The 71691-nt window shown below is 44.8% G+C and overlaps 2 protein-coding genes across 24 annotated transcripts in view; one reads left to right on the top strand and one right to left on the bottom strand.

The window, feature by feature from the left end:
* Window positions 1–9919, bottom strand: part of Camk2g (calcium/calmodulin dependent protein kinase II gamma) — a 62143-nt gene extending 52224 nt beyond the window's left edge. For 5 of the 22 annotated variants that reach the window (XM_027387523.2, XM_027387526.2, XM_035452129.1 and 2 more), the window contains exons 1-2: window positions 9731–9915; window positions 8300–8394 (exon numbers count right to left, since the gene is read on the bottom strand). In XM_027387523.2, the coding sequence (XP_027243324.1) occupies window positions 8300–8394; window positions 9731–9795 (160 nt within the window). In that variant the 5' untranslated portion in view covers window positions 9796–9915. Of the gene's footprint in view, window positions 1–8299; window positions 8395–9730 lie in introns of all 22 variants that reach the window. The other 17 variants (XM_035452127.1, XM_027387522.2, XM_035452131.1 and 14 more) reach the window with 8 other exon arrangements.
* A 43415-nt stretch (window positions 9920–53334) lies between these two features.
* On the top strand, window positions 53335–62941 carry Plau (plasminogen activator, urokinase). Of its 2 annotated transcripts, none has more exons than XM_027387520.2 (11): window positions 53335–53679; window positions 56725–56815; window positions 57290–57320; window positions 57455–57562; window positions 58141–58315; window positions 58716–58807; window positions 58977–59199; window positions 59394–59542; window positions 60114–60254; window positions 60572–60720; window positions 61879–62941. In XM_027387520.2, the coding sequence occupies exons 2-11, from the start codon at window positions 56759–56761 to the stop codon at window positions 62053–62055; spliced, it is 1302 nt and encodes a 433-aa protein (XP_027243321.1). In that variant the 5' UTR covers window positions 53335–53679; window positions 56725–56758; the 3' UTR covers window positions 62056–62941. The 2 variants fall into 2 exon arrangements, with proteins under 2 accessions (XP_027243321.1, XP_027243320.1); XM_027387519.2 differs by lacking the exon at window positions 53335–53679 and adding an exon at window positions 56254–56412.
* The last annotated feature ends 8750 nt before the right edge of the window (window positions 62942–71691 follow it).

Below are 71691 nucleotides of genomic sequence, written 5' to 3'. Positions count from 1 at the left end.
TCCAGTGACTATGTCCCATCTCTTTCTCCCTATACCTCCTGTTTTAGTCTCTTCAGGACTGGCAAGGAAAAAAAAAAAAAAGGGTGTTCTACACTAGCAGGAACAGAAAATGATTTGTAGAGTACCTTCCTTGAACACAGCATCCTCAACATTAAAAGGATTTTTTGTGAAGCCACCGAGTTTGCTTGGCATTCTTGCCACAAAGCCAGCCTCCTTCCTCCCTTTTTTTCAATGTCAACTTCAGAGTAACTTAGACCCTCCCTAGCTGACCCTCTTCTCACCTATCTTCCTATAGAGCTCCTCCCACCACACAGCCCAGCCCCCCCTTCCTGTTTGACAACAGCCACTTCCCGCTTTGCACAGGGCCACTTCCTGCCTGCCGGTGTGCTATTACCATGGAGACCTATCCTGCAGGCCCTCAGCCTAGCTACAACCACAGACAGCCCCTCTTGCAAGGTTTTCCCCCTCAACAGCAGAGGTGGCATCAGGATCAGAAAGCAGAAGCAGCCTTATTAGGAGCCTGTCCCAGCGCCCCCAGCCCTGCTTGGGCTTTCCCCCCAACAGTCTACCTAGGGCAGAGCCAGGCCTTGGGAAACAGAGATAGCTAGAAATGCTGCCTCTCCTACCTTCTGCCCAGGTGCTTCAGGACTTGGTCTAGGACACCACAATTTCACTGGCAGGACAGCAAGGAGTGACCAGATACAGCAAGGAAGGCAGAAATGAGTTACCAGATAGTAAGGCAACTGCAGCAGTATACAGCAAGGGGTACACAGAACCCCACAATTGCCTCTTCCTTCCAGCTTGACACAATTTGCCTTCACTTCTCAAGGACTGGAGAACAGGGCGCTCTAGCCACTGATTGACCCCAGCCCTCCCAAGGACCTGCATACTGATTTAGCAACATTTTTCTAAAGCCACAAAAGCCAGCACTAGCTTCAGATAAGAGTTCTGTTGTCACATAAACATACAACCTGCTAAATTCCAGGCCAGCCTGGTCTACAGAGTGAGTTCCAGGACAGTCAGAGCTACACAGAGAAATCCTGTCTTGGAAACAAACAAACAAAAACCATACAACCCTCTTTAATTTGGAAAAGACACATGGTTATACTGTGGCTATAACGACTCTTCCTGAGTTCCAATCTCAATGACATGTTTCCTTTTCAAAGGGTATTCTGAAAATCTGAATCTGTGACCTCAACATCAGTGTGAGAAGGCCCCAGCAGCCCTACTGACTTCTGACATGAAATGGAGGTAGTCCCACCTTCCCTTTACAAGTAGCTGAAACCCCACTCTGACTACTTGGGCATCTCTCTGAGGAACAAAAACAAGGTCAGAATGGGTCTTTCGTGTCACAATTCACCTTCCCCTGCTGCTTACAAACATCCTCAACCCTTGGGCACTGACTAAGAAACTCAAGCCACAGCCGGGCGTTGGTGGCGCACGCCTTTAATCCCAGCACTCAGGAGGCAGAGGCAGGCCTGTGAGTTCGAGGCCAGCCTGGTCTCCAGAGTGAGTGCCAGGATAGGCTCCAAAGCTACACAGATAAACTCCGTCTTGGAAAAAAAAAAAAAAAAAAAAAAAAAAAAAAAGAAACTCAAGCCACAATCCCACTGACCTCCCCCTGACACCATGATCCCAGGTCCCTTCCTCTTTGAAGGTGCAAAGAATCTCCAACTAAAAGCAATGTCTCCTGAGTGAGCACAGTCTCCTAATTCCCTCATAACCAAATACCCGGAACTTGCTAATGGTTGTGAATACAGGGGGACAGGGCCTGAAATATGCCCATGAAGTTCTGTCCCTTATACAGCACATATACAAATATCCTGCCTTCAACTCTAACTTGAACGGTTCCAATCTGACAACAGAAAGTCCTGAGCCTCACCGTGGCTTCCAGCTCTCAAGAAAAGGCTAAGGAGGGAAAGGCAAGAGGCGCCAAGACGCGCCCTAAAGTTCAAGCTCTAAACCAGCTTTGACGGAGAAAAATCCCCATGGGGTCACAAGCAAGCCCCAAGAAGGCAAGGCTCTGCCTGTGGACACTCTGGCTACTTTTAAGGGCCAAAACGGGGTCAGTTCCATGCCCACAATGGGTGCCCCTAGCCTTTGCCCACTGTTTTGGTGACATTTCCTTCATGGTAACCAGCCCCAAGTAAAACATCCCAGGAAGCAGCCCCTAAAAATAGCTCCTCCCAGGGCAGCAGCAAGGGAGGGGGAGGGGGAAGGGAGGGAGGAGAAAAGAGGGGAGCAGATGGGAATCTGCTGCGGCTGCTGATGGTGATAGGGCCCAGGAAGTAGGAATGATGTATGTGTGGGGGGAGTGGCCAGAAATGCCCCCACCAGAGTCCAAAAAAAATGTGGGTACAGAAGATTGAGGCAATAAGGAGAGGCTTGTTCTGTAGGGCTCAGAGTTATCTGGGGTGCTAGATACAGAGCCATGGGATGACACCACAATTCACCACAACAAAGGACTAGAACTGGTGTTTAACCAGATATAACCCCAGCACTTGGGAGGTGGAGGCGGAAGATCAGGAGGAGCTCAAGGTCATCCTCAGCTACACAGTAAATTTGAGGCCAGCCTGGGCTACATGAGACTTGTCTTAAAAAGAAGGAAGATAGAGTAGAGGGAGAGGAGAGATAGTTCAAGGGGATCTGAAGACCATACTGTCTGAAGACACTGGGATCTGAGCACCAATAAAAGTATGTACATGTCTAAAGCTCAGAGCAAATCTTTTATGCCTTGGTTTCCACAAGGATATATCTGTCTGGCTATGCGCAGGTGACAAAGGGCCTCTACAGAGGCACTCAAGAGGTGCAAAGTACCCATCTCTTCCTGTCACCACCCTTTTGGCACCCATAGGATCAGCCCTTGTCCATCCGCCAAAGCTGTTCAGAAAGCAGCAAGCAGAGATGGGGGTTGGTGTCTGGTCACACCAAGCCTGCCCCTTCCCTGTCTCCAGCCTCAGCAAAGAATGGGGCTAATCACCTATAGGGTTTCAGCACAACTTCTGACAAGGATATGATGGCAAACAGCAGGAAGAAAACCAGGATCCTCAGTCTACAGCATGGGACACATTTTAACCTCCATCCCCACCCAAAACAGCACCCTAGGTCCTTCTGGGAAAGTGGGTAGGAGGACAAGGTAACAGGTCGGTGTTCTGTGCCACTAAGTTCCACATCTCACATCATGACTGTATGATGAAAGCAGCCAAGTAGAAGCCTTGGCACAGCAGAGGGACCTCCACCCTGTTCCCTCATGTGTAGCAGGGAGGAAGTCAGAGGAGATCATTCACATAGATGCAGGATACCATTTCTTTGGTTTCTAGAAATCAGCCTATTTTACACTCAGGTGAAAAGTTTGCTATCACACAGACCCTCGAGTCCCGGAGTTGCCCTGAGCAGAGTCTCTTTCCCTGCCACCCTCTCCGTTGCTCTATCTTCTCCGTTGCCCTGTCTTCTCTTCCCCTCACTTCACCAGGTCCTTAACAGGAAAGTCGTACTTGGAGACAACACAGGGGACACAAATGTCATGGGGGCTACTCAGGCCAACACCAAGGGGGTGGGGACTTTCAGCTGGCACCATTCAAGGGGATCCCATTTCAGTCCTCAGGGCCAGCTGGACCCAGAAAGGGACAGCCTTTACCCTTCTGGTGGCCAACATACCACAACATCAGCCACTCAGCCTGCCATAGCCTCAGACACAAAGTGACACCCCAAACTGGGGATACAGAATAAGGCCCCTAATCACAGACCAGCTCATGCACACAGACAGCCATATGACAGCAGAGTGCCCCTGAGATACCACCTGGCTGGGCTGAAGTACGCCTGGTGACTCCCAGGAGATGGCAAGAACAACTGTTGCTGCTGTTTTGTGGTTTTGTCTTTTTTGCTTGTTTTGAGACAGGGTCTTACTTGTGGCAATCATCCTGTCTCAGTCTCTAGAGTACTGGGAATAATGGTGTGTGCCACCACGACCAGCATTTACTGTTTTTGTTTTTTAATGTGCTTTGGTGTTTTGCTTGCATGTATGTAAGGATGCTGGATCCCAGGCTGGGCGTTGGTGGCGCACGCCTTTAATCACAGCACTCGGGAGGCAGAGGCAGGTGGATCTCGGTGAGTTCAAGACCAGCCTGGTCTACAAGAGCTAGTTCCAGGACAGCTTCCAAAGCCACAGAGAAACCCTGTCTCAAAAAACCAAAAAAAAAAAAAAAAAAAAAAAAAAAAAAGATGTTGAATCCCCTGGAACTGGAGTTACAGTTGTGAGCTGCCATGTGGGTGCTAGGAACTGAACCCAGGTCCTCTGGAAGAGCAGGCAGTGCTCCTAACCACGTCTTAAAAAGTGGCTCATGGGCCGGGCGTTATTGGCGCACGCCTTTAATTCCAGCACTCGGGAGGCAGAGGCAGGCGGATCTCTGTGAGTTCGAGACCAGCCTGGTCTACAAGAGCTAGTTCCAGGACAGCCTCCAAAGCCAAGAGAAACCCTGTCTCGAAAAACAAAACAAAACAAAACAAACAAACAAAAGAAAGTGGCTCATGTATTACCTGATTTGTGTTAAAAATGCAGATTCTGGGGGGGGGGGACGGGGGACACACACCCCAGAGTGACATTTCTGTGGACAGAAGCCAGGAAGCTGTGTTTGAACCAGGACTCAAGGTGAGCTTCACTGGCACTGAGGCTTAAAATCACTACTTAGGAAGTCCCAGAAGTGGTCCTCTGAGGCCGCAAATGACAAGAAAGGAGGAATCATAAGCTGCAATGCTTTATGCCCCAAGCAAAAGTCTTTGTCCTCACCTGTTCTCTCCAGAGCAGCCTGGCTCCCTGAGTAAAAAAAAAAAAGGGGGGGGAGCCAGCACCAGGGTTCAAGGGTTCCAGCAACCTGACTCTCCTGGGAGCCAAAACTAAAAAGCAACCTCGATTGGTTATCTAGCCCTCTTAATTCATTCTATACATTTTATATGTATATGCTCAGTGTGTATCAGGGGCTCTGCTAGGGTCTGCCTACATAAAAGAAAAGAAAAAGAAATGGTATTTTCCTTCACCTTCCAGGTCCTCATGAAGAGGAAGGCTTTACCTATACATAGTTTCAACAGAAAATTTCTTCACCTGGAGCATACACACAGAATAAATAATAAACAAATACAGCAAATGCTGTAACTGATTTCATAACTCTGCCTCTGTGTAACATCCCCATAAGGCCAAGGGCATTACTCCAGTATCAATTTCAGTCAAAGGATCTGGAATCCAGATAAATAACCCAAATACAGAGGTTTCTTGTGATGCTCCAAGGATAAAGCCTAAGCTACATAGAAGTCAGAAAGGACCATTTGCCCTTCAACTGTAGCAATATGGGGAAATTGCCTTAGATATAAGCAAAGAGAGCAGGATATAAAATGTTATGCTCCACGAGGTGAAAATCTGTATGCATATGAATAAAGATAAGGGAATATGAAGATTTAAAAATAAAAAAAAGACATAAGGGCTCAGGCTCTTTTGGGGGGTGCTCTTAAATCTTAAAATAACGATTTATCATTGCCATCACCTGGCCCACTAGATCCTGAATCCAAGGCTATTTTAAATGCCTCCTTCAGCCTCGTAGAGCTAAGCTTAGAACCATGGGCTCCTGTAAGAGTCCCAACTCCCTACCTATCACTGCACTGAAGCAAAAGTATGGTGTTACATGACTTCTGGTGCCCTACGTAAACAGGCCTGCAGATTTAAAAAAAAAAAAAAATGCTCAACACACACCTGTATGAGCGTCCTACAGGTAACTCAGCCATCAAGGCTGGCTTCAGAGGCCACAAAGACAAGAAAGGACAGCCTACAAGAAAGCTTCCTGTCCAGATCTGACACCCCAGAGGACTACGCTGTCTGTCTCTCTCTAGGGCCTCTTGGGCCACCTCATATGGACGAGGATAAGCAGCCCTTCACCCTTTCTGTTTGAGGCAAAGAAAATCACAAAGGAAGCAAATCACCAAGGAATCCCAGCTAACACAGCGAGCCTCTTCAGACCTTCACATAGGTGACCCTAGTGGGGCAATGACATTCCCAAACACAGAAATCCAACACCTGTGAAGCCCTAGACAGACAGACAGCAGCAAGTGAAACCCAGCCCCATCTACAGCACCTTTATAAAATATACAGCGTAAACTGAGAGGCTGCAAGGAAGCCATGGTTTTCACTCCTGAACCCCATGGGTACCAGCCCAGTGTGGACCTTGACCCAACCTTAGGCAACACCCACAGACCAGCATACCATCTCTAAGAGCACACCCTCCCACTCTCCCACCTCCAAATAGCAATGGCACCTCTACATTCCTGACCCCTCTTTTTGGCATCTGAGCACATCCACCAGCCGCCACAGCCTCTGTCCCAAAGTTAACCTGGTACGTAAGCCAAAGCCTTAGTCTTGGCATAACCATCTCTCGAGTGGGGGAGTTGTTGCCTGATACACATGATCTTATTCAAGAAATCTCAAGTTGAAAAGAAAGGCAAAGAAATTAAATCTCATCCAGTTCAGGCAGGGAAAGAAGAACACCAAGATACCAGTTTAGGAAGATGGGATAAGGTAGAAAGGATACAAGGAAAGGAAAAGGGAGCTATCCCATAGCTTAGGAAGTTTGGGTGGGAATGGAAGCAACAGGAAACAAAAGCCTAAGGTTGGTAGCTCCACCGTCACCATAACCAGGTAGCTTCAGATACCTAAGTTTTAGCTCTCAACTTCCTATCTCTCTCTCACTCCTGGACCAGAGGACACTGGGGATGAGCAAAGCAAAGCATTGCACCATCCACTGGAAATACCACGTATCAGCCCATTTCTGATATGGCAGAGCTAGGCTGTGTGGGCACAGGGAGATACCCATCTTCTTCAACCCATTCCTGTCTGCACCTTCCATTCTTAGTCAGAGCACGTCTGCCAGAGAATCCAACTACTGTTGTCCCCCCCTATCCCACAGGAGGAGGGCATCTGACCACCCACATATCTCTATGACAACCATTGCCTTGGACTCAAGGTACCCGACAGAAAGAAAATAAACACATCAACTTTACAGCCAATGTACATGAACAGTACGAGACAGGAAATGGAGCCGGGTGGGACACAACAAAACAAGCCTTGGTAATAGGAATAGGGAAAGACACCCAGGCCAGGAGGCAGACACAGCCCCATGGAACAGGTCCCAGAACAACTGCCAACACAACAGAAGTCCACTGTCATCTCTGTGGAATTTCAGAGCTTCTGGGTGCTTGGGACATCTATTATCTTGCCCTAGTGATACCCAAGTCATTATTGGCCAAAGACCACATCTTCCCCAGGGCATCTGTCCTGGCTCCTAATATATTTATGAGCATCCTATTGCCCAGCCCTAATTCCTTTCTCTGAGTCGCATAACCTTTGTCCCTGTGGTACTCCCTGAAGCTCTCCAGGACCTGGCCCCTGTATTAACCAGTCACCTCTCACTTCACACACTGCTGGGTCTACACCTATCAGATGAGGTAAGCTTGGCAAGCACCCAATACCAGCTTCAAAACTGTACATTCGAAGTGTTAAAGACAGGCCCTGGCTTCCCAGTCCTAGGTACTCAGTAGAATCTCCCAAGTGAGGCTCCAGGGCCTTGGGCGGTAGGCTCCTCACACACTGAGGCACTGCGGCTCTCTCAGACCAGACAGACAGACCACACCACTGGGGTTTCTAGACCATGAGGCATCATCACCCTCTGCTCAGGGCAGACTACATCTGCTGCTTCATCACCAACTTTGTAATTTGATCAAAAAAAGCAATCAAGTTCATCTGGTAGGATTTGTTCCCCAGAAGCCCTCGCCAGTAGCAGCCTCCCCTGATGTTTACAGATTCCCTTCCCTTGGGAGTCTGTTCTGCCTCCTGGTGGGCAGGGGAGGCTAGATTCATCAGAACTGCTCATTTACTGCATTCCCATACCAAGTTACCACCAGGGCACAAGGCTAGGACAAGCATGTCGTGGCCATCACTGCCCTAAAGAGGGGGGGCTCTACATACCCTAAATTAAGAGCTTTTCATTCCATACCACCTACCACCAATTTTCCACTAAGAACTTGAACCTCCTCAATCCTTTGGCGGCCATTCCAGCCATCCGCATCACTTTTTTCCTTCTTCTCCTGAGCACTTCCAATTCCCTCACACCTCCTTGTCTGGCTTCAAAAATCCACCCACCTTGAAATTCCAACTAATCTCCAAGTGCTAAAACACATACTCCCCCAACTCCTAGGGCATCTGCAGAAGACCTATCTTTGGAAGGATCCTCAAGGTGAGGACCAGATAGGGAACACTCACCTCGGGCTGACAACTTCTTGGTATTGATGATTTTTGCTGCATATTCCTGCGTAGATGTTTTCTTCACACACCTTCGGACCACTGAGAAGGCACCCCTGGAGGGAAGAGGGGGAAAGAACTGGGACATGGAACCAACCAAAGTGACACAGACATACATACTTCAGATGAGGACAGAGATGCTCCCACCACCAGACTTGTATTGACAACCAATGGCTAACACAAGAATGATGAGACCACCCCATGGCACTAAACGATGTGGGTGGAGTACCACCTGGCTCCCACCATGTCATCTAAGTTCTTGGGCAAAGAAAGCAACAGCCCCAACCTCAGACTGTCCACACTCCTGGTGGGCGGTGCTTCAAATACACACCTGCTGCATCTCACTGATAGCCTTGCGGTCCCAGCAAAGGCAACCAGGAGATCGAGGGAACAGGGAGACATTGCTCTTTCTCTCAACAGAAATCATTAAGAATAAGGGAAGGGTAGATTAAACAGAAGGTATGATTTCCTGAGGAATTTTCCCTTAAGCCTGGGCAAAGTGAGGCTCAAGACCCGCTAAACTGGCTTAAACCCACAGCATCCCCGCTCGGCTGACAGCAGGGAAATAGAAGGACAGTTCTGAGTCTGACAGCAGTAACTCCCCTTCCCCAAGCTATTTTTCCTCTGCATGACCCGCCAAATGGGCTGCGATCTCGGGCTCTGTAAATATCCAGGGGGTGGGCAGAGCGGGGGCTGCAGTGGCCAGGCTCCGCACCGTGGGTGGGGGTGGCGGGGACCCAGGCTGCGGCGGCGGCGGCGGCGGCGGCCAGTTCAGTGCGGAGGGGAGGGGGATGCTGCGGCTGCGGCGCACAGCTCCCGGGACCACTGCAGGGATGGGGGGAGGGGCCGGGGGTGCCGCAGCACTGCCCAGCAGCAAGGCTGGGATCCTGGAAGCGGCACTAGCGGGGGGCGGGGCCCGGCACTAACCATCTCCCCACACCCGAGCACCGCAGCGGGGCTGGAGCTGCAGAGCTGGGGAGGGTCCTGAGTGCCAGGCGCGTGGGAACTGGGGAGACCAGATACAGAGTGGGCTCGGGAGCCGGGTGGGGAGGGGGCGGTGGGCAGGCGGGGTCGAGAGAGGGGAGCGTCTGAAGGGTGCGGGAGGGGCGGGGCTGGAAGGCGCCCTGGAGCAGTCCTGGGGCTGCAGTTCCCGCGGCAGCGCCGGGTGCAGCAGCCCGGCAGCTGCTGCAGGGAGCAGAGGGGACTGCGGGACAGGGAACCGAGGGCCAAGGGACCCCGAGGCAGCACGCGGGAAAAGCTGGGGGTGGGGCGGGTCGAGGGGGCGCTGCAGCGGCCGGTGCAGGGCCGGGGGGGCGGGGCGAGAAGCCGCATAGCGCCCGGGCGTCTGGGCTAGGGTGAGGGGGGCCGCCGCGTGAGGCGGGTGGGCCGTACTTGCCGAGCTCCTCGAAAAGCTGGTAGTCGTCGGTGAAGCGGGTGCAGGTGGCGGTGGTGGCCATACTGGAGGGCGGGCAGGCGGGCGGGCGGACGCGGCGGTGCAGCCCGCGCCGACGTCGGTGCACAGTCACCGCCGCCCGGCCGAGGGAGCAAGAGGAGGAGACGGGGCTGAGCCCGGCAGCACCGCGAGACTTTACCGGAGAGAGCGAGGGAGGGAGGGACCCCCGCGCCCGCCCGCCCGCCGGCCCCGCCCCCCCCGCTGGCCCCGCCCCGCCCCGGGGAGGGGCCTTCCGCCGCCGGCCCCGCCCCACCCCGGGAGCCGCCCGAACTGGGCCCCCTGCGGCAGGGGGCTGGGAACGCGGGGGTCCCGTCCCCGACCCGCCTACTCGGACCGAGCGAACGGAAAGGTTCACGCTGTGGGATCCTCCCGGGAAGACCCTGCAAGAGCTAAGGAACGAGTGTGCGAAAGTGTTATTTTGAGTTTTGGAGGGTCTGGACCACCGAGGTCTGGGGAGAGGCCCCACACGTGGGTCCCAAACCTGCAGCCTGAACCAAGAAAATGCCAAGGTCAAAGATCTTGTGCTAGACTGTATACTCGGGAGATGCCCTCAAACTGTGCAGAGCCAGCTGCTAGCAGCCTTCCCTCAGGGTGCCGACATTCTAGACTGGTGCGAGAATCAAGGGCATCATTAGAAAAAAACAAAACAAAACAAAATAACCTTCAGCCACCGTTTTATCAGGGAAACCAAGAGGGGTGAGGTGGGGGGGGGGCAAGTTGTTTGCTTGCTTTTCTTTCTTTCTTTTATTTATTCCGTATGTGTGTGGCATTCTGGGTGCCACAGCGCACGTGTGGAGGTCAGAGAACAATCTGGGGAGTTGGTTCTCTTCACCACGGGGGATGTGACTCTCTGGTCGTCAGGCATAGTGCAATAGCCTTTACTCGCAGAGCTGTCTTGCTGGCTGTGTGATGCTTTCCAATCGTAGAGATAAATGTTCTCTCCTAGATCAGTAATGAAAGATAAAAGTGAGGATGTCTTTTTATAAAAAAAAAAAAAAGGCTTTGTGCATTGGTGGCTAAAAGCAGGAGTAGATGAAAGCATACTCATTTTCTTACTTTTATGGCACTTTATGAAATTTTGTAATGATACATTTTCAGGTGTGAGTGCTAGCACACATTATCGAGAACTCCTGGATCATACCACCTAGCTCGATTTCAGGACAACTCGTTGACCTTAGGCAATTCAATCTTTCTGAGCCTCAGTTACCTTATTTGAGAACTGGGAATAAAAATACAGTATACTTCCTAAAGCTGTGAACATTTACTGGTTTAGAATAATCCTCAATACCTAAATAAAAGTGTTGGCAGCTATTATTTAGTATTTGTCTTCCCACTAAACTGTGTGCTTCAATGGAACCCCTGAATATTCAGCTCCTGACCACCCCTTCTGTGTTTATGGAATGGCAGGAGTTACCACCCTTCCTTTCTGTCTCCAGCATTACAAGTTCAAGTGACTATCTCTGGAAGAGAAACAGGCTGGGCAAGTTCCCGATGTGCCCCGGCAGCTGTACCCCAAGTCGGGGGCCATTCCCAACTGGGCAGAATGGAGCTCAGCCAACTGCTGCCTCTCAGACTTGATTACAGCAGGATGCCCACTGGGAATCCAGTCTCCACTGTCAGCAGGCTGGTGCTGCCAGGGGAGGCAGCTGAGAGATATCTTGGCCTCCTAAGCTTCCCCTAGAGGGTGGGAAGAGCAAAGTGTTCAGGGAAACCTTCCCTTCTTTCCTTACTTCAGAGCCCAGAGAGCATAACAGACTGCCCAGAAAGGGGTGATTGGAGAATAAGAGGTAGTGGGGTCCAAGAGGAAAGCATGAAAAGAACACCAAGGTAAGGGTTGAGGTGACACAGCAGTGTACGCCACCCCTCCACGTGGCAACAGGAAGTTAAGTGTAGGGGACAAGGCCACTTCCTACCTCAAAGCAGCAGGTCCCAAGTCCCAGCATGGGTTGGTAGAGTAAGGTTGTAAACTGGGGGTGCCAGTAAGTCTTCAGTTTTTATCATTTACCAGGGAGGCAGAAGCAGCTGCTAGCTGTACTCCAGAAATGGAGGCTGCATATCAGTTTTTCATCAATGTGCCCTTCCTGAGTGCTCAAGGCGACTTGGTTCCTGACCTCCAGTCACTGACACTTGAAACTGCATATTCGTTGGTGTAAGGTGGACTGAGGAGATGGAGAGAGGTCACAACAAGCACAAGTCTAAGATGGGATTGCTTAGAGACACCCCAGGGGAAAATGTAAAAGCAGAACTATAACCTGACCAGTTCTATGTGCCTGCTGTGAGCAGTTTGTCATCCCACCGCCCATGAAGGGTCTACACCAGATGCTTCAGGATAACTAAGCACTGTGCATCTCTGGGTGAAATGGAAATGACGTAGGAAAATATAGGGTGAAATCTTGGAAATGACTCATATTACTGTGTAAATAGAGCTATCCGTTTCTCAAAAAAATGTTCACCAACTACCTACTATATGCTTGCCACTGCCTTTTAGTTAAACATCCTAATAAAGTGGAGATTTATAAGTTATACAATTAGAAGCATCCATTCTGTTCCTTTCCCTTTACATGTTTACTTTGCATCCTTTCCCTCCTTCACTATGTCTCCCAAATGGAACAGACTCGACTGTGTTCACTGTGGCAGTTTGGAGCACACAGACACTTCTGTGCGCTCACACAAACACACCCTCGCACAAACCCTTCTTGATCCCCATTGCTGTAGCACCCACACAACCTCCAGCTACCCCTCAGCAATTAGAGGGACGGCACATACAAATAATAACGAGCTCACTGGCTCCCTGCACATCAGTATCTATGGCAACCTCATGGGGTCCACAGGCTGTGCTGTTCTGGTTGTAGCCAGTCCCCTGGGCAGCGCCAGCACTCAGGCAGTGCTTAGAGCTCCCGGAACGTGAATAACACAGGAAATTGATGCCTTGATAATCACCAGAGGTACCCCACTGAGTGGTACCCCTCCCTTGTTCTGATCTTTCATCTTGAAGCCACTGAAAATTACATATTGCCCCCCCATGACAGATACTTCCCTCCCTGATTTTGAAATGTGATTTTAGAGCATGTAAAAATACTTACTCTTCCAATCTAGGGAAAACAGAGCAGTTGGAAGTGAGGTATTTAATTGAAAGGAGAGCCAGGTGTAGTGCCACACACCTGTAATCCCAGGATGGTAGCTAGTTTGAGAACAGCCTCATCTACCTGGTGAGTTCTATGCCAGTCAGGACTATACAATTAGTCACTGCCTCAAAAAAGGGAAAAAATATACAAGGGAGATGATGGTATTAAAAACAAAGAATAGTTACTCTTTGGGAGTAACTATTGTTGGGAGACGCTGAAAAATCAATGCTAGGAGAATTAATTCAGCTCTGTATCCACAGCATCCAGGGAACTCAGTCTATACTACCCTAAATCCTAGGAATTGCATGGCCATGTTCCAGCTACTAACATACAACATAAACATACACACACACATATATGCACATATGTGTGCATATGCATGTAAACAGATTTGTAGTTTATAATTCTATTTATTACTATTACTTTTTGTTTTTCGAGACAGGGTTTCTCTGTGTAGCCCTGACTGTCCTAGAGCTCATTCTGTAGACCAAACCCAGCTGGCCTTGAACTGGAAGATTCTCCTGCCTCTGCCTCCCAGTGTGTGCAAAGCGCTGAGTTCATCCCCAGTCCTCTGGAAGTTCATCCCCAGCACCTCAGTGCTGTTAGCAATTGAGCCATCTCTCAAGCCCATCTGTGTAATTCTTGGCCAAAAAGAAGTTTAAAATCTGCTGGACCAGTAGCTTCCCTGAACCCCTCCTGTTCTGTAAGAGTCTAGTATGAGTTTCAGAGAAGAAGTGATAAGATCATGCACGGCCCCTCTTTCAAGGAACTCTGAAAGAATTATCAGTGGTGGACCATTTGAAACTACAGACACATGTGAGAATGCAATTAGGAAAGCATAAGTAAAAATAAAAACACTTAGGGGCTGAAGAGATGGCTTAGTGGTTAAGAGCAGTGGCTGCTCTTCCAGAGGACCCAGGTTCTATTCCCAGCACCCACATGGCAGCTCACACCTGTCTGAAACTCCAGTACCAGGGGATCTTGTATCCTTACACCAATGTACATAAAATAAAGTTAAATAAATATTTAAAAAATAAAAAAATAAAAAATAAAAACACTTAAAACAATCCCAGGGTTGTATAGCTGGGCGTTGGTGGCGCACGCCTTTAATCCCAGCACTCGGGAGGCAGAGGCAGGAGGAACTCTGTGAGTTCGAGACCATCCTGGTCTACAAGAGCTAGTTCCAGGACAGCCTCCAAAGCCACAGAGAAGCCCTGTCTCGAAAAACCAAAAAAGCAAACAAACAAACAAACAAAAACAATCCCAGGGCTGGAGAGATGGCTTAGTGGTTAAGGGTTAAGAGCACTGGCTGTTCTTCTAGAAGACCTGAGTTCAATTCCCAGCACCCACATGGCAGCTAACAACTGTCTGTAACTCCAAGATCTGACACCCTCACACGGACATACATGAAGGCAAAATACCAATGCAAATAAAATAAATACATTATTTTGTTTAGCACATAATAAATTGTTTTCAAAAATCCCAAATTTTGGAGTAAAGGATGTCCTTGTTCCTGGAGGCCACACCAGAAAAGCTAGTGGGCTCAGCAGGTATCATACAGTGAGAAGTCCTCCCACCCAAGCCACTGTTTTGGGTGAGAGAATTTCCCCATCCCTCTACTAAAAGCTGAAAAAAGGCAAAGAAACACAAAACTGTAGACTGTAGAATTTCTTTAAGGAAGAGCTGATATATTTGAGGTAAGGGGTTGGGTTCTAGAAGATTTGGGTAAAGGAGACTAAGTTGTTGGGATTTTTTGTTGTTGTTTTGTTTGGTCCACACCCTTCCCCCCAGACAGGGTTTCTCTGTGTAGCCCTGGCCGTCCTCTGGAACTCCCTCTGTAGAGCAGGTTGGCCTCGAACTCAAACCTCCATACCTGGCAGGGACTGAGATCTTTGATAGAGAGGTTGAGGCTATTTGGGGTGGGCACTGAAGCATGCATGTGAGGAAGTAGAGTGGAGTAGAGTCTGAGGCACTCGGTTGAAGAGATGAGCTCAGAAATTTGGTGAGTTGTAAGAACATGTAATGTGAGAAGCCGTGGTTTCTGATTTGAGGAGAGGCTGTCGCTCAGTGTCAGAGCACTTGCTTAGTGTGTGCAAAGCCCTGCAAAGCCCTGAGTTCATCCCCAGGAAGAAATATGTAATAAGTTCATCCCCATTTTCTAGCCAAGAGGGTAATTTACACCTGCTCTTCCCTTCCCCAAGGTCCTCTGCTTCTTGTCCCCTCTGCCATCCTCTTCTAGACTAGGTGTTCAGCTGAAGGCAGGAAGCGTCTAATCTTTCCCATTAAAAGCTCAGCACTTACAGTACCTGGCATTGAGTAGGCACTCATTAAATATTTTGAAATGAATGAGTGACAGGGGTGGAGTGAGGATAAGATTCTCTAGTGAAAAGGTGGAGCACAGTGGAGAGGTAATAGAACCTCATTAGCAGCAAAAGAAAGGTGTTGAGCAGGCAACCAGTGCCAACACAAGCCGGGACTGTCAGCCAGGAAGAACGGTATGTTCAGCCCCCTGGTGGTTGGATGTGAGACGCACAGGGAGGTACCCGAATAGGAACGGCTGCAAAAGTGTGGGAAGAAGGGTGATGAGCCATTCTTCAACACCAGTGGTTCTCAACCTTCTTGATGTTGTGACTCTTTAATACAGTTCCTCATCCTGTGGTCACCCCCAACCATAAAGTTATTTCCTTGCTACTTCGTAAATGTAATTTTGCTACTGTCATGAGTAGTAATGTAAATATCTGATGTATAGACTTTCTGATATGTGACCCCTGCTGTAGACTCTAGAGTCTATCTAAAACTTTCAGAGAGAGGCCATTTCTCATGAGGCACACTCACCAAACATTCTACATATGTTATACCATTTCTGCATACCTCCCCACTGCCCTGTGAGTACGGAAACTTGCCACTCATTTCACAGTCGAGGAAGCTGAAGCCTACAAAGGTCAAATAGGTTTCCCAAGGCAGGTAGCTACTAGGAGAGACAACCAAGAGAAAACAACTAAAAACCATCCAATAGAGAGCTTTTAGTTGTCTGTCAGCAAATGGTGATGCCATGGACCTGGAGAACAGCTCTGATAAATTCAGGGGCTCTAGATTGAAACATTGAACTCAATGTGGACTTAGTTTCAATGAAGGTACTCAGAGGGCAAATCCACCCATCCATCCATCCACCCTCCACCCTCTGTCTATCATTTGACTGGACTCTTTCCTCTGCTCTTGTCACTTGGAACACAGAAAACAAAAACAAACAAACAAACAAACAAAAAACCCAGCAAAATCCCTGCCCTTGTGGAGTTTACAATTTTATAGGAAGGCAATGAACCAAGAAATGTAATTTCAAACTCAGTTCTACTGTCAAGAAAATAAAATCAACTTACGGTGTGAGGGGACCTGGGTTTGCTTCTAGCACCTACAGTGATAGTTCACAGATGCCTTATAACTCTAGTTCCAGGAGTTCAATGTGCTCTGGCTTCCAGGGCTCTGCACACACATGTTGCACATAAATTCATATAGGCACACACACATACACACAAATAAGAAGTATTTTTAAAGACTAGCTGGTCAGTGGTGGAGTTCACCTTTACTTCTAGCACTCAGAAGGCAGAGGCAGGCGGATCTCTGTGAGTGAGACAGAGGAAGCTTGTCTTGCAAAGAAAAAGAAGTATTTTTAAAAGCTGTCAGTCTGAGCCAGGCATTGGTGGTGCACACCTTTAATCCCAGCACTCAGGAGGCAGAGGCAGGCAGATCTCTGTGAGTTTGAGGCCAGCCTGGTCTAAAAAAGCTACACAGAGAAACCCTGCCTCAAAAAAATCAATATATATATATATATATATATATATATATATATATAATAGAACATAGAAAGATGGCTCAGAAGTAGACCTCCCCCTCTTAAAGAAAAAAAATGTACTTACCGAAAGCAGGAAGAAAATTATGATAACAAACAGGATACAGGAAAAGTGGTACCACAGGCAACCTCCGGGTCTTTGAAAAATGTCTGCCTACAATGGTTCTATCCACACCACCCCCTCCCTCTGCTTGTCTTCCAGGTACAGAACTCTGCTCAAGCATTGCTTTCTCCAAGTAGCAGCTATGGTCCTGACCATTTGACCAGATCAAATCTCTGCAGTGACAGCCCCCAAAATACCACCCAACACTTCTTCAAAGTACCTGTCTCAAGTACAGCTTTATACATGTTTCTGCTACTTTAAGACTCATGATGGCAGCATCTGTGTTTAACTCTACTACCTGATGCCTAGACTAAATATAAAGGATAAGCACTTGGGGGCAGAAAAGACTTGAAGTAGGAAGAAGTGGAAGGAAAAGAAGGATGTTTAGCTGTTAGAGGCAGAGTTGAGGGAACATTGCCAGTAGAAAAGAACATTGTGAATCAGGTACTGACATACTGAGGGCTTGCAAATGCTTGGAAAATTGGGGTAGTCAGATGAACTACAGGGCAGGGAGAACAAAGCTAAAAATCTGGATGTAAATGGTATCTGATGTCCTTGCTTGGTGACACACGCCTTTAATCCCCGCACTCAGGAGGTAAAGGCAGGTGGATCTCTGTGAATTCGAGTCCAGCCTGGTCTACAGAGCTAGTTCTGGGACAGCCAGGGCTGTTACACAGAGTAACCCTGTCTTAGAAAAAAAAGTTACCTGGCTATCAGCAGGCTCATAGGTGAGGCAGAAAGGAGCATCGTCCAATTTTCTAGACCAGGCTGGGACCACCATGTTGCCTATTAGACATTTCCATTTGAATATTCTGTATTCACTCAAATTCAATAAATCCTAAATCCAAATTAATCAAATTCAGAGGCAATATACATGATAGCTAAGACCTAGTGGTTCAGGCATGTGGTCCTAATTTAGGAGGCAAAATCAGAAGAATCTCATGTTCAAGACTTCCTTGGGCTGCATGTGTTCAAGGCCAGCCAGGGCAACTTAGTGAGACCTGTTTCAAAACAAAAAGTAAACAAAAACAGAATAGGGCTATAACAGAGGCAGAGAGTACTAGTCTAGCAGGTATGAGGTTCTGCATTCAATCTATAATAACACACATACACACATGCTGAAGACAATTCCCAGCTGCCTCTGACTAAGAGCCTGCTAGTTTCATAATGTATTTGCAGTTTTCTCACCTGTAAAATATGGATAACTATGATACCTCAGAAATTTCTTTAAGATTAATGTCTTGCTTGGGCATTGTGGTGCACACCTTTAATTCCAGGACTTAGAAGAGAGAGGCAGGTGGACCTCTGTAAGTGTGAGGCCAGTTTGGTTTACAAAGTGAGTTCCATGGTAGCCAGGACTATATAGGGAGACCCTATCTAAAAATGACCAAAAAAAGTAATTTATTGACGAGTAATATTAAACACATTTGTCACATACATGTTGTTTTGAAATATATATACATTTTTTAGAATGACTAAATTGAGTTAGCATATATATTACTTCACATGCTTATTTGTTTTCTTTTTGTCATGAGAAGACTTACAATCTACTCCTTTTTTATGGTTTTTCAATAGAGACTTCTCTGTGTAACAGTCCTGGCTGTTTTGGAACTCACTTTGTAGACCAGGCTGGCTTCAAACTCATTGAGATCCTCCTGCCTCTGCCTTATGAATGCTAGGATTAAAGGGGTGCACCACCATCTCCCCGCCCAGAAATCTGTTCTTGAAACAGAGTTCAAGAACATAATACATTGTTACCAATTATAGTCAACTTGTTATACAATATGTTGCTTTATTGATTCCTCCTTGCTAATCAGAGTTTTAGGAGTAGTAAATTACTAGTATATATGAAGTTAAAATGATAAGGTTCAATAAATACTTTTTAAAGATTATTTTTATTATTTTTAACTGTGTGTGTGTGTGTGTGTGTGTGTGTGTGTGTGTGTGTGTGTGTATGTGTGTACAGTTACTGGAAGAAGCCAGGGATGTCTGATCCCCCTGGAACTGGAGTTACAAGGTTTCGAGCTGCCTGATGTAGGGGCTGAAAATAATAAATATTATTAGCTATTCCCCTTTGTCATTCTTTTTCTGTCAATAAATAATAATTACTATTAACTCTCCACTTTGCCATTCTTCTCCTGCTTGCTCTTTTTTTCTTTTTCTCTTTCTTTCTTTCTTTCTTTTTTTTTTTTTGAGACAGGATTTCTTTGTGCAACAGCCCTAGCTGTCTGGGAACTAGCTCTGTAGACCAGGCTGACTTCAAACTCACTTGCCTCCCAAGTGCTGAGATTAAAGGTATGTGCCATTACCACCCAGCTGTTGCTTTATTTTTTCTTAAGGCAGTCTCTGGAGCCTTGGCTTGCCTGAAACTTGTAGCCTAGGATGGTCTTGAGGTCCAGGTGACCCTCTTGCCTCAGCCTGGAGAGTGCTGGGTTTAGAGGCCTAAACCAACACACCAGGACCCCTAATTTTCTTCTCTGGTTCCCCTGGGCCAGCCATTGACATGACTAGTGACAGAGTAATCATGTCAGAATTGTTGAATCTACTTTGACTCATCCATTATCTCAATTAGGGACAGAGCTTTTTTTTTTTAAGATTCATTTATTTATTATGTATATAGTGTTTTGCCTGCATGTAAGCCTGCACACCAGAAGAAGGCACCAGATCTCATTATAGATGGTTGTGAGCTACTGGGTAGTTGCTGGGAATTGAACTCAGGACCTCTGGAAGAGTAGCCAATGCTCTTAACCTCTGAGCCATCTCTCCAGCTCAGCAGAGCTAATTTTTAACTCTGGCACCATCACTTACTAGTTGTGTGACCTTGGACAAGTCTCTTGGGCTTCCGGAGCTCCATGTTACTATGGTTAGAGATAACTTGAAAATTGGGAATGGTAGCATAGGCTTGTAATCCCAACACTTGGGATGTGGAGGTAGGAGGATCATAAATTTAAAAATTATTTTAGGCTAAGCTGGGTGGTGGTGGCGTACACCTTTAATCCCAGGACTTGGGAGGCAGAGGCAGGCGGATCTCTGTGAGTTTGAGGCCAGCCTGGTCTACAGAGTGAGTTCCAGGACAGGCTCCAAAGCTACACAGAGAAACCCTGTCTCAAAAAACAACAACAACAACAACAAACAAACAAAAAAAACCACAAAAAACAAAACAAAAAAAACAAAAAAACCCCAAACTTTGTAACCTTATGTAATGAGCATGAATTACTTAATTCTTATATTTTCTACTCATTACCTCCTCATCTATTTCCCTCAATTTTTTTTTTTTTTCTATTTGGGGCTGGAGAGATGGCTCAGTGATTAAGAGCACTGGTGCTCTTCCAGAGGACCTGGGTTTAATTCCCAGAAACCACATGGAGGCTCACAATTGTCTCTAATTCAAGGGATCCAACACCCTCTTCAGGCATTAGGCACACATGGTACACAGCTACACGGTAAGGTAAAACACCCATACACACAAAATAAAAACTTTTTAAACTAAAAAATGTTGCTGTGTTTTAAATTCCCTTCCTTTCATTTTCTTTTTTGTTTGTTTGAGACAGGTTCTCACTCTGTAGTTCAGGCTGGTTTTAACTTGAGGCTACTCTCCTGTTTCAGCCTCCCAAGAGCTAGGATTATAGATGTGAGCCACCATATATAATTAATTGTTTTTGTTGTTTTGTTTTTCGAGACAGGGTTTCTCTGTGTAACAGCTCTGGCTGTCCTGGAACTCACTCTGTAGATTAGGCTGGCCTCCAACTCACTTCCATCTGCCTGTCTCTGCCTCCCAAGTGCTGGGATTAAAAGTGTGCACCACCACCGCCCTGTCCCAGTTAATTGTATTTTCAATGAAGTATTTTAAATTTCATTATTAGTGAGAGGGCATGTGTGTGCCATGGTGTGTCACAGGCGGTCACAGGACAACTTCTGTGGAGCTAATTCTCTCTTTCCACCTTTACATAGGTTCTAGGGATTGGACTGAGATCATTAGGTTTGTACAGCAAGTACTTTACCTGCTGAGACATCTTGATACCCTGTAGTGGAGGATTTTTTAGTTGTTTGTGTTTTTTTTTTTTTTGTTATCTGTGTTTCATTATTTTCAATGAATTTGGTTTCTGTATATATGTATTTACATTTTTCTTAAATTTTATCTTAGTCTTTATAGCAACTTGACAAAGTGAATTTTATTATACCCATTTTGAGATAACGAACATAAGGCACAGATAAACTGGTGGTCCAAGTCTGTAGTTACAACATTTAGAAGACTGGAGCAGGAGAGTGAATTGTTTGAGGTCAGCCTTGGCTACAAAGCCATAGCCAGTTTGAGGCCAGCCTATGCTACTGAGGCCCTGTTTAAAAAAGCCAAACCAACCATACAGAAATACAAACAAACAACAACCCCAAGCCATGAGGCACAGAAAGCATTCTTGATTTTTCTTTTTATCAAGATAGGGTTTCTCTGTGTAACAGCGATGGCTGTCCTGGAACTCATTCTTTAGACCAGGTTGACCTTGAACTCACAGAGATCCACTTGCCTCTGTCTTCTCCGGTGTTGGGATTAAAGGCTTCTCAAGTGCTAAGAATACAAAAGTGACCCACTGGTCTGGTTTGTAGGCATACTTAAAAATGCCTACATTTTTGTAGCTGGAGAGATGGCTCAGTGGTTAAGAGTGCTGACTGCTCTTCCAGAGGACCTGGGTTCAATTCTCTCAGCACATACATGACCGTTTACAACTGTCTGTGATTTCCACTCCAAGGGACCCAACACCCATAGCAAAATGACCAATGCACACAAAAAAATAAATCAACAACAACAGAAACTGCTGTCATAGTTGGGCAATGGTGGCACATGCATTCAATTCCAGCACTTGGGAGGCAGAGGCAGGCAGATCTCTGAGTTTAAGGCCAGCCTGGTCTACAGATCGAGTTCCTGGAGTTCCAGGACAGGCTCCAAAGCTACACAGAGAAGCCCTGTCTAGAAAAACCAAACCAAACAAACAAAAAATTGCTCTCATTTTTTTATTTTATTTTTGTGTTCATTTATTTATTTTTGAGAATGGACAGATGTGTTGGCTCTTCCTTTTATTCCAGCACTTGGAAGACTGAGGCAGGAGGATTGCTGGGCATTTCAGACCAGCATGACTTAATTAGCAAGTTCCTGTCTCAAACACAAACACTGAAAAAAAATCTTTTTTTTTTTTTTTCTCTCTCTCATTGTGATCACAGGGTCCCTTAAGGGCAAAGCCCTTGCTCTACTCTGCCATCTCCCTCTCTCCTCATAGCTTTCAACAGAGCATAATGTACTGTACACGTTGCAAGCCTCTGAATAATTGATCTGTTGAATGGATGGCCTATTGTTCTGATAGAGTCCCCTTGTCTTGGTGGGTGGTATGATTTTACTGCTCTGTATCCTTTCCCAAGAATGGATAACACAGAGACTAGGCCTCCACAGAGGTAAGGAAGTTAGGCTCCTTTTCGAAAGCACGGCGATTGCGTTGTCCACTAGAGGCCGCCTTATGCCCGAATTTAGAGAGGCCAGAAGAACTACTCAGTTCACAACCACCCCCCCCACACCCACCACCCCCCACCCCCGCTTAAGAGTCATTTACAACACCGAATCTCTCCTAGAATCCAACGCTGGAGGGTCTAGAGAGGTCTCCAGATAAAATTTCTTCCACTCAGATTCTTGAATCTGGAATAGGCTACAGAACCAAAGTTACCAATGGCAGCAGGAGTGTACTGGCAACGTCTAGTTGCCAATCAAAATTCACGAATCTCTTTTGAGGATCTGCCGACACATGTGCTATACTACCCCGCAGCGTGCTAGACTCTGAGACTAGCTTGTGAACAATCCAAACTCTTTCTGCACCCCCTCCAGCTCTTAGGATCTAGCAGGGAGTGCAGGCAACCGTCTAATTACTACGTTGTGCGATAAGCTGCTGACATGATTTCTGTTCCAGAGCTGGTTCTCACTGGGTCTCATTTCACTGTGGATTATTTTATGGGACATCAGGCTTTAGGAACACAAAATAAAATCCAGAGACAATGAAAAGTATCTGCCTACAGTTGGAGAATCGGTGCAGTCCATGTTCTGTTCTGGAGGTAAAGAGATTCCCTGGGTCTCCTGGCAGGTTGGAGCATCTGAAGAAGAGAAAGCACCAGGGCACCTCATTGCAGCTTTTCTGCTCTCTTCTCTTCAAGTGGCTTGGGTGATTTGAGTGGAAAAGGGAGCACACATTTTCTAGATGTTTGGGGTGTAGCCCAGTCTGTCTTTCTTCTCACTGTTTTTTTTTTCTTTCCGTTTTGATGCACTATTATCCTGTATCGAAGTGCTGGGTTTGAGCCCAGGGCTGCATACACGCAGGGCAAGTGTGCTACCACTGAACTTCATTCCCAACCCCTGCTTCCCCCTCTGTTCTTCTCCCTGAGATCATCTGTTAATGTATTTATCAAGTGTGTGTATCTCTGAGGTGCTCTCCTTCACCCAGAAGCATGAGGCAAATAAAGGAGGTTAGGACAGAGCAGGGGAGACAGATCTCTGGGATCTGAAAGGCTAGTTCCTTCCTTCCTCCCTCTCTCTCTCCCTTCCCCACTTCCTTCCTTTCTTGTGGGGACTTCCAAGATGAACCTTCAACTTTCTCTGCAAGGGTATTCTCAGGGGCGACAGAGAAGGGTTAAATCTCCTCCTGCTTAGCTGGTCATTCTCCTGAGCTTGGACAAGGGACTCTGAGGACCATGTGCTCAACATTCCTGAGAAGCACTTCTGAGTCAGAGCCCCAGAAACAGCTGAAGCAGCTTCAGGCTGAGTCTTGGCTCTTGTTCCTCTCTTTCTGTCCAAAAGCAACTCCCTCTCTAGCTATTTGGATGTGACCAGAAACCCAAGCAGAACCCTGAGGTAGAAGCCTGGTTCGGCCAAAGTCTATAAAATGGATTTGGTCACTGCATCCCTTCTTGGAGTGCATCTGTGTGGTAAAGGCATGTCTGTACCCAAGGACACCCATAGAAGGGAGCTCAAGAGGTAGTGGAGACTAACCTAGTGTCTACAAGTCACAACTCCCAGTGCAGCCATTGTTGGGCTGCCTCTGGGAAGGGGGTCGTAATTAAGATTTGGCTTGAATTGAGACAGCATCATTCCCCGGGCAATCTGCCAGCACCTCCCCACTGCCTGGGCGTGGGGCCCGGGACATGCCAGGGCAATGCCAGAGAGTTGACTCAGGGGGGAGGCATGAGGGGAAGAGAAAACCCCTTCCTACCCATGAACCTAGAGAGGAGACAGGCATGCTGTGCTGTCCCTGTACTGACAGACCAGACCACCAACAAGCTGTGCTGGGTCCACTCTTAATGACAAAGTCTTATGAAACCCTGTTTTGCTTGAGGTCACCAACAGACAGTGAGACTGCCCTCATTCTCGCTTTCCTGCAAAGATCTCTAGATGTGCAGTTCTAGGTTGCTCAGCAGTTGATTCAAGCCCCATTCTTACCACTTTTTAAGACTGTGACCTTCGGCAAGTCACTTACTTTGGTGAGACTAAGATTCTTCATTTTTCAGATGGATGAATAATAACTGCCTGCTTCAAAGGGCTGCCACAAGGTTCAAATGAGATAATGTCTATGAAGGCACCCCTGTATAGTTATAAAGCACATTTGCAATAAGGTATCATTATTGAAATGATTAATCCTGGTGTAGGAATTATAGCCTCTGGACCCTGATCCTATTCCTCTTGGATTTTTTTTTTTTTTTTTTTTTTTTGGTTTGACAGATGCTATGAAGTACTGAAATCCCAATCCAGTCCTGGGCCCAGCTTCTTCTTGGTGCTTCCATGCCGACTCAGGGTCCACTGCTCCACACCCCAGCTCTGCTAAACTGTTCTTTCCCTTTTAACCTGACTCCTCCAGTCCAGTTTGCCTGCAGTAATGACAAAGGAACCTAAAATAGCACAAACTTTGCAAACACTTTTGGCAACTGGGCTTGGGCATCATGTGTTGCCTGTCACCCATAGGCCTGTCTGGGCATCCCTGCCAGGTGCAGCCCTGCACCCTCCAGGGTCTTGTCTGCCTTTCTTTTTGCAGGCCTATGATGACAGTGCCTCCTGTCAGCACTTGTGTGGTGAATTGGATGACTATCTATACAACTTAGAAAGTTGGCTTAGCTAGAGGCTTCAGAGAAGGGAGATTGCTGCGCCTTCTACCATCTCCTTCGTCTTGTACTCTTGGGTCCTCCTTTTGTGCCAAGAGGCCAGGTAAGCTTTGCTGAGAGCACGTAGAACAGCAGCTGTTGCGGCCTTGGTGGGGGTGCTGGCATGGGTACCAGGAAAGTTCTGAAGACCCAGCGGCCAGCTGGCCCTGGCATGTCACAGTGGCTACGGAACCAGTTTGGCATGCAACTGCTTGGGTACCTCCCTGTGGGTCATTGTGCCTGAGATTTCCCAAGGGACTTCATATGACTTACTCAGGTAGGAATGGTGGCTGCTGAGACTAGACTGACTGGAAGAAGTCTGCAGCAGGGGCCTAGGTAGGAACCACCATTCTAGCAGACAGCTTCACTGCTTAGTTCTTCTCAGTCCTCTCTTCAAGCAGCCATTTCTGGGTAGCATGAGTCTCATCCTCAGAACATTCTCATCCAGCTTCACCACTTTCCCCTGGTACACATGGTACATGTGGTACCCATGATACACACGCAACATATGATACACATGGTATACAAGGTACACATGATACACATGGTACATATGGAGCACGTGATACACATGGTACATAGGGAACACATGGTACATATGGAATATGTGGTATACATGGTACACGTGGTACATTAGTACACATGATTCATGTGGTACACATGGTGCACATGGTACATGTGCTAAACGTGGTACATGTGATACACATAGTACACATGGTACACATGGAACTCATGATACATGAGGCTCACATGGTACACATGATACACTTGGTGCACATAGTACACATGGTACATGTGGTATACATTGTGTATGTGGTACACATGGTAGACATGATACATGTGTGCACATGTTCCTTTTCCAGAGTGGGGGCAGTGTTGTTTAGATCTAAATCCCAAACTGATGGCCCCTGGAAATTGCTTTGTTGATATGCAATTTTGTGTTTTTGAAAGAGAGTCTCACAATGTGTGTCTCAGGCTGTCATAGAACTCAGTATGTAGTCCAGGTTAGTTGGAATTCCTTACAATCCTTTCACCTTAGCCTCTCCAATGCTAGGATAAAAGGCATGTGAAACCATGACTGGCTAACATGAGCATTTTAACTAGGAAAGGTTTTTTTTTTTCTGTTTTTTTGAGACAGGGTCTTTCTGTGTAGCCTTGGCTGTCTTAGAACTTGCTCTCTAGACCAGGCTGGCCTTGAGCCCACAGGGATCCACGTACCTCTGCCTCCCAAGTGTGTGAGCCACTGCCCATTTTAACTAGGAAATTTTAATTTAAAAAAATTTCAGATTTTGGGCTGGTGAGATGGCTCAGTGGGTTAAGGCACTTTCCACCAAGCTTGGCAATCTGAGTTTGATTCCCAGGACCCACACTGTAGAAGGCTCCAACAAGTTGTACACACACACACACACACACACACACACACACACACACACACACGAATCAATAAATACATGTAATGTTTTTAAAATGTAGATTTATATTGAATTAACCAATTAATTAGTTTTTGTGGTAGGGATTGAATCCATGGTATTTAACACAGTAGAGAAGGACACAATTATTTAGCTACACCCCAACACTCAAATATTTGTTAATGTTTTGGTCCTGAGGTATTTTCCACAAGCAAACTCTGCAATAAGGCCTCAGTGTCAGATCATTTATTTGGAGGTAGGTCCTAGGAATTTAGGAGTAGGAAGGGAGGCTAGTAGGGAAAGGAGGTGATTGATAATGGTTATAAGAGGTTTCAAGGAAGTTACCATCTTGTAACTTAAATATGGGGAACTCTTAGATGTGTAGAATATGTAGCTCAACATTATCTCATCCAAAAGACAAAAGCACTTGAGTATTTATCCTCCAAACTCACCAGTCTCAGGCAGTGGTGGCACATGACTTTAATCCCAGCACTCGGGAGGTAGAGACAGGCAGATCTCTGTACAGTGTAATTTCCAGGACAGTCAGGATAGTGAAACACTGCCTCAAAACACACACACACACACACACACACACACACACACACACACACACACACACACACACACACAAACCCACCACCACCACCACCACCACCAACAACAACAACAGAAGTCTTTGACTGGTGGTTGATTCTGTGTAAGAGAAGAAAGAAGACCATTCAACCTGTTATGAGGCAGTAAAACGTAGGCTCCAAAGGCCAGAGGAAGCTGGCCTCAACATCTGGTACAATACAGAAGATCCAGGCATGATGGTGCATGCTTGTCTTGTCAGCACTTAGGAAGCTGAAGCAGGAGGATTGCAAGTTTAAGTCCAGCCTGGGCAACTTAACAAGACCCGATGATTTAAATAAGGGAAAAAAGAGTTTAAAAAGGTCAGGGATATTAGCTCGAGGTTAGAGAATTTGCCTGGCATGTTTAAGACCCTGGGCTCAGTTCCACTTGGCGATCAACAGGAGTTGAAGATTGCCATATTAGACAAAATAAGAGCCCTACGTTTTGCCATGCTCTCTCTCCCAATTCCCTCTGTATTCTCTGTTTCATCACTCTAGTGCTTGCAGTTGTGGCCAATGGCTCAAATGTATGCACAGGTTACTCGATAAGACCCATGAGTCCTGCTGTCTCTTTCTGTTCTGCATCTTACAGGATAACTTGTCCAACTATTCCAAATGATGTTCGTTGCTTCTTCCTACTTCTCTAGTCCTGTACTCTGAATTATTTAATTCTCGGAGTCTCAGACTGCTCTGCGATCACACTGTTAAGTCTACATACGTCACTACTAAATGCAGGTCTTGACATCTGCTATTAGATAACCGTACCAAATGTATACAGAGAAATCAATTTTCTTTCTTTTATTACTGGATGGACTCCTGTAGCCCAGGTTTGCCTTAAGCTCTATATCCTTGTGGCTCAGTGGCCCTAGTGTAGGGATTACTGGTATACACCACCATGTTCAGCTGTCTTAGTATGTTAAGGGATTTAAAAATAATCTTGAAAGGAAAGGGAATAATTTTCTATTTTTTTTTGTGTGTGTGTTACTGTTTTTTTGTTTGTTTTTGTTTTTCAAGACACGATTTCTTGTGTAGCCCTGGCTTTCCTGGAACTCACTCTGTAGACCAAGCTGGCCTCAAACTCAGAGATTCAACTGCCTCTGCCTCCACCCCTGCCTGGCTGCTTTGTTTGTTTCTTTGTTTGTTTTTGAGTTAAGGTCCAATGTAACCAGGATGGCTTGAAAACTCTCTGAGACCAAGGATGACCTTGAACTCCGGAGTCTCCAATTTCCATCTTCCTAGTGCAGGGATTACTGTCGTGTGCCACCACACATGGCTTAATTTCACAATTTTTGTCTCTTAAACTGATTTTTAAAGTTAACCATTACTCCCACAAATACATATAAATGCAGATGGAAGCTCCAGGAGGATAAACAATATTCTCTCTTACACTGCTGAATTCTCAGAGCCTGGCAATGCACCAGACGTAACAGAGTACGTAAATCCTTAATGAATATTACTGGATGGACAGATGGATGACTGGATGATGGTTGATGAATGATAGAGGGATGGCCAAAGCTATAAGGACCAGGTCTGTGCAGGATGCTGACAGTCAGTTTGACTGAGTTACTGATAGCATGGGGGTAGTGAATGTAGGAGAGGAGGTAGAGGAACTATACTTTGAAGGCCCTGGTCTTTTGCTTATCTGTTGACATGTGTTAAATTCCATGTTCTTTTCTTCTAACCAAGATCCCTGGATTAGAGCTCTAAGGGAAGAAAGACAGCTGCTTCTGAGTCACTGCGTGGAAGTGCTATATCCCCTCAAGGGCTGAGACAGTGCTGCATCTCCGCTTGAATTTCTACCCCAAAGCAAAGTCTGAACTCACCCCTGCATGACCTCCTTCCTCAGAGTCCTCTGTTCCAACGAAAACCCCAACTCTACTCCCAAGTTGAGCTTGACCAGCATTGCTAGTGCCATCCCAGTCTTGGTTCCCATCTTGACAGCTTGGCCTACTTAACCCAGGCACACCCTTGTTCCTGATGACGAGTATAATCTACTAAGAGTGACACCAGGGTGACACCATTTTGTAAAGTGCCTCCATTTTGGCTGGATCGAGACAGTTACAGAAACTACAGCAATTTGATTTCCAGAATAAAAGTAACTTGTTTCTCCAGATTCTTGTCTTCCCAACCTGATTGAGTCCCAGTAATGGCAAGCCAGGAAAGACATTATCTGTTGCCTGGTAGTCTTTAACTCACTACTTCCTGCTAACCTATAGCAATGACTGACCAAGGGCCCAAACCAGAAGGATTTCAACCTCTTTTCCACTCCCCACTTCCTGTGAAATCTGTAATAAGAGACTGCCATTCCGTTATGTGAGCCTAGCCTCTTTCCAAAGTCTGTGCCATGCTATTGTCTGTCTGTCTATCTGTGGCATCACTAACTCTTCTGATAGATATCTTAACACCAAAGAAAAATCTGCCTCAGAGCCCCTTTGAACTCTAAACATGGAACCTTTCATTGATTTGTGCTTCCTTCCTTCATTTGTTTACTTAGAGACAGGACACATGTATATATTCCAGGCTGGCCTCAAACTCATATTCACCATGTAGCCAAGGATGCCCTTGAACTTCTGACCTTCCCACCCCTACCTCCTAAGTGCTGGCACGTATCTCATGATTATTTATTTATTTATTTATTTATTTATTTATTTATTTATTTATTTATGTATATGTGTGCTCTGTCTTCCTGTAGGTCTGCAGAACAGAAGATGGCATCAGATCCCATTACAGATGTTCTCTGTGTGTGCTGGGGATTGAACTTGGGTCCTCTGGAAGTATGACCCGTGCTCCTAACCATTGAGTCATCTCTCCAGCCCCAGTCATGCTTACTTTTATGTTGAGCTGAGGACTGAACCAGAGGGATTCATGTATGTCAGGTGAGATCTCTGCTAACTAAAGTACATCCCTTGCTTGTCCAGCTGTAGAGCATTTCCACATATAATTTCACTTGCCATTTAAAACTCTGTATAATCACCCTCAATTCTACAAGTGATAATAAAACTTGTTGAAAAAATTGTCACACAGTTAGTAAACCAGAGAATGCAGAAGAGATTCAAAATTTCTGGTGGTAAATGGAGTGGCACAGGAGTCAGGGCCACACCCCAAACACAGATACATTAAAAAACATTGTTTAATTTTCCCCCAAGATTATGGGAATAAAGTATATATGAAACATAAAAGTATGTTTATGTAGTGGCTCATGCCTTTCATTACAGCACCTGGGAGGCAGAGCAGACAGATCTTTGTGAGTTCCAGGCTCACATCGTTTACACAGTGAGTTCCAGGACGACAAAATGAAACCCTATCTCAAAAAAAAAAAAAAGTGTTTAGACTTGGGTCCCATTCCCAAAATATCATGTGTGGGTACACAACACTTATTATTTATTTATTTATTTATTTATTTATTTATTTATTTATTTAGGTTTTCTGAGACAGGGTTTCTCTGTGTAGCTTTGGCTGTCCTGGAACTCACTCTGTAGACCAGGCTGGCCTCAAACTCAGAGATTTGCCTGCCTCTGCCTCTCGAGTGCTGGGACTAAAGGTGTGCGCCATCACCACCTGGCATTTTATTTTTGTTTTTGTTTTTTGAGACAGCGTTTCTCTGCAGCTTTAGAGGCTGGCCTCAAACTTACTCTGGAGACCAGTCTGGCCTCGAACTCACAGAGATGTGCCTGTCTCTGCCTCCTGAGTGCTGGAATTAAAGGTGTGCACCACTGCCACCCAACAGCATTTTTTTAATTCAAAGTGTAAAACAATTTATTTATTTATTTATTTATTTATTTATTTATTTATTTATTTAGAGAGATAGGGTCTTCTATAGCCCAGGATGGCCTTAAATGAGCTATGCACTAAGAAATGACCTTGAACTCCTGATCTGCCTCCCAGGGCTCTGGGATTGCAGGCACGCACTACCATGCTAGGTATTAAATTTGGCCTCATACATTCCAGGCAAACCCTCCAGGAACTAAGCTATATCTCCCAACCCCAGTCCCAAACGCTTCTGATCCCAATCATTTCAGATGAGGGATACCTATTGTAATAATAATGATAATCCTGGGACTGCAGAGATAGCTCAGCAGCAAAGAGCTTGTACTACTCTGGTAGAGTTCAGTTCCCAGCACCTATATCAGGTGTCTCACAACCATCTGTAACTCCAGCTCCAGGGGACCTCACACCCTCTCTGGCCTCCATGGGTATCTGGACTCATGTACACATGCCCCTATCAGACCACACACAACACACATAATTTCAAAATAAAATAAATCTAAAAAAATAAATAACTGGAGTGGGAAGATAGCTCAGTGTAGATAGCGCTTGCCTAACAAGTTTCAGTCCAAGAGTTCAAACTGAAGCACAGCAAAATGAAATAAATAACTTTAATTTCAGACTTTTTCTTCGTAAAGGCACAATGATAAGAAGCTCTTCCTTCGTGTGTAATCAAATCCTACACAGTGCTATGCAGTTCTGTAGCTCTGGTTTATAGAGGAGAAAACAAGAGCCAACAGATTTAAGGATTTGACCAAGGTTGCACAGCCAGCAAGAGGTGACTCAGAATTTGAAACCAAGTCTTTCTGACAATTAGTTGATTGATTAATTAATTAGGAGACAGGATCTCATGAGGGCTGGGCTAGCCTGGAGCTTGCTGTGTAGCTGAGACTGTTCTGGAATTCGTGATCATCCTGCTTCTACCTTCAAAGGGCTGGGATTTCGGGGCTGGAGAGATGGCTCAGAGGTTAAGAACACCGGCTGCTATTCCAGAGGTCCTGAGTTCAATTCCCAGCAACCACATGGTGGTTCACAACTATCCGTTATGAGATCCTTGCCCTCTTCTGGTGTGCAGATATACATGGAAGCAGAATGTTGTATACATAATAAATAAATAAAATCTAAAAAAAAAAAGTGCTGGCATTTCAGGCATGTCACATGACACCCATTTTACAAGGTGTTGGGACATTTGGTGTTGGGCATCTTTGCTAGGCAACACTCTACCGTCCAAGCTACACCCCCGTTCTCTTTCTAACTTAAATGCAGTTCTCTTCAACTTTTACAGGGAAACAGAATGAAGTGACAAGAAGAGCAGCTAGTGCCCGGATCTTTTTCCAACTATGTTCCCAGTCAAGCATGGTGGCACACACCTCTAATTCTAGCATGCAGGCAACAAAGGCAGGGGGATTGCTGCAAGTCTGAGACTAGCTTGGTAGCCTGGTTACATAGTGATACCCTGAAACAACACCTCACCTCCCACTCCCCAACCCATGTACGCGCATGTGCGCGCACGCGTGCGTGCGCGCGCGCGCGCACACACACACACACACACACACACTCACACACCACACACACACACACACCACACACACAACACACACAGAGAGAGAGAGAGAGAGAGAGAGAGAGAGAGAGAGAGAGAGAGAAAGACACACACACACACAAAGACAGACAGATACACATACATAAGTCAGATAGACAGACAACACACACACATAATAAATACGTAAAAAAATTAAGAGGGATAAGCCTGAGGGCTGGGGATGTAGCTTGGTTGGCAGAGTTCATGCCCAGTAATCAGGAAACCCAGTCTTTAACCACCAGCATCTCCTAAACTGGATATCATGACTTATACCTACAACCAAGAACTTGGGAAATGGAGGCAGGAAGATCAGAAATTAAAAGTCCTCCTCAGCTACACATAGGGTTTGAGGCCAGCCTGGCCAGAGTCCCTGTTTTAAAAACAAATAGAAATAAAGTGGAGTATGGAGAGAAGAAAAGGCATGGGGGATTGGCAGTCTGACTTATACTGCTATTTTCTTAAGCAGGCACGTGAATTCCCATGTTTGACCCTCAAAGGCCATGTGATGGGGTACTTCTAGGATCTTAAGCCACCCCACAGTGGTCGGCCCACACTTGCACTCTGAGGCTTCCTGTCTTCCTTTAAAGCTGACAGACACCGCAGTGAGTCAGTCCGACCAGTGCTTGACTCATTTTTGACCTAAATTTGATGATCAAACACAGTGCCCCAGAATTTGGCATTATGGCTCAAAAGTTATGGTGAGAACATGATTTGAGTATGTGTGCGTGTGTCTGTCTGTCTGTCTTTGTCTGTGTGTGCATGTCTCTCTCTCTCTCTTTCTCTCTCTCTCTCTCTCTCTCTCTCTCTCTCTCTGTGTGTGTGTGTGTGTGTGTGTGTGTGTGTGTGTGTGTGCACACTCATTGATGAGGGAGTGGAAGGTGAGGTGTTGTTTCAGGGTATCACTATGTAACCAGGCTACCAAGCTAGTCTCAGATTTGCAGCAATCCCCCTGCCTTTGTTGCCTGCATGCTAGAATTAGAGGTGTGTGCCACCATGCTTGACTGGGAACATAGTTGGAAAAAGATCCGGGCACTAGCTGCTCTTCTTGTCACTTCATTCTGTTTCCCTGTAAAAGTTGAAGAGAACTGAATTTAAGTTAGAAAGAGAACGGGGGTGTAGCTTGGGTGGTAGAGTGTTGCCTAGCAAAGATGCCCAACACCAAATGTCCCAACACCTTGTAAAATGGGTGTCATGTGACATGCCTGAAATGCCAGGACTTTGAAGGTAGAGGCAGGAGGATCACGAATTCCAGAACAGTCTCAGCTAAACAGCAATTTCCAGGCTAGCCCAGCACTTATGAGATCCTGTCTCCTAATTAATTAATCAATCAACTAATTGTCAGAAAGACTTGGTTTCAAATTCTGAGTCACCTCTTGCTGGCTGTGCAACCTTGGTCAAATCCTTAAATCTGTTGGCTCTTGTTTTCTCCTCTATAAACCAGAGCTACAGAACTGCATAGCACTGTATAGGATTTGATTACACACAAAGGAAGAGCTTCTTATTGTTGTGCCTGCATGAAAAAAAAGTCTGAAATTAAGGTTATTTATTTCATTTTGCTGTGCTTCAGTTTGAACTACTGGACTGAAACTTGTTAGACAAGGGCTATACCACTGAGCAGCACAACACAGCATCTGTTTGGTGGTCAGAAGACAACTTGCAATGTCAGTTTTCTCCTTCCACCATGTGGGGTCTGGGGATCAAATTCAGGTAATTCTACTTGGAGACAAGTATTCTTACCTGATGGGGAATGTTAAATAAAGTTCTGTTTGGCCAATGAAACAGCAAATTAAAGAGGACTAGGAGTCAAAGAGGATTCTGGGAAATGTAGTAGAGAAGTGGCCAGCCAGGCAGGAGGTGACATAGCAAGGAGACTCATATTTAAGCAAAGAAAACAGGAAGTGTCCCCCTTTTCTGCTCTTCCTCCAGCAGCGCAATGTGATCCACCAGCAAGGAGGGATGCCAATAAGGCATCCGACAAGATAAGTCTTATAAAATATATAGATTTATGATAATTGAGACTGAGCTAACAGATGAGAATCCTAGTCATTGGCCAAGCAGCATTGTACCTAATACAAGTCTCTCTGTGTATTAATTTGGGCCCTAACTCAGGTGGGCGGCTGGCGTAAAGCGCACACATGGCGGTGGGGCTCGGCGGCTTTTGGAGGAAAGATTTATCGTAACACTTACCCACTGGACCATCTTGCCAGCCCCCTCAGTCTTATCTCTTAACAGAACTTCATTTTTGTCAGCTTCTTTGTCTTTATCTCTGACCTCATACTTTATCCCTTTGTTCTGGATGGGTTTCTTTATCTCTATCCCAAGTCACATTTCTTGGAAGCTTTGCTGATGCTTTCTCATGTCCTAAATCCTAAGTCTCATTCTCAGGGCCTGATAGATACCCACATTATGGGCTTTTTGTTTGTTTGTTTTTTATGGTAAAATTATATATAATTTAAATTTTGTTTGTCTGTTTATTCTATAGTGATAGATAAGAACAACATGAGCTGGGCGTTGGTGGTGCACGCCTTTAATCCCAGCACTCAGGAGGCAGAGGCAGATGGATCTCTGTGAGTTTGAGGCCAGCCTGGTCTCCAGAGCGAGTGCCAGGATAGGCTCCAAAGCTACACAGAGAAACCCTGTCTTGAAAAACCAAAAAAAAAAGAAAAAAAAAAAGAAAAAGAAAAAAAAAAAAAAAGAAAAAGAACAACATGAAGTTTCTCCTTAGCCAGGTGTGGTGGCTCAGCACTTAGGAAACTGAGCCATGAGGATGGTGAATTAGGGGCCAGCCTTGACTGCACTATGAGATTATCTAGATTATTTTTTTAACCTTTAGAGCATTTTAAAATGTCATTACATTTTAAAATTTATCATTTTGTAGGTCATGGGGCAACATGCCATGTGTGCAGGAGGTCAGAGGATAACCTGTGGGAGTCAACTTCCTCTTTCTATCATGTGGGTCCTGGGTTGAAACTCAGGCACTGTAGCAAGTGCTACTACCTGCTGTACCATCTCACTGACCCATTAATTCTTTTTTTTTTCTAGACAGGGTTTCTTTGTGTAGCCTTATGTAGGGAGCCGTCCCTGCATTCTCCATTACAAGATGGCGCCTGCATCCGGCAGGCACCGAATGTAAACAAGATTATTGCGCAGGCGCTGGGTAATTTTCCATTCCTTGATCTCTGCCTATTCCGTGGCGTCATATGGCCCGATGAGCTTCAGCCAATCATGGGGTGACACGTCCGAGGCGGCGGTTGCCAGCCTTTATTAGGGGACGGGATTCTTGGCTCGGGGTCTCCGCTCTGGTAAGCTTATGCTCTCCTCTCAAGACGCATTAAAGCTTTACTGCAGAAGGATCCGAATGTCCTGTGTGGTTCTTGCCGGCAAGACTATCGCGCGGGACAGCCTTAGCTATCCTGGAACTCACTCTGCAGACTAGGCTGCCTCGAACTCAGAGATCCACCTGCCTCTGCCACTTGAGTTCTGGGATTCAAGGCGTGCTCCACAACCGCCCAACTTAACCTATTTTAAATGTACACAGTGAGATTGCTTGGTGGCTAATGCTCTTGCTGCCAAGCCTGGTCACCCTCATTTGATCACCAGGACCCTCAAGCATATCATGGCATAAGATTGCCTTGCATATATGAAATAAATAAATGTCCAAAAGCGAAGGTATACTTCATTTGGCAGTAAATACAAGCAATTATCATCACTATACAGTTACAGAACTGTTTCTCATCGTGGAAAATAGGTCTGTACTCATAAATAATAATCCCCTTCCCACACCCTGCTGTAGCACCATTCTACTGACTACACATTTGTTCATACATGGTATCTCATATGAGCAGAATCGTGTGTCATGTGTCTGGTTTATATCTCTTAGGACAATGCTTTTGAAAGTCATATGTATTATAACATATATACAATTTTCCTTTACCTTGTAAAATAATATTCCATGCATGCATATGTCACATTTTGTGTAGCCCTTCATTTTGGTTGCATCTGGGGTTTTTTTGTTGTTTTGTTTTTTGTTTTTTGGGTTTTTTTTTTTTTTTTTTGGTTTTTCGAGATGGGGTTTCTCTGGGTAGCTTTGGAGCCTATCCTGGCACTCTCTCTGGAGACCAGGCTGGCCTCGAACTCACAGAGATCTGTCTGGCTCTGACTCCCGAGTGCTGGGATTAAAGGCAAGCGCCACCAATGCCGGACCCCATATCTGTTTTTTGATTATTGGGAATAATGCTGTCACGAACGTTGGTTAAACAAATGTCTGTTTGAGTCCCTGGTTTCAGTTCTTCTGGGTGGATACTAGAAGCAGAAATGTTCTGTCATAATGTAATTCTAGGTTGAACTTTTTGATGGTCTTAAAACTTCTTTCCATAGCGGTTGCGTCATTTTACATTCTACCAGCAAGGCATGCTATGTACATGTCCCTGTGAGTATATACAGGTGTATGTGCAAGTATGTTAGGGGTACACATGAGTTGGGTGCATGTGGAGGTCAGAGTTCTATTTCAGGTGTCTTCCTTCACTGCTCTCCACCTTATATTTTGAGACACGGTCTCTCACTCATCCTGGAGCTCATCCACTGGGCTAGGCTAGCTGGTGAATCTCTTGGTCTCCTACTCCCTCTCAGTGCTGGGATTAAAGATGTGCACTCCACCTGGGTGGTGGTGGCGTGTCGTGACCCAGCATGTCTCAGCCTTAGTCCATGAGGTTCTACCTGAGTGGGGGTTGTGTGGACCTGGAAGCTTCGATGAACCCAACGGCGATAAAGACCAAACACAGGCATCTTGTCATCTTCAGAGAACTCTCAGTTCCATGTTGTGGAACTAGAGCCATTTCTTTATTAGCCATCTTTTCTTGTGTCTCTTAACCATCCTGCTAATACTACGAGGCAACCATTTTTCTCTTTGTTCTCCTCTCTGCTCTGGCCGCTCGTCTTCGCTTCCAACCTTCTTTCCTCAAGTTACTCACATACCTCTGATCTCCCTGCCTAGGTGCAGGCCTATTCAGATGCTTAGGTGCATAAACATGCAAATAAGGAGGCACATTATCCTGAGGCCCTAGTAAACAAAAGTAGCCCTGCTGACATTAACAATACAATAGTGGGCCGGAGTTTCCTGACGCCACCGCTGTTGACAGCCAGAGCCTGGGACCCAAAATATACCATAACAGCATATTCGGTCCCCCACAGTGGTGCATGCCCTTAATCCCAGCACTCAGGATACAGAGGCAGGTGGATCACTGTGAGTTCAAGGCCAGCCTGGTCTACAGAGCGAGTTCCAGGACAGGCTCCAAAGTTTCTCCAAAGAGAAACCCTGTCTCACAACAACAACAACAAAAGATGTGCATTCCGTGACCTGCTTTTTATGTGAGTGGTAAGGATCCATGTTCAGGGCATTATGGTTGCAGGTACTATACTGACTAAGCCATCTTACCCCTCCCTACCACTTTCTTAAAAACAACGGCCCTTCTAGAGTTAGGGATAGACCTCAGTTGGTGGAACATATAGCTAGCATATAAAGGCCCCAGGTTTCTCAAAACTCCATAAATAGGGTGTGGTGGTTTGAATAAGAATGGCCCCCATAAGATAGACTTTTATGGGTAAACTAGGGGCAGAGGGTGGGTGGAAATAGGAGGATCAGTTGGGAAGGGGAAAGGAAACAGGGTTGAGAGAAGGAAGGCAAGGAGAGAGAGACAGCTAGAATTGAAGGGCATTTGAGGGGCTGGTATGGAAACCTAGTACAGTGGAAACATCCTAAGATATTTAAAGGTGATCCTAATGTAGTCTCCAAATAACTGGGGAGACAGAGTCCCAACTGGCCATCTCTTGTCACCAAATGAAACTTCTGGTACTGAGTTACAGCCAACTGAGCTAAAGAGGTCCCATGGAAATCCCCAAACAATCAAGGCTGTGCCGAGACAATAGGTTGCTCTCCACAAACTGACAGCAAGGTCCCATTGCTGAAGACAACACCCACACAACTCACTGAACTTGGAGAGGTGGAACTGGTACCTACACAGAACCTTCACCCCTACATTCTAGTGTCTTTGATATGGGAAGTTATTCTGCAGGCTACCAAAAGAGAAATGTAAACACCACCAACCAGTCACAAACCCTTTATCTATAATGGTGTACTTCCTACAAAATATGTTATGGCAATGGTAGCACAAAACTTGTGAGAGTAACTAACCAATGTCTGATGTTACTTAAGGCCCACTCTATAAGATGGAACCCATATCCCACACTATTTAGGTGACCAAGAACCAGAGACTAGATAGCCCAGAGACCTAGGGTAAAACCAAATACTACTGGTCTAAAAATAAAATAAAATAAAATGATTCCTAATGATATTCTGATACACTCATAAATTGGTGTCTTATTTGGTGATCATCAGAGAAGCTTCTTTCTGCAGCACATGGGAACAATACAGAGACCCACAGCCAGACATTGCACTCTTGCAACACACAGCTCTAAATGGGATGTCTCCATCAAATCCCTCCCCTCAGAACTTACAGAACCTCCTACCTACACACAAAAAGAGGAGGCAGTCAGAAAGAGTGTAAGAGCCAGAGGGGCTGGAGGACACCAAGAGAGCTAGGCCCTCTGAATCAGCTGAGTGAGGATCATATGAACTCACAGAGAGTGAAGCAATAAGCACAGGGCCTGCATGGGTCTGTACCAGGTCCTCTGTGTATATATTATAGCTTTCAGTTTAGTATTTTTATGAGACTCCTGAGTGTGTGAAAAAATGGGTCTCTGATTCTTGTGCCTTCTCTTGGGGTTCTTTGTCTTCTGTTGGTTTGCCTTGTGCAACTTTGATGTTATGGTTTCTGTTTTACCTTACTATATTTTATTTTATTATGTTTTGTTATCTCTTAGAAACCTATTTTCTTTTCCTTCCTTCCTTCTTTCTTTTGTTTTTGTTTTTGTTTTTCAAGACCAGGCTGGCCTCAAACTCCGAGAGATCTGTGGGCCTCTACCTCCTGAGTGCTGAAATTAAAGGCGTGCACCACCACCGCCTGGCAAGCCTGTTCTTTTCTAATGAGAGACAGAAAGGGAATAGATCTGGATGGGAGGGAAAGTGGGGAGGAACTGGGAGGAGTAGAGGGAGGGAAACCATAATCAGGATGTATTATATGAAAAAAGAATCTATTTTCAATAAAAGTGAAAAAATGCCAGGAGGCAAAACCAGAAAACAAAATCATGACCCCCATAGGCTCATATATTTGAATCCTTAGTCATAGGTAGTGGCATTTGAAACAACTAGAAGGACTAGGAGGTGTGGCCTTGTTGGAAGAAGTGTGTCATTTGGGGTGGACTTTGAGGTTTCAAAAGCCCATGCCAGGCCCAGTCTCTTTCTGTCTGCCTTTGGATCAGGATGTAGATCTCAGCTACTTTTCCAGCACCATGTCTGCTTGCTATGCCAGCCCCATGCTCCCTCCTGACTCTGTTGATGATGGACTAAGCCTCTGAAACTGCAAGCAAGCCCTCAACTAAATGCTTTCTCTTGTAAGAGAGGTTGTGGTCGTGGTGTCTCTTCACAGCAATAGAACAGTGATTGAGACAGAGGACATGGTGATATATGCACGAATTCTCATCATTGGGAGGTCTGAAGCAGGAAGGTCAGAAGTTCAAGGTCTTCCTCAACTACATAGTGTATTTGCACCAGCTACATCTCAAAATCACTGCCCTTCTAATATGTGTATGAGCTCTTTGGAACATAGTGCACCGGAAGTCTGAGGGTTTAGATACTCTTGGGGTCTGCTTCTCTTCCAGGAATCCCACTGGACTCTTCCAGCTCTGAGAACTCCCTGTGGAACTGAAATCACCATGACACAGGAGAAGCCAATATGCTTTCCCCCTGCATCTTTTGGTGTGTTTTCCATTCTCTGAAGAGTAGCCTACTTCTTTGTATTAGTCAGTGTTCTCTAGAGTAACAGAATTTATAAAATGAATATATATATAACTATATATATATTACATTAAACACATAAAAAATACACATGTGTGGTTTATTAGAATGACTTATGAGCTATGGTCCAGCTAATCCAACAACGGCTGGCTCTGAACAGAAAGCCCAGAAATCCAGAATTTTCTCAGTCCACGAGGCTGGATGTTTCATCTGGTCTTCAGTAGATGATGGAATCCAGAAGAAATAAACTCTAATGCCAGTAAAGGAATGGACTTGCTAACAAGGCAAGAGCAAGCAAGCAAAGAGCAAAAGTTTCCGTTTTCCATGTCCTTATATGGACTTCCAGCAGAAGGAGTGGCCCAGATTAAAGTTATGTCTTCCCCTCAAGATCTAGATTAGAAGTGGATCTTTCTACTTCAAATCAAGCAAACATCCCTCACTGGTGTGCCCTCTACTTTTGGATTTTAGTTAACTCCAGATATAGTCATGTTGACAACCAAGAGTAGCCATCATACTCTCTCTTCCCTTTGGTAATATTTAGTAGAACTATGGGAAGGATACAGTCAATTTATTTAAGCCAACAATACTATGAGCTTCTTTCTTTTTCATATATTTTTCCAGACTAGAAGCAACAGTGCTAATCCCATAGGGATCATTTCTGGCTCTGACCTACCACTGACCTCAGAACTAGAATGGCATCCAGAGTCTTGGGCAAAATTATTTCTGAGTCCCATCAGAACCCTGGGGAACATGTTTTATTCCTTTGGCACTGCCCCGAAGCTGTTTGAATCAGGCTTCTCTCTAGCCCCTTCTTTGCCAAGACTCATAGCTAGTGACTTAGGTCTTCAGGATGGATGGACTCGGGGTGGGGTGATTCACCTCCTGCATGATCCTCATGACTCCTCAAGGGGAACTTGGAGACCTGGAATTTTGGTCAGAATTCTCCATTCATATTCCCAGAACCTAGGCTCTCTGGAGCAATCTTTGTTTATGTTGTTTAATGCTTACATCTTCTCTGTGGGTTTCTGATGTCAAGAGTAGGGTATGCTAAACTGGTCTCCCATGGATATATCAAATCTATGACCCCAGGGGCTTCATACATCTTGAGCTTTGCTCCAACCCAGGCTCTAGCCCTTTGGTTATTGGTGTACAGTGTAGAATATTAGTAGAGAACTTGCCCAGCCCTACCTAAGGTTCACCTCCACCACCTAAAAAAAAAGATAAAGGGCAAGGTATAAGTTACTCTTTCTCTAATCCACTTTGGTTTTCTGCAAAAGCAGGTGGAAAAAAATATCTTTCTGTGTTGCACAAAAAGGAAAATGAAGGGAAGTGACTCAACTAGGTTCACAAATAGAATCATCCACCAAGCTGGGAATGGCACTCCCTTCCTCTAGAACCAAAGCTTTCACCAAGACAGTCACCCCTTCCTTTAGAGAAAGCTTCAGACACATTGGTCTCAACAAATGATTCTGAGATGTAGTGAGGCTCACTACCCATAGGCATCCAGATTCTAACCCACAGGAAATAGACATCATGATACACGGGGTTACTTAGGACTTTAAAACAAAGCATGGCTTTGTAAGTCTGGAAGAAGCAAGAGCTCCGAAGTATAGGAAAGATGACAACAAACAAGTCCCCCTTGTGCCCCTTACACTCTTACTTCTCCACAGATGCCCTATTGTTTCAATTCTCACTTCCATCGCTGTACCCAACCCTACAGTTTCATTGCTCCCCTGTTTCTTTCTGCCCCAGCTCACAGTGAAGTCATTCTTTCTCTTCCCATGTCAGCTGAGACAAGTGAGGATTTTCAGTATTATTAGTAAACACATACATCCCTATTCAGAAACATACAGGCCTTCCTAGAATTCCAACTTTTGCCCGTTTTCCTTATAAGGTTTCATTCTGTGGAGTAGAAGATAAACTTAGGGTCTCACACACACTAGGCAAGTACTCCACCAGAATGGCATGCCAAGCCCCTATCTATGTTTTTAAGCCTGTTTTTAATGTGACCTCACCCCGCCTACTTATATTTAGTTCTTGTTACTCCCCAGTATAAACCTTCCTTAATCAGGCCAGACTTCTCACTGTTTGTGAGTACACACACACACACACACACACACACACACACACACACACACGTTGAACACATCTAAGGTTTATTCTCCATTCCATGGAAACTGGTTGGTTATTCCTGGCATAATTCTTCCAGAAGTCCCTGTCCACTACCAATTCCAACCCGATGTAGCTTTTAAGATGTGCAAGCCAAGCAGTGGTGGTGCATGCCTTTAATCTCAACATTTTGGAGGCAGAGGCAGGTGGAGCTCTGAGTTCAAGGCCAACCTGATCTACAGAGTGAGTTCCAGGACAGCCAGAGCTACATTGACAAACACCGTCTCAAAAAACCAAAGAAAAAGAATTAAAAAAACACAAGAAAAGATTTGTTCATGTCCGAGAAATTTCTAACTTTAGTGTCTCATTTCTTCTAAGTTTTACTATATGTATAGCTAATAGTGATTAATAGTTTATAAAAATTATGGCTATACACATGATACATAATACACACACACACACACACACACACACACACACACACACTCACAGAGGGAGTGCTAGGTGTGGTGGTTCATATTTGTAATTCCAACTCTCTAGAGGTAGGTGTGGAATCCAAGGTCAATGTGAACCAACCCTTATTTCAAAACACACACACCCACCCACACACACACACACACACACACACACACACGTAGCATAACATTTACCATCTTACTCATTTTTTTTGTCATTCATTCATTCTTAGGCAGTCTTTCCATGTGGCCTCATTCATTCATTCTTAGGCAGTCTTGCTTTGTGTCCTCATTCATTCCTTCTTAGGCAGTCTTGCTATGTGGCCAAGCTGGTGTCAAACTCACATCCAGGTTGGCCTCAACTTTACAATCTTGCCTATATTTTTTTTTCTTTTTCTATTTTCTGAAATAGGTATTAAAGGCATGTGCCATCACTGCCCAGCTTCACACTAGACTTTTTTTTCCAGACAGGGTTTTTCTGTGTAGCTTTGGAGCCTATCCTGGCACTTGCTCTGTAGACCAGGCTAGCCTCGAACTCACAGAGATGCCCCTGCCTCTGCCTCCCCAGTGCTGGGATTAAAGGCATGTGCCACCAATGCCTGACTCCATGCTAGATTTTTTTTAATTAGTCATAAGTATACAGTTTAGTAGTAGTGTTAAGTATATTTGCTTTTTTTGGGCAATAGGTGTTATCTAAAACCTTTTCATTTTGCAAAACTGAAGCTCTATACATAGTAACTCCCCATTTTCCACTCCCTTAACCTCTGGAAACCATGTCTACTTTCAGTCTCTGAACTTAACTATTCTAGGTATTATTTATTACTGGAATCTTATGGTATTTGCCTTTTTTGTGACTGACTTATTTCATTTATTATAAAATCTTCAGGATTTGTCCACTTTGTAGCACGTGTGACAGGATTTCTTTCTGCTTTGAGATGGAATAAAAGACCTTATTAGTCCTGACTCAGTGTGTGTGTGGACCGAGGTTCTGTTCCACCTGGTCTCTCAGCCATTTAGCCCCAAATAAATACACAGAGACCTATATTAATTATAAACTATTTGGCCTATGGCTCAGGCTTCTTATTGGCTAATTAATCCATTACTATTAAGTATTTCCACATGGTCTTGGCTTACCAGAGAATGCCCACTGTCCTATCTTCCCGGTGGCTACATGGCATATCTCTGGTGGCTCCTCTCTGCCTTTCTCTTCCCAGCATTTTCCTTGTCTAGTAACCTCACCTATACTTCCTGCCTGGCCCACTACCCAATCAGCATTTTATTAAACCAATAAGAGAAGCATACATTAACAGCATACGGAAGGTCCGTGGGTGGGTGTGCATGTGTGATTCTGTTTACCCATGCTTCTGTTCCTGGACCTTCCATCAACAGTTGCTTCCACTCATGGTCATTATGAGTAACGCTGCTATGAACATGGGTGTACACTTATCTCCTGAAGACTCTGCTTTCAGTCTTGTTGGAAGCAGGACTTTTGTTGTATCACTTGCTAGATCTGATTTTCTGAATCGTAATAATAGCTCATGCAAGTTCCAACTTCTCCACATTCCCAACAAAACTTATCTTTTTTTGCAATAGTCCTTGCCTTCCTCAATTGTTTTTAAATTATTTCTGCAAATTTGTTTGTCTTAACTAGATTTCAGCATTGTTTTTTCTATTGAGATAGGGTCTTGTGTATCCCAGCCAGGCTGGCTTCAAAGGTAATCAGTAGTTGGAAATGGCCTTGAACCTGGTGTTTGGTTATGTAGTATCTGGGATAGAACTAAAGGCTTCACCACATGAGCTACACCACCAGGCCCAGATGTCATCCTTTTTCGGAACAGTGATCTAGTCTTCTTCTTCAGTGGGTCCTTTGAGTGTAATCTGTGCTATCATGCTGTATGAACTTCTGGTTCACTAAACAATGTGGAACATTTGAGTTGAGTTTTGTTATTTTAACCCTAGAATTTGGGGCATAGAATTTTCTTCACACATAGAACATGCTGACTGACATGTATAGCCTGAGCAACCCTTCAGCTTGCTACATCATGGAGCAGATGATCTGCATAGGGTTAATATCACTGTTGCCTTCTCTTTGGCTAAAAAGAGACATTATGCTCATTCCATAAGCTGTTAGGGTTATTTCTGCTGAAGGCAGTTGCTGGGAACAGCCAAGGTACAATGCAGTGCAGGTGAAATCGGAAGACCCTACAGTCTGGGCCTGCGCATACAGCTAAGTTGGTAGAGGTTGATGCCCAGCATAAAAACCAAAACCAAACAAACAAAGCTCCCCAACCTGCATGGCGCTGGGTGGATGGCTCAGTGGGCAAAGTATTAGTACAGCATGCATTTGGATCCCCAGCCCTCACATTAAAAAGACACAAGACAAACAAATGTCAGGTGTCACATATGGTCTAACCCTAGTGAGAGGAGAGAGGTCAGGTGTTATATGCTGGTCTGTAACTCCAGTGTGAGGAGCATTGGTGGAGAGTCAGATGTAGCTAGCTGGCCAGCCAGTGTAGCCAATTAATGAGCTCCACATTCCACAAAGAGACCCTGTCCTCAAAAAAAGCAAGCAAACAAACCAAAACAGAACTTAGTGAGATGGCTCCCGAATTAGCAAAGGGTGTTTGCAGTCAAGCCTGGTGGATGGCCCAAGATCAATCCTTGCAGGAGAGAAGTGATTTCTAAAAATTATCCTTTGACCTCCACATGTACACTGTGGCATGCACTCACTATAACTGAATAAAGTTATTTAAAATTATTTATTAAATTTTTTAAAAATTGGAGCTGGAGAGATGACTTTAGAAGTTCAGAGCATGTGCTGCTTTTGCAGAGGACCCGAGGTCAACTTCCAGCACCCACATAGGGTGGCTCAACCAACTGTAACTCCAACTCCAGGAGGATCCAACACCTCTTATTTTCTTGATACACCTATACTCACCTGTTCACATGCAAACAGTTAAAAATAATAAAAGTGAATATTAAGGGCCAGATTGGTGGTGCAGATCTTTAAGCCCAGTACTTGGAAGGTAGAGGTATATGTATCTATGAGTTTGAGCCCAGCCTGATCTTTATAGTGAGTTCCAGGACAGCCAGGGTTATATAGACAGACCCTGTCTCAGAAAAAAAAAAAGAAGAAATTAAAGAAAAAACATTAGTAAAGGGGGTTTGCAGTCAAGCCTAATGGATGGCTCAAGATCATTCCTTGCAGAAGGAGAGAAGTGATTTCTAAAAATTATCCTTTGACTTCCACATGCACACTGTGGCATGCACTCACTATAACTGCTGGGCAGTGTTGGAACACACCTTTAATCCCAGCACTCAGGAGATAGAGGCAGGTGGATCTCAGTGAGTTTGAGACCAGCCTGGTCTACCAAAGCTTCAGAGAAACCCTGTCTTGAAAAACTAAATAAAAAAAAGAAAGAAAATAAAACTCGGCATGATGGTACAGACATATAATCCCAGAACTCAGGAGGTGAATGCAGGAGAACCAGAAATTGAAGGTCATCCTAGACTATATAGTGAGTTTGACTTGAGCCTGGGTTAGACAGCCTGTCCCAGCCAACTACTTAACCAACAACATCAAATATGATCCTAGAAGTTAAAACAAAATCCATAAGATCTGACCTTAAGGAGCAGAGAAGAGATCTAGTACAGAGATGATGTGGAAATAGGACACCGGAATGGTACTGGTGAATACAGGACTCCCAGCTCTGCTTTGTTCCCACTTACACTCATTTCCCCAGTTTCCCTGAGGTCCTGGAGGAGTCAGTTTCTCATCCACGGCTGTGGTTTTTCTTCTTACATTTTAATGAATTAATTTAATGGGGAGGGGCACATGAGTGTCATGGCCTGAATGTGGTCATCAGAGGACAAAAGTCGGTTCTCTTCTCTCCTCTGTGGGTCCTGGGGATCAATCTTAGGTCATTAGGATTGGCAGCAAGTGCTTTTACATGCTGAGCCCTCTTGCCTGCCCCACTGCTGTGCCTCTGAGGGTTTCATTGATTCCAAAGGCATTTTGATGTCAGTCTTTCCACGGAAAAGTCCATTTAGCCATCCACTTGGCACATTTTACAAAATGAAACAATCACTTGGAATCTTTAAAAAAGCATAGGGACAAAGTGCCGAAGCGATTAACTTTTTGAGAATAGATTTTAGAAAAGCTGCCTCAGGGAGGCTTGGTTGGCACCGGTTCTCAAGCGGACATCCCCTTCCTTGATTCATCTGTATGGAAAGCTCTGCTCATACGTCTGCTGGGCAGCTCTGGCCTTCCCCAGTTATGTGGCCTCCATCACAAAGGGTGGGGGCTTGAGCAGGAGTGCTGCTCCATACAAAGCTTATGGTTTAATTAGGCATTCTAGAGGTGGGTGGGGGTTGAAAAGCCAATAAAAATAAACTAAAATCCCCTGGACATGCATTGGCATATTGGGGAAATATTATTTTCCCAAGACTTCTTTGGTCATAAGAATCTCCGAAGAAACATACTAAAAATCAAGATACGGAGGTGTCTATCTAATGAATTAGAATTTTCAAGGAGACTAAACTGAAAAACCTATGGTCTTTAGATTTTCAAGTCAGGACATTTTCATCAGCAGATAAGACATGTAAACATAATATTGATGGGTGTTTATTATTTTGGTTACCCAGGCTCCTGCCCAAAAGGAGAATTTTTTTTTTTTTTTGGCTTGGGGGCAGGGCTAAAGAGACAATAGGATCATAGTAATTATCAGCATGGGCTTTGAGGGTAAGAGCTATATATTGCTCAGTGGTACAGCTGTCTTGTGTACCATCCACAAATCCTTAGCACTCTGAAAATAAAGCATCAACATACTCCCAGGCTCTCTGGCAAGAAACCTAGGTCTGACCTGTGAGGTACTCACTGTAGGACTTGGAGCAAGATATTTAGCCTCTCAGAGCCCCACTTTCATTAGCCATAAAGTGGAGATGTTATTGCATCTTCCTCACTGAGGATTGAGTCATGCATATAGAATTTAGTCTGATGCCTGTTAAACAAAAAGGATACTCAGAAATAGATGCTATTGATATTTCCCTACACAGAAGTCCGTCAGTGTCCTCACACATAAACATGGGTAATCAGAACTTGTGAAAAAGGAAGATTGGGGGCTGGAGAGATGGCTCAGAGGTTAAGAGCACTGTTCTTCCAGAGGTCCTGAGTTCAATTCCCAGCAACCACATGGTGGCTCACAACTATCCGTTATGAGATCTGGTGCCCTCTTCTGGTGTGCAGATATACATGGAAGCAGAATGTTGTATACATAATAAAAAAATAAATAAGTAAATAAATAAATAAATAAAATCTTAAAAAAAAAAGAAAAAGAAAAAGGAAGATTGGTGTAGGTGGTTACAGGAATCTACACAGATAAGTACAGCCACAAGACCCAGGAATCGCTTTTCTGACTAGAATACACAACTGTGGCTGTCTACATTAGATAAAAGGAAGATTTTTTTTTTTTTTTAAATCAAAGTCTGGCTTGAGCTGGATAGGCAGGAACCAAAGCAGAAAGGGCTTGGACAGCTGGAACTTTCCTAGGTGCCATCATGAGTTAGAAATAAAATTCCAATGGGCTAGGCATGTTGGTGCATATCTGTAATTGGAGAAGTAGATGTAGGAGAATCAGGAGTTCAAAACCACCCTGAGTCACATAACAAGTTCAATGCTGCACTGGGCTACACAAGCCAAACAAAAAGCAGAACTTGCTCCGTTCCCCATATAAGGACAAATGCCTGTCCTCGCTGACTGAGTAAGATACTCAGAAAGTTTCCCAAACCCTATATAATCAGCCAGGTCTGGATGGGGCACCAGTTCTACTGTTTACCTACAGTGTGGCCTTGGGGAATTTGTTCTAACTTGTATTTCTCAGTTTTATTAACTATAAAATCAGCACATTAATAGTACTTTCTTTCAAGAACATTGTTAAGGTTTTTATTATTTATTCTTTTAAGTTTTATGTACATTGGTGTTTTGCCTGCATATATGTCTGTGTGAGGGTGTCAGATCTAGTAGTTACAAACAGTTGTGAGCTGCTATGTGGGTGTTGGGAATTGAAACCTCCTCTGGAAGAACAGCTTGTGTTCTTAACCACCAAGACATCTTTCCAGTCCCCATTGTTAAGGTTTTAGAAGCAAATACCATATAACAAAAGTTAGTTATTAACTACCTTTTAAATTAAATTTTTTTTGTAATGTTGTCCAGGTTGGTGTTGAACCCTCTTGGGCCACTGTACCTAGCTTTGCTATTGTCCTCTAACAAGGGACAGATTATAAAATCCCCTTGAAGAAAGCAGGCCTTGTTTTCTTTTGTTTTTGCCATAATCATTGCCCCCAGAGTAAAGAAGGAACATTCTGGGCATGCAATTATCCATATCCTGTTCCTCCATTTGTGCTACTGTTCCTCTGTGTCCCTGCCGTGGTGTGTGTGTGTGTGTGTGTGTGTGTGTGTGTGTGTGTGTGTGTCTATGCATGCTTCTGAACCTTCCTCCGAGGCTCATCTGATTGATCTGTTCCTGCTTGGGGACTGGAGCTTTTTCTGCAGGTGGAGAGGGCAGATAAAGGCACTGAGGGTAGAGGTGAAGGAAGGAAGGAAGGAAGGAGGTGAGGATTCAGAACAGGAGGGTGGAAATGTGTCATGAGGTTCCTCAAAATCTGTAAGTTGTGAATCTCCTTTCAATGAATGACCTCCGATGATTCACTTCCTTTTATTACCAGCTGCTTTCCTCTCTGAATAGCAGAAAGGAGATACTACCATTTACTAAAGGCAAGCACACAGAATCTGTTTCGAGAGAGGCTTGAAAACACACGTCACATGAACTACGGATGTTACCTTGCTTTTCTTCAGAACAAGATTGCTTAGCAGTTTAGCCCATATCTAAACATATCTCTAAATAACATTGACTTTGTCGGGCAGTGGTGGTGCATGCTTTTGATCCCAGCACTTGGGAGGCAAGGCTAGCCTGGTCTACAGAGTGAGTTCCAGGACAGCCAGGGCAACACAGAGAAACCCTGTCTTGAGAAATTGATGGGACCAAAAAAAAAAAAAAAAGATTGACTTCTTGTCAGTTTTCACAAGCCCAGCAGTTTCTCATTTCCTCTTCTAGCCCTTTTCCCAGGGTATGGCCTGTGTTTCTCCTTAAGCATCCACTGCCACCCAATATGGTAACCTGAGTCCTAAGTAGAGACTTTTTCCTGGAGAGAGGTTCAGAATCCAGGAGGTTTGGAGAGTCACAACCTATATATACCCTTTACATTTTAAAATTATATTTATTACTTTTATTTTACATATGAGTAATGTATGTATGTGCACTAGCATGCTTGGTGCTCTTGGGGGGTCAGAGATCTCCTGGAACTGGAGTGATGAACAGTTGTGAATCTCCATGTGGATGCTGGGAAACGGAAGCCAGGTCTGCTACAAGAGCAACAAGCGCTCTTAACTACTGTAACTCCTGGCCCCCAATATTCTTTTAGAGTAATACATTTCTGACTTCTGTGTTTGAATTAGGGACAAAAGAAATTTGGCCAAGGCTCAAGATGTCCATACAGAAGTCAGAGATAATTGGCCTGGGTAAAACTAAAAATCAGATCAGAGACCTGAAAGGGCAGGAAAGTTTGGAGAGTCATAGACTGAATATGGACGAACCAAGTTGACCTGTGCTTCTCTGTGTTATTGACGACATCGTGTAACCTCAGGGTTCAGCCCTGAGTGCTTTGCTTTCCATGAGTAAGGAAGCAAATATGTGGCCTCCCTCCACCCCTTTCCACAGGCCGTTAGGGACTCAGTAGCTCCACCACCTCCCCTATCACGTTACAGGCCCAGACAGAGCTTTACCTTTACCACTAAACACACAGTAAGAAGGGGGGAGGGGGCCTCAGACTCAAGGTGCTATATGACCATTGCTGTTGCCTTTCCCCGATACTGCTGAGGAGTCTGTTTGCCAATATGTAAAAAAGGAGGTTTAAAAGATGTTTCACATTACACAGAGTCACAGATGAGGGGGGTGAGTGGGAGTCAGGGGTGCGGGGGTGAACAGCACACGCAGCTGTCCTTCCCAGCTGCCCAGTTGCTAAGGTCTGTGGGCCAAGAACACAGCATCCCCACTTAACTGGATTCCTGAGATGAACTCCAACATGACCTGGCCTTCTGGGCCAAAATAGACAAGAAAAGAAGGGAAGCACTCGAGATAGGAATTGCAGTTTACAAAATTTAACATTTAATTTTCTGTACCTGGAACTATATTGGCACACAGAGCCCCATCATGAATACTGGATGAATGAATGAATGAACACTTTCACACATAGGCATGACTTCATGCAATCTGCAAAACAGGTGCAGGGGGTGACCCATTCTGTTCATTTCGAAGGTGGCAGAACTGAAATCAAAGGAGTTAAGAGATTTGTTTAAAAGTTATTCCTCTACAGTGCATCCTGAATGTTCTTAGTATAGCAACCCAGGAATATATCTCATGACTCAACATGAACTTCCTTCTGGACCCAGCTAGTCAGAAAATAGCCTTTAAGGGCTGGGCATGGTAGGACAGGCTTGTAATCCTACCACTTGGGAAGTGCAGACTAGAGTGAGTTTGAGGCTACATAAGACCCTGTCTCAAAAGCCTAAACCAACAGTTAGACAGACGGTTTGGCACACACCTTTAATCTGATCTCTGAGTCCAAGGCCAGTCTGATCTACATAGTTCTATGACAGCCAGGGCTACATAAAAAGAAACTGTCTCAAAAACAAAACCCAAACAGATAAAAAAAACTCAAAGCAAACGAACAAACAAAAGCCTCAAACCAAAACATAAGATTTTAGGGGCTCATTTTCCTGTATAGGAAGTCAGACTAAGTTTAGATACTTGGCTCAATGCACATGTATACACGTGCATCTGCCTGCCCTTTTGGAAATCGCACCTACAGAAGAGCTCCTCTGTTAGTCTATGTAGCCACATCTGATTCAGGAGGTCTAGACGCCTGAGATACAAAGGAGACTTCCCCTTTGGAGTCAAGAAAATAATGAAATCATATGCATTTACTTCCTCATTTCTCATTCTCAACAGAAACTTCAGTTTAGATCACAAAGGAAGTTCCTGGAATTCAGGCAAGCAAGGAATTTGTATTATAGTATGGATATCCTTAAAAAAATAAGATAGTGTTTCTGGAAGGAATTATGCAGAATACATAGAAAGGCTTGAGGCAAACACTTGAACTGGAATGGTTTACACCTCCTACCTGAACATCTTAATTATGTGGGACTTCCCTTCACAGAATTCTGCCACTTTATGGAGACTGTGTGACACATAGCACAGGAACATGGGAGAGAGTACCTGGATCCTGCTGCCACCTTTGTCACCCATCAACTATGTGTCATCTTTTTGCCATGCTTTCCTTATCTGCAGAGTGACAATAACAATTCTAGTCTTTGTCATAGGGCAGTTCTGAACTGGAAGAGGGGAAGAGGAATGATTTATCGGAAAATGTCTTTAAGTACAAGACAGAAATACTAGACAAGGATATAAACCCATACTATTTTCTCTGAAGAGAGAGAGAGAGAGAGAGAGAGAGAGAGAGAGAGAGAGAGAAACACCATAACAATCGAATGTATTTGCCTTGGATTCACCACAAAGTCAACCTAAGCTAATTCGTAGCTGTGAGCTTAAGTTATGTACTCTTCCATGCCCTGACCCAGATAATGCATATGAATCATTTGTTGAAAGTAGTGAATACAGAAATTGAAAGCAACTTCCTAAATCTACTATAAATGTTGAGAGGAACTATTTGTGGATATTGACCAATGAACAATGATGTTTGTTATCTGGTAGTTGGAATCAGTTAGGGCTGTGTCTTAATCCCTTATAAAACTGTGTTAAAGACTTCTGTAAAGTATCCCATTTCTTCCTCAAATAATGCTTTCTATGGTGTTCAATAAATACAAAACCAAGTTCTTTGTTAGGAACACACAAACACCACTCACACAGAGACACATACAGTACACACAGACAGAACAGACAGACACCAATCACACCAGTCAGTCACACATATAGCTCGCACAACAAACAGACACACATAGGGATGGACACACACAGACACAGGGGCAAACATCCACAAGACAGCCTTCAGGCAGGTACAAATTCAGACTCACGTAACAGACAGGAAGTAAGACACAGGGATCATGAAGTAGAGAATTCAAGTATGGACTCTGGTTTAAAAGACTGCAAGAGGAAGTGCTTTTATATCTTTCTTTAATGCAACACCTGTGCTTTACTGGTGACTTGGAGTTAGTCACGAATGTGTATAATACATGCAGAGAGAGAGAGAGAGAGAGAGAGAGAGAGAGAGAGAGAGAGAGAGAGAGAGAGAGAACTTTCAGGACCATCCAAAACTCTCTGTTCCTATTCTCTGTTCTGCATTCACTGACACAAAAGCACCTCTGCGGTTAAGACATCTTAGATATCCAAAATGTGTTCTTTGCCACCGAAGACTTGAAAGTCTAACACAGACTGCACCAAAAATAACCAGAGAATCTGAAGATTAGCTAGTAGGATGGTGATTTTATGAGGAATTGGCAGCACTGGGATTGTTCACCCAGGTGAAGAAGTGGCGGAGGAAGGAGGAAGAGGGTTGTCTGTCACACTGCATAACGGTCTCTGTTTGTCCAAGAGGAAATGAGGTCACCTTGCTGTCAAAGAATCAGCATGACAGCCTCCAGCCAAGTAATTCGGAGTCATGAGAGCTGTTGGGGCAGCAATGTGAATCACGCCAGCCTGCTGGGAATTTCCTAATATAAAACTAGAGTTTCGGGGTAAGTCCTCAGGCTGTTATATCTCTGTTTACATTTTGATCATGTTTATTTACAATTAATGGCTTCTTAAACCTAAACAAAACTGGCCACAGTCTTCCAAAGGAAATAGCAAGTTACCTCCGAGGCCTCTGGGATCTCTGACTCAGTGGTCCTATGGGCTGCTGGAAACTGGGCTGCTCAGGAAAACACGTTCTGAAGAGCGAAGGTCACCTGCCCACCCAAAGCTGGATAGTTAATGTGCACTTTCCCCATCCAGAGGCTGTCATCTTGGCCTTCCCCTTCCTACCTCCTGGGGTTCTTTCACAGGGTCCAGATGTGCAAGGTAGTAAAACCCAACAGGCTTAGGCTCAGGGAAATAAAGCAAGGCTTGGGTCCTAATGAATTATGGTGACTAGTTCCCCCTCTTCCATGAAAGAAACATCAAAATGGCCTCAAGTCTTGTTTCTGACACCAGGGTAGAAGTGAAGGTGGCTGAACCTTGGAATCGTTTCTGTGTACTTCCAGTTATGCCTGAGGTGTGTGTGTGTGTGTGTGTGTGTGTGTGTGTGTGTGTGTGTGTGTGTGTGTATACATGCCTGTGCTTTGTTCTCAAGATTTAGGAGTCACACATGACCTGTCTTTCTGGAAGTCTATTTTATTTGGTAAACAATGGCTTTTTTGTCTTCATATAATAATGTCCTATGATAATACAGGAGGCTGAATACAAATGCATTTAAAATGTGCAATTATCTTTTTGGAATGGCTAACACAGGGATGTGTTTAAAGGTTTAAAAACAGTATGAAAGAGCATTCAGTGAAAAGTAAGCATTGCTGGATGGTGGTGGCGCATGCCTTTAATCCCAGCAAAAGAGGCAGAAGCAGGCAGATCTGTGTGAGTTCGAGGCCATCCTGGTCTACAGAGCAAGTTCCAGCACAGCCAGAGCTGTTACACACAGAAACCCTGTCTTGAAAAACAAAAGCAAAATAATTAAATAAATAAATAAATAAGAAGAAAGAAAAGAAAAATAAAGCATTCCTTTAATCTTGTCCTAAAGACCCACAGCTCCTCTACAATAAAGGAAGAGAGGATACTCCCACTGTTGCATATTTTATGACCCACATTAACAAGGTTTGACTATCCTATTGTTTTTTATACTGTTACATTTTATTGTTCACATGAATAAGAGTCTCCCCCCACCACTGTTTATTTGTTTTTGTGGTTCTGCGGTGGGGCAAGTGCAATATCATTGTGATACTCACTCAGTCCTGTTTTACGATCTATATTGACTGTATTCTTTTTCTTATTTTAAAAAAATTTTGGGCTGGACAGATGGCTCAGAGGTTAAGAGTGCCGGCTGCTCTTCCAGAGGTCCTGAGTTCAACTCCCAGCAACCACATGGTGGCTCACAACCACCCGTAATGAAATCTGGTGCCCTCTACTGGTGTGCTGATATACATGGAAGCAGAATGTTGTGTACATAATAAAATAAAATAAAATCTTTTAAAAAAATAAAAAAAATTTATTTTACATACCAACCCCAGTTCCCCCTCCCTCCCCTTTTCTTGTCCCTCCCCACCACCCCTGCTTCCCACCCCGCATCCAATTGACTGTATTCTTTTCCACACAAATAAATGAATTGTTCAGCCAGGCATTGGTGGCATAAGCCTTTAATCTCAGCACTTGGGAGGCAGAGGCAGACAGATCTCTGTGAGTTCAAGGCCAGCCTGGTCTACAGAATGAGTTCCAGGACAGCCTCCAAAGCAATACAGAGAAATCCTGTCTTGAAAAACCAAATAAATAAATAAATAAATAAATAAATAAATAAATAAATAACTCATTTGACACTTATGCATCATTAGCAGTTGATATCCCAAGACTTTGCTTTCACAATCCTATAATTTATCAGATCATAACCTTTATCAGGTTTTTTGTTATGGTTTCTGGAGACAGGGTTTGTTTATCTCTAAACCAGGCATTCTAGACCAGGCTGGCCTCGAACTCACAGAGATGCCTCTGCCTTCCTAGAGTTTGGATTAAAGGCATGTGCCATCGTGATTTCTAGAACTATCTTTCAAGACTGGCCTGAAAACGAAGCAGAAATCTGAATAAAATCTGACCTTGCCTTTCCTCCCTGCTGATGACACTATTACAAAGCCGCTTTTGTCTTCTGATTCTCTGGTTGTGTTAGTGACATTTGGGGACCCAGCATTTGACATATGGGAGCCTTTGTTAGCAGGTGTTTTTGCCCGTATAGGAACTGCAAATTATACCCCTCTATCAGACATCGAAGTAAGTGCCCTAGGCAGGTAAGGCTCAAAGATGGACAGGTGGGAGAACTGATTAAGCCACCAGGAAGAGGATTGAGGTCCTCGAGCTAATGTCTGGAGCGCCCTCTCCACGCTGCACTGGGGCCGCTCTAGGTGAACGAAACAAGGGGAGAATTCACATGCTCCTGGATTCTTCAGTCCAGACTATGTTAGTTCGCTCCGCTGGAGATCCTGTGACACCCCCCCCCCCCACACACACACACACAAAGTCCGGGAAGCAAGCGCAGTCCAGTGGTGGTAGGATATAGGGAAAGGAAAAGAAGGGAGGGAGTGCCGCCCTCCGCCGAGCCTGGGCGGGGCCAGGGCTCGGGCGGCCCTAATAAAGGGCAAGCAGCGCTGAGTAGAGACTGGAGCCTTGGAGCGCAGTCGGTGGGTCATCATTCCTGTCCTTGCCTGTCTGCCGGCGCCCTTCCGTTGCAGTCACCGGTGAGTGCTGTTGGTCTGAAGCAAGTCTGGCGGGATGAAGCAGCCAGGGCTCCCGCACGCTTCCCTTTCCCCTACCTTAGCTGGAGGGCTGTGAGCGAGGTCACCACTCCAGCCCCTTGTGTGCCTCTACTTTGTGGTCCATGCTGCCGTACCAGTCCAGAGCCAGCAGAGGGGAGAGACTGCCGGGCCTGGGTTGCTTGGTCACTACTGGCTTGCCCCGCATGGGACCTGGAGCTTCTTCCCTTGAACTGCAGTAACGCTGCCACCTTCAAGCTGCTCCGCTTCTTGCCCTGACTTCTCCTTCCTTTGCAGAACCGCTTGCTGTCTAGAGCCCAGCCTTGCTACCATGAAAGTCTGGCTGGCATGCCTGCTCCTCTGTGCCTTGGTGGTGAACGACTCTGAAGTGAGTGCTTTTCTCAGGAAGGGGCTTGTGGGACCCCTAAGCAGTATCAGGGGAAAAGAGAGGCTACACAGGGAGCTGGGAATCCTTAGGCATCAATAGCAAGCCCATTCTCTCCAGGGAATAGGACAACGTGTCAGCAGAGGGTTTGAGAACCAAAGAGGTTTGCACTGTCTGGCAAGGGAGAAAGAAGCCACTAGGCCTGCCTTAGCCCAAGGGCACCTGATATATGTGGAGTTTGCTTGAGTTAGTCCATGTCTGGATGCTGGAAGCCCAGGGCTTTCATTTGGAGAGCTGGGCAAAAAAAAAAAAAAAAACAGGAAGGGGAGAGACAGACAGGGTGGGGAGGATGAGAGAGAATAAGGTTGAATATTACTGGAAGGTAGAATAGATTTTGAGTTTGGGGCCTGTTTATCCTGAACATGGGTTCCCTAGAGCATGGCACCTCTGGTGACCCCCCACCTTCATCTCCTGCAGGGTCGCCATGAACTTGGAGCTTCTGATGAGTGTGAGTATTACTTCCTTGCACAATAGTTGGCTGCACAGACATCTTGGAAAACCTTTGGAGGCATACCCTGCTTGTCTCTGTGGGGAGGCTGACTACGTCTTGATCCTTATTTACCCCATTTTTGCCCTTGCTAGCAAACTGTGGCTGTCAGAATGGAGGAATATGTGTGTCCTATAAGTACTTCTCCAGCATTCGCCGATGCAGCTGCCCAAAGAGATTCCAAGGGGAACACTGCGAGATAGGTATGGGAATTTGGACTCTTAATTGGGAAGGAGGGGAGGACCAGAGATTTCAGAACAGGGAAAGATGGTCAGGATGCAGGAGCAGGTGGCAGCTGAGCCTGGTGGTGTAGGTCTGTAAGCACAACACTTGGGAGATGGAAGCAGAAGAATAGTAAGTTTAGGACCAGCCTGGGCTACAAGGTAAAACCTTGTCTCAAAAAGTGGGTGAGGTGCAGCTAGAGAGATAGCTCGTTGGTTACAAACACTGGCTGCTCTCCCAGATGGCCTCTGCTTCGATTTTTAGCCCCCACATGGTGGGTCACAACCATCTGTAACTCCAGTCCCAGGAATCCGATGCCCTCTTCTGGCCTCTTCCAGCATCAGCTGTGCATCCAGCACACAGATATACTTGTAAAATAAAATAAAAAACCCGGCGTCAGAGGTTAGGAGTTAGGACACACACAGAGTCTCATGAAGTGGTGGCTATACAAATGTGAAGGAGACGCTTCCAGTAGTCACCTGCCCCATGTCACCTCTGAAATGCCTGTCCAAACTTCCCCCCTTTTTCTGATATCCTGTAACCCTCGAATTATTTGTAGATACATCAAAGACTTGCTATCATGGGAGAGGTCAGTCTTACCGGGGAAAGGCCAACACTGACACCAAAGGGCGGCCCTGTCTGGCCTGGAACTCCCCTGCTGTCCTTCAGAAAGTCTACAATGCCCACATACCTGATGCTCTTACCCTAGGCCTGGGGAAACACAATTACTGCAGGTAGGTGGAGACTGAATGCCAACAATCCTTCCTGTGGGGGCTGGAGAGATGGCTCAGCAATTAAGAGTACAGGCTGCTCTTCCAGAGGTCCTAGGTTCAATTCTCTGCATCCTTTTGGCAGCTCACAACAAACAGTTCCAGAGGATCTGATACCCTTTTCTGGCATTGATGTGCACCAGTCATGCACAGACCTAAATAAAGGAAACACCCATACACATCAATACAAAACAAAACCACCACCCCCAACCCCTGACCCCATGGCCTCTTAGAAACCTATTCTACCAGCCCTTGGTATACTGGCACAAGAATACAGATATCTGGTTGAGCATTCTCTGGAAGGGAGGATGCCGAGAAGGCATTTTGGGTTGGAATGACATTCCCTATCCCTTCATGTTACCAGGAACCCTGACAACCAGAGGCGACCCTGGTGCTATGTGCAGATTGGCCTAAAGCAGTTTCCCCATGAATGCATGGTGCAGGACTGCTCTGTTAGTGAGTATCACTGACTGCTTACGACGATGACGACGAAAATGACGGGGTGGAAAGAGGAAAACTCATATTGTCCCCTTCTTCCACTACCGGAGGGATAAAACATGACATCTGCCTCAGTGGGACTCTTCATCCTTTGCTTCTTCCCAGAATCTGTATCATTCTTTTTTAGGTAAAAAGCCCCCTTCTTCTCCAGATCAACAAGGGTTCCAGTGTGGCCAGAAGGCTCTAAGGCCCCGCTTTAAGATTGTTGGGGGAGAATTCACTGTCATTGAGAACCAGCCCTGGTTTGCAGCCATCTACAGGAAGAACAATGGAGGAATCCCTCCCACCTTTAAATGTGGTGGTAGCCTCATCAGTCCTTGCTGGGTGGTCAGCGCCACACATTGCTTCATGTACGTACATCCTTTTGTCTCTTCCCTCTGACCTTTCCTCCCCACCCCAAACATGACTCTGTCCCCTTCCCACCAAGCCTCTCTTCATGTAGCTTGTGGCCTTAAGTACAAGTAATACTTTGAGGCCTCTATGATGGAGAGGAGGAAGTAACAGGACTTTGTGCGATCACGCTGACATGTCTCATTTCTCACAGTAATGACCCAAAGAAGGAAAACTATGTTGTCTACCTGGGCCAGTCACAGCGGAACGCCTATACTCCCGGAGAGATGAAGTTTGAGGTGGAGCAGCTCATCTTGCATGAACGCTATAGTGCTGACAGCCTGGCCCACCATAACGATATTGGTGAGCAGAAAACTTAGTTACCAGAAAGAGGATAGCCAGAAAAAGAGGGGTCCAACAAAAGCCCAAAGTAGTGATAGAAAATGTTGGGGGAATTCGTGGGGAAGAGTTCAGAGCAAATGCATGAGTAACAGAGGGGTGTAATACTGCTCTGTAGAGACCTGGAGTATCCCCAACAGGTAGCTGCTTCTGAGTGGGAAGAACCCTGTTGGCATATGGCTTAGGCTGGGAATGCCCTATTTGTGCAGGGTTAGGTGGATACATCTGTCTGTACCCGAATATAGGGTTTATAGAGCAAAGCCTTGGCTGGCTTTCAGCTTAGCTCCCTTGGCAGGAAACAATCTGTTCAGATGTATATGGTAACTCTGGCTGCCTGAACATCTGTCATCAGCTGAAATAAAGCATTAGGAGAATGTGGTAGGGGAGGCTTCTGGTTGACAAGATACCAGCAGATGCTCTTGGATACTCTATGACTCTAGTGTCATGAAGTATACATCAGTGCTGTAGCATTACCAGGTCACCACCTGACCTGGTAAGTGATAGTCTTTTTCCCTTTGACCTTTTCCTTCACCAGCCTTGCTGAAGATACGTACCAGCACAGGCCATTGTGCACAGCCATCCAGGTCCATACAGACCATCTGCCTGCCTCCAAGGCTTGGCGATGTCCATTTTGGTTCAGATTGTGAGATCACTGGCTTTGGATACGAGAATGTCGGTAAGTGACAGTTGAAGCTGAAGCTGGGGGAGAGTTATGGTCCAGAAGCAAATGTAGCAGACTATCAAAGGAACAGTGAGGAGACAGAGATTGGAACACTATAGAGGTGACAAATAGGTCCAGGGATACAGTGGGAAGCAATGGGCAACCAAGTCAATGGATGAACCATTCATTATTGGTGGAGTAAAGGCTCAGATTGGAACTTTTAAAAAAGGAATAAGGGATTTCCACAGGCGCGATATGTTTTTATCTTCACTCTTGCAGAGAGTCTCATCTATAGACACATTTTAACGAAAACACTTATTTCCTCTATCTAGCTGACTATATGCACCCAAAGAACCTGAAAATGGCTGTTGTGAAGCTTATTCCCCATGAACAGTGTATGCAGCCCCACTACTATGGCTCTGAAATCACTTATAAAATGCTGTGTGCTGCTGACCCACAGTGGGAAACAGATGCTTGCCAGGTAAGACTCCCAATCATCCCTTTTATCACTCCCAAACTCCCCCCAGCTCTTGGAGTTGATCTGACAGCTCTGGGGAGTTTCTTTCTAGCCAACATCCTAAGAACCAAGGACTTAGATCTTTGGGAGCTTATGCCAATACTTACAGCTTCAAACATTTGGCATGAGCCTGTGCTACACATTTAGACTAAAAGGACTGAGAGCATTAAAAACAAGCAAAAAAACCCCAAAAAACAAAAAAAGCTAGACATAATGGAACACATTTATAACCTCACCATTCCTACCACTTTGGAAGCTGAGACAGAAGGATCATGAGTTCAAGGCCAGCCCAAGAGAATTCAAGGTCTGTGCTACAGAGCAAGACCCTTTCTCAAATAAAATAAAATAAAATAAAATAAAACAAAAACCCAAACCAAAACAAGGCAACAGCAAAAACTGGATGGGTGCCTAGTTCAGTGGTACAGAGTTTGCTTAGTATTCTCAAAGTCCTGAGTTCAACCCTCCACCCAGGGAATGGAGACCATAAGAAAAACCAACAGTCTGAGGACATAGCTTAGTTGGTGGAGTGCTTTCACAGCATGAATGAAGCTCTGATCCAGTCCCCAGGACTGTGTGTAATGATCCACACCTGTAATATTAGATCAGAATCAGAAGTTCACAAGTTGCTTCTTCAGCTATATAGTGAGTCCAAAGCCAGCTTGGAATGCATAGGATCATGAGACTCTGCCCCAGTCTCCAAAACAGAAACAAACAACAACAAAACATAGATACTATTCACATCACTTCTGGGCCTTTGGCTAAGAACAAGTGAGATCAATATGATGGTCCAATTCATTATTTGGGATCTGTTCTTGTGAATTACAAAAGATCAGGTATTAGGAAAGGGGGGAGAAGCCTTAAAGAGAATATGATGTCGTAAATAAAATGCTGGGAGGAGAAGAGAAGCATACTTCAGCTGAAAGCACCAAAACTGAAACTGGGCACACTGTATGGCTCTGGGAAGAGGGTTGAACAGCAGCAGACAGAAGCTAAGTAGAAGTTTTTATACCTGATTAGGTAGAAAACAGGGAGTTGCCAAGGTCTCCTCAGATGTGGCCGAAGGGTGGTGGCCCTGTCCTTATTTCTCCCAGAGTTCACCTATTTTTATCTTTGACTTCCCAGGGAGACTCTGGAGGACCTCTGGTCTGTGACATCAATGGCCGCCCAACTCTGAGCGGGATTGTGAGCTGGGGCCGGGGATGTTCAATGAAAAACAAGCCAGGTGTCTACACGAGGGTCTCATACTTCCTGAGCTGGATTCAAGCCCACATTGGAGAAGAAAATGGCCTAGCCTTCTGATGACCTCCAGGTGGTTGAGTAAAGAAACAGATGCACCACTGACTCACTTCCATGCTGCCCTTCACCTCTGCAGCAGGGTCCTCTCTATCAAATGTAGGGAAGAAGTTGAGAAGGGCAGGCTCTGCACTGTTTGCTTGTGCTGCCCAGCAGGGTAAGTGCCAGTAGCTTTACCCTCAGACACAGGCTTGGGTGCTGGCCACCCAGACCCCCTGACCAGGATGGAAAGTTGGTCCTGGCTCAGGATATTGACCAGGAGTTGTCTTTTTCTGGACTAAAGCATCTGAAGCTATAAAAACGTCTCCTGAGCAAGTGTAGGAGGAGAGTTGGTTCCCCTAACGGGTCATTCATGAGATCTGCTGTTGGGAAAGAAATGATTTCCCAATTAGGAAGTGTAACAGCTGAAGCATTTTGAGGGGGCTTGTCCAATATGAGAACGGCGGTTTGAAGAGTAGAGACTCTGGTGGCTTGGAGGAACGGCTCTCGAATTCCACAAATAGATTGGGAAATATTATAGACTGTCTGTGAATGTAAACCTGAGCAAAAACTGGTATATTCCTGTGTCTAACTGCAAGTCTAGGTATTTCCCTAAACTCTGGACTGTGATGCTGGGGCCTCTCAGTCTTCCATGTGATGCGCCATGTGAATGTATCATTCTTAGGCATGACCCATGACGAGCACTAAATGTCTGTTTCACTTTTTATATAGATGTCCACTTCTTGGCCAGTTATCTTTTTTACTTATTAGCCTGGTTCATCCAATCCTCACTGGGTGGGGTAAGGATCATTCCAATATACTTAATATTTAATAATTATGTTCTGCTATTTTTATTTATATCTATTTTTATAATTCTGAATAAAGGTGATCAATAAAATGTGATTTTTCTGAAGATTCTGGTTTCTCTGTGATTCTTGTATGAGAAGAAAGTGGGGACACAAGAAAAGAAGGAAATAATGAGATGACTGCATCTTAGTATCATTGGGGACATCCTTGAACTCTTTGGGACAAGAATGCTTGGATGAGAGAAAACTGCCGATCCATGTCAGGCATGGATGTCCATGCCTTTACTGAGTGCTCCTGAAAGCTAAATAGAGACTGATGTTAGGCTCAGGGCCAGCCTGAACTGTATGGTGATTTCAAGGTCAGTGAGGCTACCTAGCAAGACATTGTCAAAAAAAAAAAAATCCACCAAGAAAGAAAAGAAAAAACTGATTCAAACAAAACAGAAGTGTGGGTACCAAAGACATGGCTAGCAGTTAAGAGTACATGTGCTTGCTGTTCTTGCAGAGAACTGGAGTTTGGTTCCCTGCACCCACTTCAGGTGGCTGACGACAGCTTGTAAGTACCAGCACTCATAGACATACATGATTAAAAGTAAATCTTACAAAAAAAAAAAGATGAAAATATCTGTGTGAGTGGGTATAATGTCTCATGCCTGTTATCCCAGCCTGGGATAGACTGAGGCAGGAGGACTGAAGTGAGTTTGAAGATAACCTGGCTACAGAGTATGTCTTAGTCTTTAAAAAAAAAAAAGATAAACCAGGAGATGGTGGCATTCACCTTTACTCCCAGCACTCTGGAGGTGGAGGCAGGGGGATCTTTTGAATTTGATGCCAGCCTGGTCTACAGAGTGAGTTCCAGGACAGCAAGGGCTACAGAGAGAAACCCTGTCTCAAAACAAAAACAAACACAAACAAACAAATAAGTAAAAGAAAACAACCAAACTCCAAGACATCGTGAATCTGGTATTCCAGAGAAAGCAAATGTAATTTTCCATCATGTGTGTGGGAGCTGATGCTGAGTTTTCTCTGTTTTGATGGAGTATATCCACACTTAATGTGCCCAGGGAAGGCAAGGATAGGAGAATCCTCAGGCTGGCCATCACAGCACTGAAGTTAAGATGAAACAAGCTGTGCTCGGTAACTGGTATTCACGTTGAGCTGTGTCTCACAATTGCTTCCTCAGCCTGGTGCCATTGTGCAGTGTACGTCTTTATTTATTGATTTTTGAGATGGAGGCTGGCTTGGAACTCAGTATGTAGACCAGGCCTGTCTCTGCCCTCTGCCCACTGAGTCCAGAGATTAAAGGTATGTACCACTACATCCAGAAGTGTGCCTCTTTTGTCCATTTATTTATTTATTTATTTATTTATTTGGTGTGGTACTGAGGATTAAGTCCTACATCTTAGGATTTTCTTTCCTTTTCTTTCCTTTGAAGTAAGCTCTTACTAAGTTACAAGGCAGCCCTTAAACTCACTCTGTAGCTCAGGCCGACATTAAATGTGTGATCCTTCTGCTCCAGCCTCCTGAGTAGCCAAGATTGCCGGCCTGCTCCATGAGGCCCCACTCACAGTGAGCCTCACTAGGATTGGCTGTACCACATTCTCTTTACTCTGCTCCCCCCAAATCCTTGGGCTGACCTCAGTCAAGAACATTTGCTCAAGTGAAAGCTGCCGATCCACAATGCCACCCTACATAGGTGACATTCTGGGAAAACAGAATAAAATTTTCCGTGATGTGCATGTGGGGCTAGGGCTATCTTTTCTTGTGTGTTAATGTCACTCATTGCCATCTGTAAGGTCATGGAACTCAGAACTAAAGCTGGATAACATCCTAGTAGGGGTGACCTCATAATTTGAATCAATCAGTCCTGAAGAACTGAGGTATACATAGAAGGCAGGCTGGAAGATATAATTAGATGCTAAAATATTGGGATTTCCAAGTCATGCTTGTGAGTTTTGGCAGTGTCTCTCACAAGAGTCACCTGAGAAACTTTTAAAAATATCTACACACCTATTGCCCCACCTGTTAGAGGTTATGATTCAGGTCAGGGCTGGTGCCAGTTTGTGATCTTGGGAAAACTCACGAGGTGTGTTTGATATGCACCACTGACAAAGAACCTCAGGCGACAGACGCTTGGTCAGAATCCATGAAGGGCCCAGAAAATTCAAGACCTGGTCAGCATGAGTTCTCTGCATGAACAGCCAGTTTCCCAAGTGGAGTTTTGAGGATACAAAATCTCCTAGGGGTTCTTTGGATCCCTGAGCCTTTAATTCCATAACCTAGCACAGGTTTTTTTTGTTTTGTTTTGTTTTGTTTTTCACACAGCACAGCTGTGGTAGAGCACGGGTTTTGCAATCAGGTGACCTGAACTAGAATTTTGGCTTTTAACACTAGCTATGTGGTTTGGAAAAGAACATTAGCCTCTCTGTCCTCCTGTCATAAATTTCCTCCACCATAAATGAGATAACAGGGCTACTGAGAAAGCTCACTGGGTGAAGGGGCTTGCTTCCAAGCCTGACAACCTGAGTTTGATCCCCAGATCTGACATGGTAAAAAGTGACTCCTAAAAGTCCTCTGACTTCAGTTCAGTGACAATTGTGCCTGTACACACACACACACACACACACACACACACACACACACACACACACACACACACACACACACACACACACTGTAGGAGGCACCTAATTAAAGCACCCAACCAATTGTTTTTACAAAGCTAAGTAAGTATCTCAGGGTTTGGATTGTACTAGTGTTTGTGGGAGCAGAGGACTTGCTGGGAAAGAAAGGACATGATTAGAAGCTAAGGGGCCCCGGCCAGGCTAAGTTGCTGTTCAGCTTCTTCATTTCTTCCCCAGAGGCCAAGAAGGATCTTGTTCAAACTTGAGCAGCCCCAGCAGCATCAGGACTTCAGACACAGAAAACAGGAAGTATGAGCCCCACTGGCAGGTTGAGCAATGAGGCTGCAAAGGTCTGCAGACTGTTTCTCAGCCACCACCTCAGCCCTCAGCTATCTTGTCCTGAAGATCTGCTTGCTGTTTTGGAGCTCTGGATTCTGATTTAATCCTCCCCTCCTTCCAGGAAGAGGATACTGTACTATTGTAGCTCTCCTTTACAATAGAAATAGCAGAGGCATAGAGACATTGAGAAGACTGCACAGGGCAAACACAGCTGTGAATGCAGAGTCAGGCTTTGAGCTCAGGAAGCTGGCTCCAGAGTCCATGGGCCCAATGTAAGGAGAGGATTCTCAGGCACCGCTTTATAAAACAGCTTCACTCCGATCAAGCAACCTTGGCCTTTTCTGCTGAAATCAGGTTTCACCAAGGTGGTTTCCGTTTTCACCAGAATTCTTCCTTTTGAAATATGTTGTGGCCAATTCAATTATCAGGACTCAACTTGATTCCCAGATATGCTGTGTCTTTCCCAAGCCAGAACCCCACAACAGCCACACCCGTGCACACTCATTCCCATCGAGTCCACCTTCCTCCCTAGCAGGAAACATCTGAGTTCTCCCTTGAATCAGAGACAGTGTGAAGAGTTGCTGACAAATGTTTAAAATAACAGCTCTGTTGAGATATAGTTCATGTACTATACAATTCATCCATTTAAAAGTATATAACTTGATGATTTTTAATATATTTACAGATTTGGGCAACATCACAATCAATTTAGGACATTTTCATCACTTCACCAAGAAAACCTGAACCAATGAGCAATTGCTTCCTTTCTCTTCCTAGGTCCTCAGCCCTAGGCAGCCTCTTACCTACTTTCTGTCTCTGTAGGTTTGCCAATTCTAGATACTTCACATAAATAGAATTATATAAAACACAATCTTGCCTCTTTCAGTTAGCATCATGCTTTCAAGTTTTATCCATCCTGTAGCACAGGTCAATATTGCTGCTACATGTTAAATAACGAACTGGGAGAAAAGATGGGTTAGGCTCTTTTCTGACCTTGCAGTCACATTGAGATTCAGCAACCATATTCTTTCTTCCATTCCCTTCCCTCTTCCTTCTTTTCTTGTCCTTCTTCCTTCTTCTCCCCCGTGTCCTGTTCTTTTTTGAGACAGAGTCTGGCTATGTGGGTGAGGCTGCTGTGGAACTCACTGTGTAGCTCAGATTGGCTTTCAACTTAGGATCCTTCTTCTTCAGTCTTCCAAGTACTGGGTCTTCCTCTCTCTCTCTCTCTCTCTCTCTCTCTCTCTCTCTCTCTCTCTCTCCCTCCCTCCCTCCTTCTCTCTTCCTTTTTTCCTCTCTCTCCTTTCTTTTTAAAGATTTATTTTTTTAAGAAAAACATTTCCTTTTATTTTATGTGTGTGACTCTTTTCCCTGCATACATGTAAGTATACCATGTGCATGAAGTACCCACGGAGCCTAGAAGAGGGTGTCAGTCCTTGGATGGTTGTGAGCTGCCATGTGAGTGCTTAAAGTCAAACCTGGGTCCCCTGCCAAAGTAGCTCCTAATTGAGGAGCCACCTCTCCAGTCCAACACTCCTTTCTTTCTTTTTTAAGTACATATGTGTCAAGCATTCTTAGATGCTGGGGACACGAGAGCAGATAAACCAGACCTTGTGGTTCAAGAGCTACAACTTTGGAAAGGAAACAGAATCATTGCCACAATCTAATGAGATAGCAATTACAATAAAAGTATGTATAAAATGCACAAAAACACAATAATGGAGCTCTGCATTCTGCTGTGGGAGTCAAGGGAGATAATATTCACTTAGGTCTTTAAAGATGTACAAAATTTGCCAAATACAGAAGAAAAAGGTATTCTAGGCCTAGGGGAGACTATGGAGGCATGAAAAGGCCAGGTGTTCTCAAGAAATGACAAACAGTCTGTAGCGGCAGAGCCAAGAATCCAAATGGCCATAATTAGAGGAAGCAGCTGGTGAGATCCAATGGGTGAAGGTTCTTTTTTTGTTGTTGTTTGAGACAGGGTTTCTCTGTGTAGTCCTGACTGAACCAGGCTGGCCTCGAACACACAGAGATCTGCCTGCTTCTGCCTCCCGAGTGCTGGGATTACAGGTGTGCACCACCACCACCCAGATGGGTGATAGCTCTTGGAAGGCTGATTATCTATACCACACACCATTCCCTTCAAACTAAATATAGCAGCTTCTGTCTTAAGATATTCTCAAGTGTCCCCTCCTCTCCCTCCTTTCTCTACTCCATGAGCCAGTAACCACAGGGCCAGTGCCTGCGAGAGCCTGCCAAAATGTTGGTACTGGGAAGCCCTGCTAGTTAAACGTTTTGAACATCACATCTTGCTTTCAAGTACTATTTTTTTTTTCAAAGTCCAGAAAGCTAATTAAGGTCAGGATGCTGTAACTTTCTCTGTGTGTTTGCTCATGCATGTGTTCACCTGTCACAGTATACGTGGGGGAGTTAGAGGACACAAGTGGTAGTCAGTTACTAGGAACTGAACTCAGGCTGTCAGTCTTGCCAACAAGGACCTTGTCTACTCACTGAACCATCTTCCCGGGCCTTATTTTTTCTTAACTAAGAATTTCTACCCAGAGCCGGGCGTTGGTGGCACACAACTTTAATCCCAGCACTCGGGAGGCAGAGGCAGGTGGATTTCTGTGAGTTCAAGGCCAGCCTAGTCTCCAGAGCGAGTGCCAGGATAGGCTCCAAAGCTACACAGAGAAACCCTGTCTCGAAAAACAAAAAACAAAACAAACAAAAAAAGAATTTCTACCCAGTTGTAAAAAGAACTATACAAGTAAAATAATCTCATAGTATTCAGTCATTGTTAACATCTCTGGCTTTGGAATTTCCTTTTTAATTTAACCTTCTCTACTTGACTTTGAATATTTAATTCCCCAAAGCCTGATATTAAATCCTTTCTTTTTCCTACCCTAAACTTTCTCTAAAGAAATCTTACTCATGCTCAGGCTTAAATCACCACCAACAGATGACTCACAGATTCTTGTCTCCAGCCAAATGACAGTCCTTTATTTTCTACTGCCTGTTTAGCACCCTGGTTGACATAGCCACCTCAAAATCAGCCCTCATTGTTCTCAATTCCAATCTCAATCTTTTCCATTGATCTCTGGAATGATAGTACTACAGCCATGCAACTATGCAAGCCAGAATTCTTTCAAGTCATCTCACTGCTCCTATCTTCTTGACCTTTTAATCTCATCAATTACAAAATTTTAGGGATTTGCCCAAATCTCTTGAAGTTTGACATTCCTTTATTTATTTATTTATTTTTAAAAGACAGGGGCTCATGTAGTCTGCACTGGCCTTGAATTCACTGTACAACTGAATGCTCTCTTGCTTCTGTCTCGCAAGTGCTGGGATTATAGGCATGTGACATCATCCCTGGCTTATGTGGTTCTGGGGGTCAAAGCCAGGCCTTCACATATACTAAGCAAACACTCTACTGAGTCTGGTGACCTGTTTCTCTCCATCTCCACTACTACCATAGTTGAGCCCAAGCTACTCTCAGCTCTTGCCTAGCTGGATGTCACTGCTTCCCATCCAGTTTGCTCCACTGAATTTATTGCTCCTCTACTTCCTGCCATACCTGTCACAGTCCAGTGCTCACTTAAACAGAGGAGACAACTGACGCTCGAACTTGCATAAGGACCTTTGCTCTTAATAGCTTTCCACTTTGTAGTTAGTGGCTGCCCTAACTCCTAAGCATCCCCCTCTCATCTTACTCAGCTACTCTCTTACTAGCAAACCCGTTGCTACCAAAGGCCCTTGCACTTGAAGTTTTGATGTTTCTTCTTCCTGGGACTTTCTTCCTGACCTTTTTAGGTTCTTCTTCATGCTTCCAAGATTATTTTTTTCTTTTCAGTTTTACGAGATAGGATCTTTCTCGGTAACCTTGGCTGTCCTGGAACTCGCTCTGTAAACCAGGCTGACCTTGAACTCAGAGATCTATCTGTCTCTGCCTCCCAAGTGCTGGGATTAAAGACAAGTGACACTACTGCTCAGAATCCAAGATTATTTTTTCAATTAAGTCTTCTAGGCTGCCTGTGCCTACATAAGACTTCTCTCTCTGTGTCTGCAGTCTTACTGTGCCATGTCTCCTCTCTGATGCACTAGTCACTGTTGCAACTTTTTATTTTCTATATCATTAGTTGATTAATGTGTGTACTCTCTTCTCCATGAAGTCCAGTACATTGCTTTTGATCATCACTGAATATGGCAGAAATCTAATACTTATTGAATAAATGCATTCTCTTATATATGCTATCTTTAAAAAAAATAATTGTGTTCTGAGCCAGGTGTGGTGATGCATGCCTTTAATCCCAGTATTTAGGAGGCAGAGGAAGGTGGATCTCTGTGACTTTGAGGCCAGCCTGGTCTACAGAGTGAGTTCCAGGACAGCTAGTGTTGTTACATAGAAAAACTCTGTCTCAAAAAAAAAAAAAAAACCAAAAAAACAAAAACAAAACAAAACAAAACAAAAAACCCTAATGAATGAATGAATAAATAAATAATAAATAAAATTGTGTTCATATTCTATACATAAATTTCTATCTTTTTTTCTTTGAATATTTCATTATTAGCTTTTCCCTTTGTCATAAGAAATCTCTCCAAGCGGGGCTTAGTGTCAAGCACCTTTCATTCTAATACTTGGGAAGCAGAAGCAGGCAGATCTCTGTAAGTTCAAGGCTGGTCTGGTTTACATAGTGAGTTCCAGGACAGCCAGGACTACACAGAGAAACCCTGTCTCAAAAAAACCAAGCAAACAAAAAAAGAGAAATCTTTGCAAGTCATATTTGTACAACATAGCTAATTAAACACTCATTTTATTTACCTTTCAGAATTGAGGCATCATAGAAGTATGTAACAGTTCTTAGTAAATCTCTATATTCATGATTATCATTTGCATTTCAAAGGAAATGTGGTGCCATTCTCACCCCTGCCTTTCTATTTGTTTTCCTTCCCTCACCCCTGCTCAAATGTGTTCTAGGGCATGTGTGCATATGTGTGTGTGCCCTTGTTCTACTTAATCATCCAGTAAGGTCTAAAATAACTCATCAACATTAATGCCTTACTAATCCAAGGAGTGTGCTCTCTGACTCTCTGTCTCTGTCTCTCTATGTATGGCTAAAAAAGCCAGGCACAATGGCACACACACCTATAATTTCAGTATTCCTGAGGTAGAGCCAAGAGAATCAAGAATTCTAAGACATCCTGGACTCTACAAGACCTTACCTAAAAACAAAAGAACCTCTTCTCAAAGCAACAAAGCCCAGGTTATGAGGATTGGGATCTTGAAGGTGTCTCAAGATTTTTTGATTCATTGATTTATGCTTTCTTTATTCACCTAACATTTACTGAGGGTTGGTCAAGAACCTGGTACTCTGCTGTATACTGGGTATAGCAATGAACAGCCTCACTAAGCTAAAGGTCAGGTGAGACAACAGACAAACAACTAAACAGAAAATGTTCAGGAAGATATGCAAGATGGGTATGGGTGGGGGGGGCTAAGAGAATAAAGTGGAGGAAATAACCTGGAGTGAACACTAAAGGACAAACACAGGAAGAAGACGGCATTCCGGGAAGTGGGAGGAGGAGGAGGAGGAGGGAGGAGGAGGAGGAGGAGGAGGAGGAGGAGAAGGAGGAGGAGGAGGAAGAAGAATTAGAAGAAAGAAGAAGAAGAAGAAGAAGAAGAAGAAGAAGAAGAAGAAGAAGAAGAAGAAGAAGAAGAAGAAGAAGAAGAAGAAGAAGAAGAAGAAGCATGAAAGGCCCAGTGACCTACAGGCAATTTTGTGATTAGGATATGGGCTGCACTGGAGAGGTCTGTCTAAAGGAATGAACATGTAGGGTCTAGAGGATTGACTCTCTGCTACATGAAGGAATTTGGACTTCATTATGATAGGGAGCCC

Source organism: Cricetulus griseus (genome assembly GCF_003668045.3).
Source record: "Cricetulus griseus strain 17A/GY chromosome 1 unlocalized genomic scaffold, alternate assembly CriGri-PICRH-1.0 chr1_1, whole genome shotgun sequence".
Taxonomy (NCBI): domain Eukaryota; kingdom Metazoa; phylum Chordata; class Mammalia; order Rodentia; family Cricetidae; genus Cricetulus; species Cricetulus griseus.
The sequence above is the reverse complement of the archived record's forward strand: the minus strand, read 5'-3'. Positions and strand labels throughout refer to the sequence as shown.

Bases quoted from the DNA above. Each gene is read 5' to 3' on its own strand.
- Plau (XM_027387520.2), top strand. From the start codon at position 56,759: ATGAAAGTCTGGCTGGCATGCCTGCTCCTCTGTGCCTTGGTGGTGAAC. The intron at 57,563-58,140 runs GTATGGGAATTT...AATTATTTGTAG, and splicing joins AGGGGAACACTGCGAGATAG to ATACATCAAAGACTTGCTAT. The intron at 58,808-58,976 runs GTGAGTATCACT...ATTCTTTTTTAG, and splicing joins GGTGCAGGACTGCTCTGTTA to GTAAAAAGCCCCCTTCTTCT.